This window comes from Macrosteles quadrilineatus, unplaced genomic scaffold (genome assembly GCF_028750875.1).
Source record: "Macrosteles quadrilineatus isolate MER2022 unplaced genomic scaffold, UCM_ALF_1.0 Scaffold_10__1_contigs__length_6754688, whole genome shotgun sequence".
NCBI lineage: Eukaryota > Metazoa > Arthropoda > Insecta > Hemiptera > Cicadellidae > Macrosteles > Macrosteles quadrilineatus.
Window position 1 is genome coordinate 3,401,741 of NW_026542603.1, and position 58,008 is coordinate 3,459,748.

The 58,008-nt window shown below is 34.1% G+C and overlaps 3 protein-coding genes across 4 annotated transcripts; 2 read left to right on the top strand and 1 right to left on the bottom strand.

Annotated features, from left to right (window-relative positions):
* The first annotated feature begins 12,729 nt into the window (after window positions 1-12,729).
* On the top strand, window positions 12,730-24,628 carry LOC129004630 (retinol dehydrogenase 14-like). 2 transcript variants are annotated; one of them, XM_054433176.1, is made up of 7 exons: window positions 12,730-12,793; window positions 18,294-18,411; window positions 20,054-20,161; window positions 20,568-20,741; window positions 22,456-22,666; window positions 23,035-23,236; window positions 24,238-24,628. In XM_054433176.1, exons 2-7 carry the CDS (start codon window positions 18,315-18,317, stop codon window positions 24,418-24,420), a joined length of 975 nt encoding a protein of 324 aa, XP_054289151.1. In that variant the 5' UTR covers window positions 12,730-12,793; window positions 18,294-18,314; the 3' UTR covers window positions 24,421-24,628. The 2 variants fall into 2 exon arrangements, with proteins under 2 accessions (XP_054289151.1, XP_054289152.1); XM_054433177.1 differs by lacking the exon at window positions 12,730-12,793 and adding an exon at window positions 12,914-12,938.
* A 343-nt stretch (window positions 24,629-24,971) lies between these two features.
* LOC129004631 (spermatogenesis-associated protein 17-like) lies at window positions 24,972-34,015 on the top strand. Its single transcript, XM_054433178.1, has 7 exons — window positions 24,972-25,109; window positions 27,039-27,210; window positions 28,278-28,445; window positions 29,657-29,799; window positions 31,734-31,851; window positions 32,367-32,515; window positions 33,819-34,015. Exons 1-7 carry the CDS (start codon window positions 25,042-25,044, stop codon window positions 33,922-33,924), a joined length of 924 nt encoding a protein of 307 aa, XP_054289153.1. The 5' UTR covers window positions 24,972-25,041; the 3' UTR covers window positions 33,925-34,015.
* A 121-nt stretch (window positions 34,016-34,136) lies between these two features.
* Window positions 34,137-49,035, bottom strand: LOC129004625 (DNA polymerase eta-like). Its single transcript, XM_054433172.1, has 9 exons — window positions 49,007-49,035; window positions 47,329-47,479; window positions 46,363-46,497; window positions 44,572-44,771; window positions 42,913-43,082; window positions 41,237-41,460; window positions 40,608-40,797; window positions 37,919-38,091; window positions 34,137-36,618 (listed from the first exon to the last, which is right to left on the bottom strand). Exons 2-9 carry the CDS (start codon window positions 47,454-47,456, stop codon window positions 35,529-35,531), a joined length of 2,310 nt encoding a protein of 769 aa, XP_054289147.1. The 5' UTR covers window positions 47,457-47,479; window positions 49,007-49,035; the 3' UTR covers window positions 34,137-35,528.
* Window positions 49,036-58,008: the final 8,973 nt, after the last annotated feature.

The window sequence follows — 58,008 nt, forward strand, 5'->3', positions numbered from 1 at the left end:
CTCGTTCCATACGATGAAACTAACCGAAACATTTACGATTCTAAGCAGTGTACAGACAAAACTCTAATTTTAGCGAATTTCCCATATAGGGACTAAGCAAAAATTCACCCTAGGTCTCATGGTAAGACACATGTAACATGGTAAGACTAGACCCGGAACCGATTTACGTTATCGTTTTGAGGATAACTAGAGCAAAAATGATCCGATTTTGATGACATTTTGGCACAAACGTGTAAACCTACGTTTATTCGAACGAGTTTGCTAACCAGTTTTATGGGGCGAAAATTGATTTTTCCTATTTTTGACCCCAAAACACAATTTTTTTTTAATTTCTCTCCAAACCATATTGTAGTGCTGAAAAAATAAATAATTTTGTACTCGTATATTGAAGAGTTGTTGTATGCCCAACGGTTTGGAGATAATTTTAAAAATTGTAAATTTGGCATTCCCATGTTATTCTTATGGAGGATAAATAAACTGTTGTAGTTTGGTTGTTTATGGACATATTTTAATCAAATTTGGCAATTTTGTTTATTTCATACTAAGCTATCAACATAGTTATCAACATTTCAATAAAAATCACACCTCATATCTTGCCCATAGCAGCAAACCTAAGTACTCACTAAAATTAATGGTATTTAGAAATTGAAAATAAATCTGACAATTTTGTGGGAATATTTTAGTAAAAATCGAACGAACCGGGTAAATGGAAATTCGCTTAGACTGCAGGCTTGCTGCGGCGGGGGTATTATTTACATAGATTTTTTGTTCTTGTGTCACTGAATTGTATTCACAGCATTTGTCAGCAACATCAATTTATGTGTTTTCAAAATATACTGAACTAATAAGTAAACAATTGAAACATAATTCAAAGATTTGAATATAGTCGAGTAAATCCGTAAGACAACCCTAAAAAAAATTGCTTTAAATTGTTTAATTGGTTATTTTGACTAAGAATTGTGTGGTTTTACTAGGGAAACGGTATAAAGAAATCGGAGTCTCGGAAGTCCAAAATTAAAGATGGCGTACACGATTTTGGCAAATACTTGTATACTATTCATTCAAAAATTTGTTTTTTATTTATGAGTATTTTTGCTTGAAACAATCATTGTTGGGGAGAGTGTATCTAATTCATTTGTTGTGTGTCTTTATATTTATGTTTTTAGAAGATAGTTACGTTTCTAAATTTCAAATATTGTCAAACATCTAGAGTTGTTTACGATCGCATAAACCACTCATTCGTTCTGCTAGGGCAAGTCGGCTTCTTAACAAAGCAGTTGAGACCGTCCTTCTGCGTAAAGAACTAATACAGTCACATAAACTACCTTTCTATTTGTCTTTAGAATTGCTATCTAGGACCGTGGGTTAAGGGTGGTCTGTGGTCAATATGATTAGTAGGGTCTAGCCTAGAGATTGTCGTGTTCGGCCGAGTAACATTGCTTTCTTTCAGCTTCTTAATATTCTTAAATTCACATTTAGTTTACAACCAAATCAGTTTCGATATAGACATTCATTTATTGTAGTTTCACTATACAGTCCACTGATACAATTTGTTCATATTTACATCAATAAAATTATAGTTCAGTTAAAAGTGTTAGTTTTTATTATTTCCAAAATATTAGCGCATCACGTGTGCCGCAGCAATTATTAATAGGTGTGAAAATAAAGAACATAAGCTAAAGCTCAACATACCTATTTTATTTACTTAAATAAATATCACTAGTGGCTTGTAAGGACATAAGTCCCTAAAAAGCTGAATAATTGACAAATTATTTTAATATTTAAACAATCTCATAAATATGTTATCAATGTGTCAGAATAGATATCCCCGTACACCATATCTTTTGTGTAAAAAAACATTTTGGTGTTTTGCCTTTGTTTGCTTTTGTTGATGTTATACGGTGTTGTGAGTCATGAAAATATATTTATTATCAATAAATAATTTGAATCACTCCATAAGTTTAAATCTGATAAAGGCAGCAAACATATAATTCATTCAATTCAATTCATTCATTTATTTAGAAAAAATAAACATTACATATACTTTTTACATTAAATAATCTGAAATCAGGTTCCTGCAAAGCAAAGCTTCAGTGCAGGGACCGAGTCGCAAACATCTTCCTCCATGCCCATAAACCATATACTTAAAATGTTCGTAATGACGAGAAACCTTGCGCAAAACTATCCATTATTTCATAAATTGCCCTTTAAGGTCGTAATTCTTTTCTAAAGGAAACTTTCCATTTACCTAATGTTAAAATACCTCAGCTGTACTTATTTGTTTGTATTACTTTATTCTGTTTTGTTTATTTCAGCCCAACCTAACCAATCAATAATGCTATTAAACTTATGAACTCAAACGGGGCGAAGCCCGTGGGTAACAGCTAGTTACTATAAAGAACATTTAACGTTACATCTCGTTTTCTTGTAACTTTATGGAAATTCTGCTATTTTTCCTGAGTCCTTGGGGTCAAGACCTTTAATTTAAGACCTCTCCCACGTTTCTGCGACTTACCAGACGTTCACAATTTTAGGGTAAAAATTTTGTCTTACAGAATTATACAGGGTGAGTTTTAATTGTCCCCCCCCCCAACTTTTTTCTACATTTTTTCAAATATCAATCCCAGACCACTTCCAAACATTGTTGGGTAGTAAGTACTTCATTTTGACAAGGTGGCCATTTCCGGCCGCCATCTTGGATCCGCCATATTGGATGCAAAATTTTTTTTTCAAATGTAAAGGTGGGGTTGTGACCCATTATTTCGAACTAAATTTTTACCCTGATTACAATGCCGCAAACCGTTTAAAAAAATCTTGATTCATTCTAAAGTTATGAGGGCTTTTTAAAACTTTATTTTTAGCCCATTTTAACATTGTGCATTTACAAACTAAGACCATAATCTCAAAATAGTGCTAGATAAAGATAAGTATACACTACCAGTAATTGTCGACCTATTTTCACTTGGTTATGACTGATGTATTTTTTTCGGCCGCCATCTTGGATCCGCCATTTTGAAATGTGATAAATTATTTTAAATATGAAGGGGGCGTTGTGACCCATCATTTCGAACTAATTTTTTAAGCTGAACTTAATTCCATGATCCGTTTTTCATTTTCATTTTTTGATTTTGAAATATTGACATTTTTAACAAAAAAATTTCAATATTTCATAAATAAAACTTGATAACAAAAAATGGATTGCGGCATTGTCTTCAGCTTAAAAAAGTAGTTCGAAATGATGGGTCACAACACCCCCTTCATATTTAAAATAATTTATCACATTTCAAAATGGCGGATCCAAGATGGCGGCCGAAAAAAATACATCAGTCATAACCAAGTGAAAATAGGTCGACAATTACTGGTAGTGTATACTTATCTTTATCTAGCACTATTTTGAGATTATGGTCTTAGTTTGTAAATGCACAATGTTAAAATGGGCTAAAAATAAAGTTTTAAAAAGCCCTCATAACTTTAGAATGAATCAAGATTTTTTTAAACGGTTTGCGGCATTGTAATCAGGGTAAAAATTTAGTTCGAAATAATGGGTCACAACCCCACCTTTACATTTGAAAAAAAAATTTTGCATCCAATATGGCGGATCCAAGATGGCGGCCGGAAATGGCCACCTTGTCAAAATGAAGTACTTACTACCCAACAATGTTTGGAAGTGGTCTGGGATTGATATTTGAAAAAATTTAGAAAAAAGTTGGGGGGGGGGGACAATTAAAACTCACCCTGTATAAGGATATTTATGACGGCAACCTTATCCTAACCTACATTAATTTTGTATTTAAAATAACGGCCTTATAGTCTAGTCAAGTGGGTTTTAAAAGGGCTTGAAGTGGAAAGTTCATAGGTAATTGTTTTTTAAGGCTTACTTTATATTTTTGGAGGTTCTGAACACGAACCTGAAGTTGTCCAACAAAATGTCTTTCGGCAAATAGAAGAAAATTAAAAAATGTGTAAAAATCTTTAAATAGTCTAAAGAAACTAAATAAATTGTATCACAAATCTGACACATACTTTCTCCCATAAGCTTGTAAACAACCTTTATCATGGGTAAGTGGTGGGATGAGTAACTATAATAATTGTGTAGAAAAAATCCCAAAAGTTGCAATAACTTTTGAACCGTAAGGAAGTTGTATTATTTTGCATTATTAAAAAAAATTAATTGGACCTCTTAGTTTGGAAAAATATCTTTCATTCAAGTTAGGCTAACTTATAAGGCTTCCTAGTACCTTTCAGAGAGGTTACTTCGATGTATTCATTCAGCTTAGTGAAAACATAATAGGTCTATCTCAAAATAGATAAGTATACAAATCAGAACTTGAACTCCCCCTTAGAGAGCCTTTGGATGTTATTAGACTAACGAAAAGGGTCTATGCAGATAACATTATTTCTGGTTTTAAACAGTATACAGTACATTGCCAAATATACTGGCAAATAAGATTATATTTGAATTATATACGCAATCCTCTAAATTATAATATTGCGTACTGGATTAGTGATAAATCACGATCATCAGTATTGAAGTAAACAAAAATCAGCTGTAAAATGGCTGCTAATGTTATTCTTATGGAGAACACATTACTTTAATTTACTTTACTTTTGTGTAGAAACAGTTTGTTGTTTGTTTTTGTTTGCTTTTGATGATGTTATTTTCAATAGATTATTTGAATCACTCCATAAGTAAATCACTCTGCTAAAGGCAGCAAACATATACTTGTTTGTGAATAAATACGGTACTGTCATACTAAGGTAGATTTAGTTTCGTGATTAACTTGCATAAAAACGGATTCCCTGATTTGAATGTTAGACATTGCCTTCGTGAAATATAAAAAGGCAAATAAAGGCAAAGAAGGTGTGTTGAGGTATGCTTAGTTCTTGGCCAAAACAGCTAAATCAAAATAATAGTTTATACTACTTTTGTAAAAGGTTTAACAAAATTAGTGTGAAGTAAAGGTATCCCATTGGCCAAACCTAACCTGATTAACATAAAAAACTACAATAATTAGCCTAGTGTAAGATTATTAGGTGGTATTCCTCGTAAAGGTGCGATTGACTTGACACCACCAAATAAAGTTTGACACCACTGTAGTATATTTAATGATTTTATGTATTCAATATTATATTTGTAAAACAGCGTTTCTTGTAGGAAACCAGATTTGTATAAAATGTTAGTGTGTGTTAGTGTGTGTGTACATCACGCCACGTCTGTGACGTCATATCAGGTGATTTTTAATAAATTCCCATTGGCTGCCGCGACCACCTATACCCGTGCATCTAACCACTACGTCAGTCCGTCCTAGTCCTGCAACCGTACACTTTTATCCCGGTCCGTGCAGCCCGTGGTATTAACTAATTATGTAGTTTTTATTTCTCACTAGTCCCGTCTCCTGTCAAGTTAAGACGTCGTCACACCGGCGACGTCACAACCACCATAAAATAAGTCTAATCATCAGCTGATTCCTAACTCATTTGCGATTGGACTGGTTCCATTACCCAGTTATCGAAACCAATTACGAAAATACTTTTCATCAGCATTTATGCATATTTTTGGCAGGGGTGCCCACAAGGGGGGGCTGTGACGCAGACTGCGTCATTGAAGTTCTTGGGGGGGGGGGTTCAAAAAACTAAAATGGGGGGCTATAGTTAATTGCAACAGTGTTCAACGTGACGAAAATAAAAAATACATTACGAAGTCGCCAGATAGAAAGTCGATTAATTAATGACAATAGTTATATTATTTCATTCAATTAGTAAATAGTTATTTGTGCAACTAGTGAGAAAAGTGAGCAATTGACTCACTCGAGAGAAATCCTTACTCACGAGCCGTAGGCGAGTGAGGAATGGTTTCTCGAGTGAGGCAATTGTACTTTGAACTCGAGTTGCACATTATACTTTTCCTACAGATACCATAAAACAAATAAATTGGTGAAGAAACATAACCTATTTTTACACAGAAGTGAACTTTTAACATAACATTTAATGTGAAGTGACAAATACAACAGTACAACAGCTGACCAGCTGATTTACAGCCAGTGCTGCCAACGTATTTCGCGCGCATACGACGTTGCCTGCATGTTACGCGCTCACTATTCCGTGCCTTCACGTTGCAAATCTGGAGTGAGACAAAGTAATTAGAGTGAGACAATGTTAACATTGTCTCACTGATAAGCGAATTGGCCACTTTGCTTTCTTAAATCAGTGAGAAACATGTACATTGTTAGGTAACTGTAGGAAAAATAGGATTTACTGATAGTTTAGGATTTGTAGGAAGTTATTATTCAAGATTAGTAAGACGTGAGATCTATGAGGGAAGGCACGGAATGGCTCAACTGCTGTGATAGATAAAAGATTGGCACACCCACGTCCAGCTACACCGCGACTTAGCCCAGAACGCTTTGTTGACATAAAGCTAGTTAAAATACAATCAAGTAGCATAGGCTACAATACTTTACACTATTGTTTAGATACAGTACTCGATTACCTGAGTTAATAGGGAGGGGGGTGTGGGTAATGAAAAATACGGTTAATCCAATATAATATAAAAATAGATGACAAACCCATTAAAACGCGGTAAGCAGCCATTAACGTCACGATTTGCATTTTTATAAACGAAATTCAATATTGCACAATGATTATTATTGTAACTTACATTTCAAATCATTTATCTTGGTTCGGTTGTACAAACGGCATCGTTTAAAATTATAGCTAACTCAAACGTTTTCTGTGCTCAAACACAACTAATAACTAGCCAAACACTGCATTGCTATAAATAACGTAAATATTAAAGGAACCTTTAGAAAGTGTTATAAAAGCTACTGCTCATGATAGACAGATAGCCTACCGGTAGGTGCTGTATCACAGCATAGGAGTTGATAGATAAGTAATAAAAAGGTGTAAAATTATATTTAGAGATAATAAAAACACTCTTAAAAAAGAATGTAACGAGAACAATCTTGTTATTCTTTTTCTTTGTTCTTCTGTTCTTTATAAGTTTTTTTCTTCAATTCATACACAAATTCAACAAGTCTCCATATTTAGGCCTACTCATTGCCCAATCACAGCCTAACTAAAGTTACCATGGTTACTAATCACAGTTTACTAAGCATTATATCGTCATCATTCCCCAGCTGTTGTATCTGAAATCTGTTGTAACATAGCGCACAGCAGACAGAAGTGTATAACGGAGCAGACGACTGTTGGCGCAAGCGTTGTTTCCATTTAATTTTCATCGAAGGAGCTGTGATGTTTCCAAAGAAAGGGAGAGGGTTTCGTTATATCAAGAAAAAGACGCTGACAAATCGTTAAGCAGAGGTTACGAACGCTATATAGCTATTCTGGCAATAAAAAATTCCTTAAATTGAGGTGATTTATAATACTCTAATTATATTTATATAGAAAGATAAGTTTTCCAGTCCTGTACAACACTGATTCACGTACGGTCTTTTCCCGGTACCTAATCAAAATTCAAGTACAACTTGATATACACAGAATCTCCGGTTCCCGACCTGGATGATGGCTAGTTATTTATTTTTTTAATTTACAGTTACATAGTACCCGTGATAAATCAAACCCGTTATTTAAACTAAAGCCACACGGTTAATTATCTCACTTGGTTTTGGATTTGCTTACAAACGTGATCGGAAATGGTTACAAACGTGATCGGAAATGGCTAGGGCCTAAACAGTATTATTCGTAAATTCGTAAACAACGTTTATTTTTGTAAACATATCAGTGACAGCTAGAAAAATGAATCGTTATCAAAATAGCTGTTCGTAATTTCATATATGACGTGTTCTCTTAACAGATTATTAATATTTCATAAATGACGTGTGTTAACGTATGTTTACTAACATGGAGAAAAAACCTAGAAAATGACACAAAATTGGGTTTTTAATCGTCCGTTATTTGATTTCCAAAATAGTGAGGCCATGTTTTAATGGCTAAGGATGACACTCCTGTGAATACAATTAAACCATTAGAATCATAATCGGTACTCTAGTTTTCTTTAGAGTAGGCTGCGTAAAACGCATTCTGGGCCGTGACAGACGGACATAAATTGAGATAAGACATGTTTCAACTTCTTCAATGTATAAAACGTAAAAATAAACCAAAACATGTATAATTCTGAGCAATGTATAGACAAAACTATTTATATAGATTAACTACAGGGTGTCCACATTCTGGAAAGTCAGGGATAGTCATGGAAAGTCATGGAAAAAAATTCTGGTCATTGAAAGTCATGGAAATAGGCAAAAAGTCATGGAAAGACATATGGAAATCCCCAATGATGGATGGATTTCAGGGGTCCTTTCAACGATCTAGTCGGCCGTAACCCCGACTATTGTAGCATTTTTCCGAATTTTTCACAAATATAAGACAATTCAATTTATTCAGTTGGTTTAGTTGATGGGTTTTGAGTTTGTATTTTGTTCATTGTTGTACCTGTTGTACGCCATTGTTATCTGTTAATACATATTTCAGTATTTTCTGTCTAGGCAGTATTATTCGTGTGTTTACGGTATATTATAATTTTCGAGTAAAGTTTGTGAGTCATCGAAATCAATGGTTAATGGTCATGGATAGGCCTAGTCATGGAAAGTCAGGGAAATTAATGAAAAAATTTCTGTGGACACCCTGAACTAGGTTTGAATTTTTAATATAAAAAAATGTATAAAACTTATTTTAGTTTTACAAATAGTGCTTGGCGGGGAATAATGTTTCTCATTTGTTGTGTACCTCATTTATTGGGGGGGCTGTTGCTCAATTGGGGGGGGGGGGGGTGCGTCATGAGTCTAGGGGGGATGGGCACCCCTGTTTTTGGTTTGTTTAAAAAACGTAAAGAAACAGAAACTACATCTAGGTTTTACTGTTATATATGGATGCTCCATTTACTACCATACCATACTTGCTAGGCTATATTATTTTAACCTTTTTTGCTTGGAACGTAAAGACAGTACCTGTTTCAAATCTCCTCCAAACAATATTGTTTTCCGCCCATTGGAACTTGTCATAGTACTCACTTAGTTAAGAAATTTATTTCCTGATCAAACCTATTTCATCTTTATTCCCAGGTTATTTTGTAAGAGTAGCCGTTGAGGTTATTTCACTTCATACCAAATATTGATTATATACAATAAATAAAAATTATAGGCCCTATTATATACAATTATATACAAAATTGATATACAATAAATCTCAAAATTTAAAATGTTAGTTAATTTACAAAGAAGGTGTAGAATAAATCTAGAACATGTGTTTTGAAATATAAACAAAGCAGAAGTTTTCCATCTTGAATCGTTAATTATTTAGTCAACGTGGTTATTTCATGTTAAACGTTAAAAATACACAAATTTGAAAAGTTTCACAGTAAAATAATTTACTTCAACATTCTATAACCCTAAAAAGTCTTAATTAATATAGGTACCCTTAACCCTGGTTTTATAGTATACAGTATGTTGCAGAATTGACTAGCAAATGGAGTAATCCAGATGTAATTTTGCATACTGGCTTAAAGATAAATCACGATCAAAAAAGTTTTGGAATTTCACTACCGGTATTTTTCCCGCCGTTACGGGATCGAGACCTTTAATTTGAGCCCTCTCCGGTCGTTCTACAACTTCCCAGTTGCCCACAATTTTGACGCAAAGAATCGGCTTACGTCATTAATATATAGTTGTGTCATAATTTAAAAAATCCGGTACAGCAGTAAAGCAGTATAAAAAAATTCAGGCTAAGAATCATGAAACAGTCTTGTTACCATCCATGGGGCAGGACTAAAATTGAAGTTTAAATTTTGATTTTAAAATAGCCACCTAAGTAATCATTCTCTAATTGTTATGGAATATGCTCAGGTTCATTGTTAATAAGTATGTGCAATATTTAATATAATACTAAAATTTGAAGGCTTTACTTTCAATGTCCTTTATTTTATTGTTATATTTAAAAGTTATTGCTAAAAGTAATATTTGTAATTGTAATTTATAACATTATAGATTCCGTGCTTGCAATACAGGTAGTAATAACGTTTAGTTTTTGAAATCCGAATAGAATTAATAATAAATAAAAAAACAGTATTTTCTACCACTTGTAGCTACGGGCCACCAGTTCTGGTTACGATAGTAATAATTCCCTGTGTTGGGAGGGAAACGCCACCGAGCGTCCTTACTCGATATAATGGGGGCGAAAAGCGACGAATTACCCACCCAGCCGTGGCGCGGGGATTTCTGAAGCGTCCGTCCGGGTGAAACACCATTTTGAGGGTGTCCGCGTCAAACACGTCCGGGCTAAACACGGAGCCCTTGAAAACACTCTTAATCAACAAGCACAGTTAAGGCGTGAGGCTCACAAGTCGAAGATACCGGGTTCAAGACCCGTCCCGGCCAAAAAATTGTATCTTGTTTTTTTTTCAAAATAAGTTTATATGAACTATTTAATCAATTTACTCAACTCATAATTATGCTTTTCATACAAAATCTTTATTATTTTGTGTTTTTTATGTTTATGCCCAATAGGATGGTTGGCCCTTCCGCAAAAATTGGTTGGTTGGCCAACCGTAAGACTGAGTGCCAAAACATACCGTTGGCCAACGATCGACAGAAACGTTGGGCCAACGATTTTTGCTACTTGGGCTAGGCCCGGGACCGATTTACTTTTTCATTTTGATGTCCCCAGAGGCCAAAAACACCGTTCCTTCAAATTTTTATATATGTATATATATATATATATATATATATATATATATATATATACTAGCTGTACCCGCGGGCTTTGCCCCGTTTAACTTCGTAAGTGAGCTCGTTCGCATGGCTCAATCACGTCCTGGTTGAAGTTCGTTCGCTACGCTCACTCACCTTTTGGCTGCAAATTAGCTGTTGTCATAAATGTAAAAGAAATAATAGTGCTGCACCCTGTTGGTAGAATCTAATCCTTGTAACTTAAATGCTAATGAACATAATAGAACAGAACCAACTTGTTTAATTGAAACAGCTGTTAAGATTCATTAATTCCATTTAAATATGAGTGATAGGTTAACATGGGAAACTCCAGAGCCACTGGGGCGGAGCCCAAGAGTCCGATCAGAATAAAAACAGCTTAGTTTTCCTATTTAATGCCTAAAGAATCAGTGTACCAAATTTCAGCCTCCTAGGTAAATGGGAAGTAAGAGAATTAGTGATGAGTGAGTGAGTGAGTCAGTCAGTGAGTCAGTGAGGGCTTTGCCTTTTATATATATAGCTAAATAGATTTATATATATATACACGTCCGTGAACGCGATAACTTGAGTAATTTTTGTACGATTTTGATGAAATTTTGTTTAAAGGTGTAAGGCGGGATGAACTTGAATGAGTTCGCGAACCAGCATGATCGGACCATGGGAACGGGGTTTTACGGGGGCTTTTTTGGGGTAAAAAATGGTTTTTCTAATTTTTGACCCTCAAAACACAAAATTTCCCAATTCCTCTCTAAAACTTTTTAAAGAGCTTAAAAAAACAAATAATTTAGTATATCAAAGTGTTTTTGTACGGTAATTGGTAATAGAGAAAATTAAAAAAATTGTAAATTTAAAATTCCTATGTTATACTTATGGAGAATATTGTAAAATGTTGTAATTTGCTTGTTTATGGATATATTTTTATCTAACTTGGCAAATTTATTTATTTTATACTAAGCTATTAATATTTTACTTAAAAATAGGCCTACACTTTATTATTTTCCTTGTAGCAGCAAACCTAGGTACTCATTAAACGTACTGTTATTTAAATAGATTTAATTGATAATCTATTCAGGCAAATGGAAATTCGCTTAGTCAGCAGGTTTGCTGCGGCGGGGGTATTTCATTATCAGCAAGTTTGGTTAGGTTAGTTATACCATTGACTATGAATCCTTAAGGATTCATACTTAAGGATTCATAGTCAATGGTTATACGCTGAATTTTTATTTCAGGATTAGTGTTGCCTACAGTATTATTTTGAGGCTTTTGATTGGCTGAGGGAACATCATTACCGCGACGATACGGTTAATGCCATCGGCCTCGGTGGTGTAGTGGATAGAGTGCTGGGCTGATGATCCGGAAGACACGGGTTCGAATCCCGCCCGTAGCACTATTTTTTTGTATTGGATTTTTTTCTTTATCAACAAGTTTGGTTGGTTTGGTTAGGTTATGACGGTTTAATTTTATAATTAAAACATTATGAAATTGAATTTGACCCATTTATAGTTTTATTTTATGAACAGATTTTTTTTCAGTTAAACCTTAATTTGATTTTTCATTATAAGCAAGTCTGGTTAGTTTGGTTAGGTTATGATGGTTTAATTTTAGAATAAAAAAATTATAAAATAGGATTTGAGGCATTTATAATTTCATTTTATGAACACAACTATTTTTTCGGTTAGTAAACCTTCATTAGATTTTTTCATTGTCAGCACGTTTGGTTGGTTTGGTTAGGTTATGACGATTTAATTTCACAATTAAAAAATATAAAATTGAATTTGAGGCATTTATAATTTTATTCTATGAACAAAACTAATTTTTCAATTAGTAAACCTTCATTATAGTCAATCAGAAGCCTCTAAATGACACTGTTAATCCTGAGGCAAAATTAATCCTGAAAAACAAATTGTGCATGCGGTAGTGGTGGGTGTTCTGATCCACGATCCTCGGAGTTGCACTGGCTAGTGGCTGCCTAGACGCTTGTTTACTCTTTTGTTCTTCTCTTCCTTCACTTTGGTTTACTCGTTTACTGTTTACTGTACTACTCATTCACTCATTCTACACAACACAAAGTTGTAAGTGGTTTGTTATCTTATCACTTTATCGTTTATTATCACCAATGGTAATGAAGCTTTAAGTCTTAACCTCTAATCTCTTCTCAGCTTAACTTACTACTTAGACGATACAACAAAATTTAACAACACTAATTCTAACAAAATTGTAGGTATATAAGTTATTGTTTAAAATTTTTAAGCTAATTCAGTAACAGTTCTTTTTACCCTTACAGTACAATATTTTGGTTAAAATCTAGAATCTAATCTACCTTAGTAAGTTATAACAGTAACTTAGGATATTCCTTTAATTTCACGCCTTCACCTTTGTGTGTAAATTATTGATAACTGCTCTTCATTGATTTTTATTTTTATCGATCTCTAGCCTACATCAGTTATTCTCGTGGTTATTCTTGATGTATTTGGCAAATTCTATAGTTGTCATATAGGGTTGTTAGGCTAGGCAAATTTTTTACAAATTTCCGTGAAACTTTCTTGCTGCAATTTAACCTAAGTTATATTTTTCACATTTTGGACCTTATTCTAAAAAATTTAAAAACAAACAATTAGTTAACTGAGAACTCACATTTTAGTGGTCGATAATCGACCAACACCAGACCTAGGGTTTTTTGACTCACATTTTAGTGGTCGATAATCGACCAACACCAGACCTAGGGTTTTTTGTTTCTAGCTATTTCATTATTTAATTGTTAAGCTAATATTGATTGTTGCTTCTAGTTAGCTGGAAAGCTTGAGGCAAATTTAGAATTTGAGGTTTTTTTCTTTAGCCCTCGAGCGGGGGCTTGTGGAGTTTTCCTCCGCACTTGTAGTTTTTGTAAAAATAAATAAATATGCATAATGGGTGTCGGCAGTCTTGTCCGGCTCCATACTTTCACACACCTCATCCTGGGAATACCCCTAAGCGATTTCTACCCCCAAATTCCTCCCTATTTGGTTTTCAGTTGCATTTCAGTGACACGGTGTCAGTTTGCTGAGATTTTCTGCACGTGCTTAGCACAGAGTTTATTTCATAGTGCGCTCTTCTGTGTTAGAGGTGACTATTTTAGTTGTGTCTGTAAGTGAAGTATCTATTTGGTGTTTCTGTTTTATATTAGACTGATACCACTATGGATTTATTAGAATAGGCTGAAAAATTATGAGGAGTGCTTGATAGTGTCGAAAGGGAAGAAAGAATAGAAGAAATACAACCAAAACGAGATTTTGATTAGGGCATTACTCATTTTTAGTTGGGACAGAAATCTAGTTTTCAATTTTCATTTTATATATACTTCAACTTATATTACGGTACGTTTCATTTTCAGCGAATTTCCCCTATAGGGAATAGGCTATTACCGTAGTACTCATTGTAAGACCTAGACCCGGGACCGATTTACTTTTTCGTTTTGAGGTCCCTAGAGACCAAAAACACCATCCATTCAAATTCATATATAGGTATACAACCATGTTGAAATTAAAGAAAATAACTACTGTTGATACAGGAAAGAATAATTGTATTTAGACATTTTGCTATGTTCACATCTACCTACAAACTCTATGTAGGCTATTCTATATATTTATATATATATATATAGCCTATTTATATATTTATATATGTGTCCGTTAGCGCGATAACTCGAGCAAAGATCATCCGATTTTGATGAAATTTGGTACAAACGTGTAAACCTACGTTTATTCGAACGAGTTCGCGAACCAGCATAATCGGACTATGGGAACAGAGGTTTATGGGGGGTTTTATGGGGCGAAAATTGGTTTTTCCCATTTTTGACCCTAAAAACTTAAAATTTAGCATTTTCTTTCCAAACCATTTTGTAGAGCTTAAAAAAACAAATAATTTAGTATATTGAAGCGTTATTATGCCCCTAATAATGGTTACAGGAAAAATTAAAAAAAAACTGTAAATTTAATATTCCCATGTTATTCTTATGGAGAATATTGTAAAATGTTGTAATTTGCTTGTTTATGATCATATTTTGATCAAATTTAGAAAATGCATTCATTTCATACTAAACTATTAGGCCTAACATTTTACAAAAAAACACCTTTTTACCCACCTTGTTGCAGCAAACCTAAGTACTTGTTAAACTAATGTTATTTAAATCTATATATATAAAAGGCAAAGCCCCCACTGACTGACTGACTGACTCACTCATCACTAATTCTCCCACTTCCCATTTACCTAGGAGGCTGAAATTTGGTACACTGATTCTTTAGGCATTAAATAGGAAAACTAAGTTGTTTTTATTCTGATCGGACTCTCGGGCTCCGCCCCAGTGGCTCTGGAGTTTCCCATGTTAATATGAGAACTCATATTTTAATGGAATTAATGAATCTTAACAGCTGTTTCAATTAAACAAGTTGGTTCTGTTCTATGATGTGCAATAGCATTAAAGATACGAGGATTACCAACAGGGTGCAGCACTATTTTTTTTTTTTTATTTATGACAACAGCTAATTTGCAACCAAAAGGTTAGTGAGCGTAGCGAACGAACTTCAACCTGGAGGCGAGTTAGCGTAGCGGACGAGCTAATCTCAAGGCAAGTGAGCGCAGCGAACGAGCTCCAACCTAAAGGTGAGTGAGCGTAGCGAACAAACTTTAACCAGGACGTGATTAAGCCATGCGAACGAGCTCACTTATGAAGTAAAACGGGGCAAAGCCCGCGGGTACAGCTAGTAGGGAATAAATGTGATATTTTTAAGGAGACCTTTTAGTGTAAATCCAATCAGGCAAATGGAAATTCGCTTAGTCTGCAGGTTTGCTGCGGCGGGGGTATTGTTAAATGTATAGTATCAATTTTTGAGTAAACATAACCAAACTTCACGATTGATGTTTTATTATTTATTTTTTTATTACACGTACAATTTTTCAAAATGTGTGTTATTTTATTCATACAAAAATGTTAACAAGTTTAAATTGTATTATTTAATTAATAATTATTATCAAACTAGCTGTTACTCACGGGCTTCACCCTGTTTTAATTCATAGGTATTAACAAAGATTACATATGCTACGCAAAATAGATATAGCACCTTACGGCAATTTTGTGCTAAGTCGTTTTTGGATGGGGCCACCTTCACGTAGTCGGGTGGTCCCTCAACAGAGGCGCTGTGTCAAGTCTCGATCTGCATTACCATTCAAGTTCGGGTGAGTTCGGCAATGTTCGCGTGCTCGGGATTAACTTGCCTGTACGCAACGTGCTCGCCAACCCGTCGGTCATCGTATCTCTAGTTTGAAAGCACACAGCTGTCAATGTACCATAACTGTATCTTTCTACAAAAATGGCAGTTATTTACTTCAAAATTAAAGTGACCACGTAACAAAGAGCTAAAGGATACTAAAGGTTTACTGATATAAACATGAATTAATAAAAATCTTCAAAAGTTGCAGTCACAGTGATATGATAACTCATAAGCTTACGATGTTATACTAGTTTCTCTGCATTGAATTTTAACGTACATTTAGAGAACACCTAACAATTTAGAAATTTATAATTCTTACAAGTTTTAATAATTAGTGACTGTTTGTAAGTTCGTCGACTTTTCTCACTTTTCTGCTTTCAAAATTTTTATACACAAAGTTTGCTTCCGGATTTCTAGACTCACGCAATATCTTGCTACTAACTCACGATGAGGAATGTATGGTTAGTCAACAACTACCTAACCATTCACTGGCTACTTGACCTTTTTAAACATAGTTTGTAGGAAGAACATTTATCTACACGATCAGTGTTTTTGTTTTCAAACTACGTATTATCTCATCACATTATTGGTGTTTTGTAAGTGCCGTTTGCAACTGAGCTTTGAAGAAAATGTAGAGCATAAGATATAAAATATAGATTTTAAATTTAGATCGTTGTATATAACAAATCTTTCAACTGACGACTTTATAAAATAAATTTAAGAACACATAGTCTTAACAACAGCAGAACCTTAGTTGTACATAAATTAAAGTGGTTATCTTTACCATGTAAACACGATATTTAGGTTGGAAACTGGAGGTCAGTCACACTCTCGCAATCACACGAAAGTGAACTGACCCGATTGACCCGACATCCCAATTGTGTATGGCCTGTTTTAAACATTATATTAAACAATAGGTCGAATACTTTGTACACTATAAACGTGAATGTAAAGCAGTGTTGGGAAGGCCTTTCCGTTTTTTGATTGCCGTTTGCCATTTATCACATACACTTGTCTTAATACCTGGTATTGGGTTCATGAAAATATCCACATCATAATACGATTGTAATTCACTACACATAATAGGTACTAACACTTCTTCACTCTTGCTAATCCATCTTCTAATAAACCTCGTGTTATTTACATTAAGCAACCACAAAATAAAGGTTAACCATAACAATAAACAACAACAAAAAATACATAAATAACAGCTGGTCATGTCGGCAATGAAGTCTTAGGTTGTGAAGACATTCGCTAGGCTTCGCATGGAAATTGCACAAAAATGGCTTGGCTGCAATATCTATTTTGCGTAGCATATGTAATCTTTGGTATAAAACTATATTGATTGGTAAAGTTTAGCTGAAATAAACAAAACAGAATACAGTAATTCAAACTTAATCACACCTGATTTTAATAAGGTAATGAATTGAAAAAATAACAAACAAATAAATTGTACAGCTGAGGTATAATTACGACCTTAAAGGGCAATTTATGAAATAATGGATAGTTTAGTACAAGGTTTCTCGTCTTGACGAACATTTGAAGTATATGGTTTATAGGGGAGTGACTTGTAGTTTTCTCAAAAGTTCATGGGTACTTTGGGATTCATACAAAAGATAAAAATATTAAGGCATTGCCATCCCTTTTATTGTTTATAATACTTGGTTAAAGGTTTTTACTTTTTATGTTTACATATTAAATAGTGGAGAATTTAAACGTTGTTGAGTGCACAGGTGTGCTACAATTGGGTTTTAATATTTTTGGACCTATCCAAAAGTAAAATAGTTCTCTGTGCTGCATTCTGTGGAAACAGTATGGCACGATTTCAAATTATGACTAATACAGCATGTTGTGATTATTCAAACCTACAAAACATTGTGTTTCGGAGTCCATAGACAACATACATCCGGTTTCGGAGGGGTACATTCATACATACTTCCTCTTTTATAGATATAGATATGTTTTGTTTGCATATATATGTATAATTGCATTAATGTGGAACAAAACTCCGCACACGCCCCATCTTGAAACACCGACAGTGATAGTCAAAGGTGATACCTTTAAATAAGTTACTGTATACTAGAAAATTACTCAAAATATGTTGATTTGAACTCATATTTAGTTGAACAGTTAATGTTACCTATTAATTATGAAATTTGGTTCCTAATTAAGTTATTCGACATTATACAATATGGCGTTATAACAACAAGTAAAATGGGTTAAATTTGTGCTATTTAGTGTTGCAGGATAAAAATCCGCATGCGCCCGCTCCTGTTTTACTGGTGAAGCGCCTGCTCGAGGGTTAACTAATATCCATTTTTTTCAGGTTGATTATTGAAGTTAACCAATGGATTCACAAAAATTTAACAATTTTTTGCATTTTTATTTGTTTGGTCCATATTATGTTTTGGAAGACAACCTTACAGCTAGAAGATGCAATTTCGGTAAGTTTTGTATATTTTCTTCAAAATATCATAGATACTTTTGGCCATATCAAAATATCATAGCCAATTCACCCTAACACTTAAGTTAAGTTAATTACCATTAAACTTTATACTCCTAATTTTATTAAAAATATATATAACTTATAAATAGAAAGTTTTAAAAAGCAATTTGGTATATTCTATATATTCTCTGTTGGAAGCAGGGTTGCCACCTTTGGTTCCCCCGGAGTAACATAGACATAAAGACTGGCATACTGGACCGAAGTCGGGACTGTCCCGACAGAATCGGGACGGGTTGTAAGACCAAAGGATTTTCTAAATTACAAAAAATTTTTATAAGTTAGGCCTACCTAACTTCCTACTTCTACTTAACTATATTATAATGGCACTTGGTTGAGCTAATATTGAGTTAGTTAATCTGAATTTATAAAATATAATTCCGATCCAAACACCATAATGCATAAGTTTTAACTTCTAAGTTAGAAAATCCTAATAACCTAGGCTCTTGTGCTCTGATGTTACATTCTTAACCTCTAACTTATACATTAGCTTGGAAACATGAGTCACATGCGGTTAGTAAGCGTTTTGTTGCTATTTTTTACCTCATTTAAAGTGACCAGACGTCCCGTTTTAATTGTGTGTTAATTGTTTGTGTGTGTTTGTTTGTTTGTTGTTTGTTTTGGTTGTCCCGACAAATCCTCTCGGGACGCTTATTTGTCCCGTTTTATCAACCTTTGGTCCCGGTTGCACTTTTATGTATGGAATATTTCTTAATAATTGCAATCAATTATGTTATTTGACACAAACTTAAAAATTCTTTACTTTTGGAGTTTAAAAATATGAAAGATTGTAATAATTTTGACCAAAGTTTTCTTCATAATTCGCTCGGTATAATACTGGATTGCAGCATGGACTGGATAGCATCGGCATCGACAGCATCCAGTGCCGTAATTTCACCAAATCCTTGAAAATTCTTGACGAAAATTGTCACTGAATAAAATATGATTTCATTGGTGTAAGCTGTTAAACTCGATTTATATAAGTTTTTTCCTACTCCATATTACAAAGTACAATTATAGCAGTTAAGATAGCCAAACCCTTTTACAGGGAAATAAAAAAGACAAAAAAATATTAATAGGCGTGAAGCTTTTTTTTATTGATATAATAGTTTTAATTGCTGAATTCCTGTCATTAAGTCTTATAAAACTCATTGAAGAACTCTTTTCTTCCTTAAAAAAGGCTGCAAAAGGGCTATTTACCACTCACAAATTTAATACCTAGATTGCCTTAAAACTTACTAAAATACATGACATTTACAAATTTTTCCGGACCCCCCTTCTGACATGGGGGGTATTACATACCCCCCAGGCCCCCCGGTTAGTGATGTCCCGTTTTGATAGTCCAGAAATATGGTCACCTTACCCATAGTAGGCTACTTCTCAATTCTTCTAAATCAATGTTATTTTAGTTAGCTGTGATAATTTTTTTCATCATTACCGGTTGGCCAGCACCTTTACTCTTCAGCCGCTTCAAATAAGGTGATACACTATTATAGCCTACTTCTACTTGTAGTCAATTAGGACTCATAGTTGATACTGGTTTTCTTTATTCACTGACATTCTGTACACATTTTTTGTGACAGAACTTGGTAATCATGAAGGCAAGATAGCTGTGATTACTGGAGGACATAGAGGAATTGGAGCTTTTGTCACCAGGGATTTACTTTCCGCTGGGTTTCACGTCATTTTGGGTAATGTACCTTCATCTTTCCACCCTTTAGAAAATTGAATCAACTGCCACACCTGATTTGTACTTAAATGTACTCAAACTGTACTTAAAGAATAAAATTATAGTTTGTATGATGGAACATGTCTCCTGTCTACCTGGCACGGGTCCAGACCCCAGCTAATTAACAAAACTACAAAATATTCACACCATTTTTAGGATGTAAATTCTTTACCTGGGCTATTACATTTTAACACAGGTAGATAGCAATAAAATGCCTTAAATATAAATATAAATCTCTAGTGGAACTGGATGGGTTTTTAAGATTGTAGTTTTATTTTAGATTATCTTACTATTTTATACCAGTAGTAAAATTATACCTTTTGAATTGTCTAACTGGTTTCTGATTAAAAGTGTGATATTTTTCACAGGCTGTAGAAGGACCGAGGATGGAAAGAAGTTTGCAAGTGATATTCGAAATCAAGGAATAACATGTGGAAGAGTCACAGTGAAAAGCCTCGATTTAAAATCACTATCTTCTGTAAGAAGCTTCGCTGAAGAAGTACTCAAGGAAACAACGTCTATAGACCTTCTTATAAACAATGGTACCGTATGATAAGACGTTCAATTATGACTTGTGTGGCTGACGTATTTTTACTTAAAAATTTAGAATGCAAGTTACAGCTTATTGCTTAAATAATCTTGCATTGGGCTTTGAAAGTAAAAACAAATGTATCAGCCAATTTTTTGTCATTTAACACATTTTTCCTATCCCCTCATTGTCATGACTATAGTTTTATTTTGCTTATTATCTCCCACCTTCACATTCTTACATTTTTACACTCACTACACCCGTATTCTCACTAACCTTTGTCGTTTCTTAGTTTTAAGAGTTTTACTATTTACCGCTTTTGACCAACGATTGAATTGTGTTTTGCTAGGAACAGTGTCGTGTGGAATAAAAAGCCGCTACTGGAAATCTCCTTGCCTAATCAGTAACTTGTTGTTGTTTTGGAATTACACACCCACTACAAACCTTATTGTTGTCAGGCCCAAACCATGTACGCTACTGAAATGGTTTGAGTACAAACCATGACAACAAGACCAAAAGTGTCCGCCCACAACCTACACAGCCAAAGTACTACACGTGAAACTGCTCAATCTGTGTTGCCAACAACCAAGCCACATATTTCTTACCAATACCATAATATCTAGTAGGCCTACAGCTTTCTGAGCTTTTTTTGCATTCTTCTCACACTGTTTTGGGACAACTATTTTGTTCATAAATTAATTGTCAATATTGTATTCCAAATAGGGATGGTCAAGTCTCGAAATTTCGGGAAATTTTCGGGAAATTGTCAATCTTGTTACACGAGACGAGATTTCTTTTTGGCCGAGATTTTTATCGAGACGTGAATAAAAAAAAAAATTTAAAAAAAATTAAAAACGCCTGCAGAAAGTCAATGCAATACCCGCAATACAGGAGCGTGTTGTAGTTGCGTTTCCTTTTCGAAGGCGTTCTTATTTAATTAATTCTTTTAATGTAAATATTACTTTAATTATTTTAATAATATTACTTTAATAACATTTGAGAAGTTTTGTTAAGTGTAAGCAGTGTGAGGAATCTTTTATTACTATAAAAAAGTCAAAACAAGTAACTATTTTATAAAAATTAATATTGCTTTTATTTTATGATTTATTTTATTTTAGGTTAAGTTGAACTCTATCCTAACTCATATCACCATGTTTCCTAATCGTAGGCATTTTTAATAAGTTAGGCGTGATTAATAAAAAAATATTATGCTGATGCTATTTAATAAAAGATTGTAAATATTCTTGCCTATTATCATTATTTTTGTATTTAAACAGTCATCTAACAATGTTACAAAATCAGGTAAAAATTTCAAACATGCATTTCCCGTTGTGTATGAGAAGAGAAATCTCGTCTCGATCTCGTCTCGAAATTTTATGAGAAATAAAAAATCTCGTCTCGTCTCGTCTCGAACTAAAAATCCAATCTCGTCCATCCCTAATTCCAAATAATTTAGTTTCTATTTCTATTTAAAGCAATTTACACAAACTACAAAATACACAAACACAAATTTTGCTGCACAATACTCTGTTCTTCCCCGTGTACAATCTGCCTAAGACTCAATAAATTAGTGAAAATAAAACATTTTTGTTCTTTCCTATAAACAATTCTAAGCATTAATCAAGCTGCAGTTATCCACAAATAAAAATATTTAAATTTGAAATTGTGTTTTCAGTAACTGTTAGGCCTATGTATTTTAAAATGTATATTTAATGTGTCAATTCCAGCTGGCATAATCTTGTCGGACTACGAGGAGACTGAGGATGGGTTTGAGGCTCAGTGGCAAGTTAACTACCTGTCTCACTTCCTGCTGTGTCACTTACTGCTGCCAATTCTGCATAACTCCGTCTCCCAGGACTGTATACCTCGGGTGGTTAATGTCTCATCATTGGAACACAAGACGCCCCTAAACATGGATTATGAGGATATAAATAACAAGTAGGTACATTAACTGCGTAGAAAAGGTTTTGGTTATGTTTATGTTTCATAGCCTACAGGTAAAAACATAGTGGAGCAGCGAGGCTAGCGTGTAGGTGAGAGTTTTCCCACCCCCGATGCTGGGGTTATTCACATGCACATAGTAGAGCAACGACGGTGGCGAGTCAGATTTGTGTATTGTAATACATAGACATATAACAAATTAAAAGAAATAATTAATACTGTATCAGAACAAATAAAAAAAATAGGACTGAGAAAATATGGATGAATAACAGAAAACATTGACTTATGTGGTCCAAAAAAGGACACAAAAGAACTTTTAAGAAGTTCTAACAAATTTGTTAATGTTAACTTATGCTTTTTTACAGAGACACCTACAACGGAATGACAGCTTACGGAAGATCTAAGTTGGCCCAGGTCATGTTTACGATCTATCTCAACAGCAAACTTTCATCTATTAAGTCATCCGTGGAAGTTGTAGCTGCTCATCCTGGAATTGTAAACACTGAAATATTTGATGGCTCTGTTTTGAAAACATATTTTCCTTTTGTTACACGATTATTTTTCAAGGTGAGGATAGGTTAAGACCATAAGCTATGTTTGAGTTAGTGTGATTTTACAATTTATTTATTAATCACTAGCAGAGTACCTGTCATTCGTACGGGGTTGGCATATAAGTATAAAATGCTTATTGCAGTTATACTCAAGCTTTGCGTTTTCAATGGGGGAGGACACAGTATGATAAAATTTGCTTCTTTAAATTTACGGTAGGCCTACCCTATAGTATTACACATCTACCATAGCCATAATGCTCTACAACTTCACCTAAACAATAGAGAAAAATAAATTATCAAAAATTCACAAATTATTTGAAATGAAATTAAAAACATAAACATAACTGTAAACCATCCTACTTTGACAGTTCTCATTGTGTATCACAGTTTTTTGTTGCTGCTTAGTTAAAGCTTTTTTTTAATTAGCTGTTTTCATAAATGCAAAAAAATATTGTGCTGCACCCTGTTAGTAAATCGTATAACTTTTTAATGCTTTTACATATCATAGAACCAACTTTTTAGTTAAAACAGCCGACTAAATCCTTTAATTCGCTTTCAACATGAATACTCATAAGGTTAAAATGGGGAACTACAGAGCCACTGGGGCGGAGCCCGAAAGGATTTTTAAGATAAGAATATGCCTATATGTTAATCGGGAATGTGAGCTATCATCATGCCAAATTTCAGCCGAATCCGTCCAGTAGTTAATGCGTGATTGAACTTCAAACAAACAAACACACAAACTTTCACATTTATAATATTAGTAAGAAGTAAGATTAACTGTACAATATGAATCATGTCACAATATGTTATGAATTTTCTTTTTTTACAACAATAAATCATTTAACTATTTTCCTTCTTAATGTAGGCCTATTTATCTTTTTAGATACTGTTATGTTGGTATTGTTATTTTATATTGTACTACAACTATAAAACTGCCAATATTTTTTAATCAATGAGGTTTATTTTCATCGGAAGAAAGGATTACTTTATGATCAGCTGTCTTGTATATTGTAGACTCCTGCACAAGGAGCCAAGCCGATTGTTTACACCAGTTTGTACGGCAGAGGCGGAGAGTACATCGGCAACTGCAGACCACAAACTCCTTCATGTCTTGCAAGAGACGTCACAGAACAATCAAGACTTTTTGAAGAGTCCAAGAAATCTTTAAACATTACGTTGTTTGCAGGCCAATTTTAATTTGGATACAAGTTATTAGGTTTTATATATTAGCAGCCATGTGCCATAGTGTATAAAATAATATTTATTAAGTAATATTTATCAGGTTGTATAAAACAGTGTCATATGGTAAATACAAAAAAAAAATTAAATTAAAGTAATATTTACCAGGTTATAAAACAGTGTCATATTGTTAACACTTTATTTTTAATAAAATTAATTTTTTTAACTTTGTGTCTCATTAAAATCCCCAATTTGAGCACGGGTCTCTTCGTATTAATCAATTTGGTTTAGATAGGTGTAGTGTTCCCTACAGTTGGTGAGATAACAAGAAATTACAAATAGGTCAAACAAATACACTCTTCAAATACTGGGCAGAAATACAAATACACTCTCAAATCAAGTCAAATCAAATCAAATCGTCTTTATTTCATATTGTACATAAATCAGTACATGGAATGGCGTCAAACTCTACACTCTACACAATTTTATTCAAAGGAGACTACAAAAACTGGCCTCTATCTACATTGACTATAACAGCTGTATGTCAGTAAAGACATAAGAAACTAAATGTCAAAAGCTGAACCTATTAGGTTAAGGAAATGTATTCCTCTTGAGTACTTTTAAATATAAATTTTAAAAATGGCATGTATTGAGCACTACATCAAGGATGCAAACAATCTATTTGATGATATTGTTCAACGACACAAGTAAGTGTTGCATTAAGTTTAAGTAATAAGTAGTAAATAAGTAAGAGTTGCAGTGGTATTAACAATTTAAACTAAATAATCGTATCATTTTTATTTAAATTTCCTACTGTATTTACTGACAAGTAGATTGACCAAGTATCTATCTATATATTAATAGGCAAGCATGTTTCTTTAAAACCTTATTTCTCAGCTTGTGTGCATCGCAGAGAAAATCTACGCATACTGTTAGAAAGATATTTGCCTGTAGATGTGCAGAATCCCTTTATAAATTAAAATAGGCTCAATAAGCACAAAAAATGAATTTGAAAGCTTCAAAAAATTAACAAGGGTCTTATGGGTTGCAATGATGGTAACGAAATAACAACAACATAGGTATAAACAGAAAATCCAAACAAATTCCAATCAAATGTTTTATTTACAGCGTGGGGTGAAAATAGAGAATTAGTCTGTACAGTTAGATTTTTTTAGCTTAAGGTGTGGTGGAATATTTTTGAAGATGGGCCTTTTTGGTTGTAGTGCGATCATGTGTTCATACGTGTCAAATTTTAATGTTAAATCAAATCCAACACACTGGTATTTATTCTTGGAATTGGTTTAAAATACACTTACTCTACTTTTATAAAATCACTTGGCCATTAGACAATATTGATACTGTGAAATAGAGACGTGATTCATAATTCCAAATTAAAATGAATAAAGTTGCTGTGATTGGGATCGTTTGGAAATCTCTTAGTCTAACATATAAAAATAGACCCACCTTTTAAGGGTTTCAAGTTGGGGACTAGAATTAAATACTCTTGACATGACGAGATAAGCCTTTATAGACTAACGTTTTGACCCATTTAAATTATAATTAATAGCTAAAATTGTATTGCTAATAGGCCTAATTCACTAATGCAATCAGATAAGTTGGCCAACCGAACAGGATAATGTTATACGATAGGCAAAGGAAGCAAGATTCGAGTTTGGTTTACAAATGCAGTATACCAAGTACTTGATGTTTTCTAATAAATTAAGACAAAATATACTAAATTAATTAACATGCCAGTCTATTTGTATTTATTCAACCTACAAATTTACATGTATGAACACATGTTTACACTCACTACAGCCAAAAAGGTTCATCCTCAAAGATATTCCACCATACCTTAACGGATTCTAGCTAAAAAATTCTTCATTACATATTTTTGGTCGAGTTTTCGACCACTGGATGACCTCTTGTTTACTTTATTGTAAACAGGTATGCGCTATTCAAGAGTACATTTCCTTTATGTCTTCCCTTAACACATTAGTTATTTACCATATTAATGAATTAGTTGTAAGCCTCTGAATTGCCGAATAATATTTGAAAAGGTTTGATACCCGGTCCATAATCCATATAATTGCAAAAACAACTGCACTAGTTTCAGCTCCTATATGGAGCCATCAACCATCACGAAGGTCATCAAATTTTAAACACTTGATAAACATTTAAAAACAACACACACAAATGGATAAATGTACTCAAACTCCACTGAGTTAGCTTTTTATGTTATCAACTGATCAAACAGTAATATTGTATTAACCCATTGGCGCCGACTTACGAGTGACGCTCGTGCCACAGCTACGTGCAGCACCATTAGTTATTTTATTATTATTATAATTTCCCCCCTTTTTGTTTTTTCTTACTTTTATTATGTATGTGAAATTATAATGTGAGAAAATTGCATAATACCACCTATTTTGTTCGCTAAAAATTAAAGTGGTTACAAATTTTGAAATATAATTTAGAAGATAATTTTATTTGAGCCATAAGCCAAGATCAATTTCCGAATAAATTAAGGAAATGCGTAATAATCCTCACATAACTTTTTTTCATTCTTAACTGTGGAAAGACTGTAGAGGTATTTGTAAATTTAATGGGGTTTCCTTATATAAAAACCTCCTTAGGATTGCCCAGGCCAATGTCTTTAAAGACTATCAAGCTGCAAGAACCATCCAGAAGTGTTACCGTGGTTACCTTGTGAGGAAACATCTGAAATATTTACACAGCTGTGCCACAACAATACAGAAGTATTGGCGGGGTCATGTGGATCGGAAGGGTTATGAGCGGCTTTTAAAGGTAATTACTATAAGAAGAACTTTGAGCAAATTTCCCTATTTTTACATTATACTGATGTGGCAAGAATACCAAGTACAGAGTATTTTTAAACTGTGGGTTTAATTTAATGATTGTAGCAAAAATATCCTGTAAAAATTTAAAACTTGACAGCTCAAGTGATTTTTTTTTAATTTAAAGAGGTTGGCAGCTTCTTTTAACATTGCATTTGCCAGTACTCATTAAAACATATTTAACTTTAAAAACTAATAAATGATTCTTTAAAATGTTAGAACAAAACTGAATTTAGTAATCATAGAAAAATACACAAAATGTAAACATTAACATTTCACAGATGATTCAGATAATTGTTTATAAAAGCCAGGTAATGGGAATATATTACACTCATAGACTACAGATCTGTGTGTGGAATGTATCCTATCCAGCAAAGCAAGGGGTGAGCAGGTACAGTATGAAGGTGAACTGTACTGATAAAATGTTTGTGGCAGTGAACAGGATCCGAACCCAGGACATCACTGCCTTGGGCCCGAAGTCTGTGACGCTACCAACTGAGCCACCGACTCACCCTACAACCCCCAAAGACATAACGAAATTAATCGTCCGTTAATAATTTTTTTTAATTTGGTCGCATTTACAATGACTTGATTATGTACGATTATACACGATCGATTAGTACGATTATGACTGTCTAAGTTGTCTATAAATGATCCAACTTTACTACAGTAGTAAAGGTAAAGTTAATCATGGTTTAAAACACTTTTACTACACATAAAAAGGCTGACCAAGAGACTAATCGTAATTAAAACATTCATACATTTATTTCATAGAGTTATGTATTGAATACAGTTAGAACCTGAAATGTATGATGAAATATCCTGTTAGCGTCACTGATAAATACTGAATATTAGACAACTAATAAGACACATTACTTAGCCTGCCATAAAAATTAAAATAAAAATTGTTTCATTCTCACTGAGGAAAGCCCTCAAAAAAGCAGTTTATGAAAACAACTTTTTATAACCTCCCGCTCTACAAAATACTTCTAAAAGTGTTTGTATTCATGTTGGAAGGAATCTGTTCACAAACTGTACTGGGAGCATTATAACAACATGGCAACAAAGATCCAGAAAGTGTGGAGAGGCCATTTTATTAGGACTCGGGTATTCAGCTACAACCAGCTCAAAGACTATATCAAAGGAGCGCTACAAATGAACAAGGAATTTATGGAAAAGGCAAAGGTTAGTTATACAATTATGAGTGTACCATACTACTTAAGTACAAGTGAGACCATACTTTACGAAATCCAAGCCTTGAATCTGTATATCTTGTTCTTCCAACTACACAATAATTAATTTATTTGAGATTTAATACCTTTTTAAAATTAAATTGTTTTAAGGGAAAAACATTATGATAAGAGATTTCTTAATATCAAATTGGAAGCTAAAGTTATTGTGAAGAATTGCGCAAGAGCCGCCCGTAAAAAAAACCTCTTTCCCAAGTATTTAATTTGGAGATACACAATATGCTATTTTAAAATCTTGGGGTCTATAATTGATTATTTCTGATTACTGAAAATTATTCACTAAGCTCTATTTTTGGTTAAATTTTCTTTTCTTTGATTCATTCCCAGTTTTGGAGAGAGGAGGAAATCATATACCTTATATTGAACATTTCCAATCAATTCTGAATCTAACCTAGGATTTTGTGCGAACTGGACTCAAGTTATGTTTGGATTTAGATATACAGGGTGAATCATATAAAGTGTCCAGTATTGATTTCAGACAAATCGTTGGTCCTGCAATAATGAGATAAAAATTTTCCTTCTAAACCAAACCAATCCCAAGTTATAACCAGATCATATTTTGAATGTTTTTTTAGATACAGTTGTTTCAAAAAATGAGGTTCACTAAGTACAAATCTCAAAATTCTCAAGCTTAATACACAAATTTTGGTGCATAGGCCTATAGAATTTGGTTATTATCATTTGTTTCAAATTGGCAGCTTATTTTGCAAAAAAATGTATATAAAATATAAACACAAATAGTTTGCCAAATGTCAAATATTCAGGATTCGGCAAATGCCGCATTATGCAGACCTGCCATTACTCTGACAATATGTTCTCAGTATGGGTTATATACTCTGTATATTATATCTGAGAAGCTGAGTGGATATAGCGCTCGCCTTGTAATCAGAAGGTTGCAGGTTCGATCCTGAGAAAAAGTCAAAATATTTTTAATGGTTCAAAACTGGACCCAGCTGTCCTTGATATTTTGATGGATGATCCTGGTTTAAGAACCAGCTGATCTTAATCAGTAACAAAGCTGTCATCTTATTCATTCATCCTCATCATTCATCATTCATTCACTCGTCCTCATATTAATAGACATAGGCCTACTCTGATGTGTCTTTGTAGTAGAATTCAAATAATGTAATCTAATAATCCATGAAGGAGTATGAGGAGATGACAAAGACGATGATACAAAGAGACATGGACAAGGAATGTCAGGATAAGTTTGACTATCTTAGCCGCAGAGTGCATCATTTGTTGAGAACCTACCAGATAGAGGGTATTTTCAGCATTCACGGAACTAAGTGAGTATCACATAGTTGGGCCCAACTTATGTAACACATTTTCAACATGATAAAATACATATAATTTACTGTAAGATATTTTTTAATGAAAAAAAATACAAAACAAATTCAGAAGGATAGATCAGCTAGCTTACCTGGTAGATAGCGTCCAGATTAGCTTTGGTAACACACACATAACACAATTTTAACACTAAACAGTAAAACTGCACTGTTAGGGACTAAGTTACACCAGAAGGGAGAAGAAAGAAGACTGCTTCTAAAACAAATTCACAGTGGTTTGTTATGTGAATGATAAGATAGGCTAATAATATTGTATTAAATATGTGTCATGTTCACCGTCAAATAAGATCTATGTTATCGGTTTTGATTTTGGTCCTTTTGAAATTTACTTGTCTGGATTCACAACGCTCAACAGTATTTTTCCAAGTCCAACAATCAAGTAACAAAGGGTGTTACATGTTTCTTCAGAATTTCATTCCCCTACTAAGCTATACTTGAACTGATTTATTATACCTCCAGGGATGATAAGACTGTGAATCCCACCAAAGTTCATACAATTCTGATCGTTTACGATTCTGCTGACAGTTATTTTAAATCCATATAAGTTTTCTTCAATGTTTAGTCCATTAAAATAAAAGGGTATGCAATCCACGGCTAATAAATTTGAAATGTTTTTGGTCTATAAGTAATTAATGGTAATTTAACACACTCATCTCACAGGGATGAGTAAAGGTCAATTATTGTCTACACTAAAAATTGTCTGCTTATATTCTGTCAAATTATTTGTAAAATTTTTAAGATCGTTAAATACTTAGTCTGGCCTAAAATAAAACTATAATCAGTATGAACCCACATAGTTTCATCCAAATTATTTTGGTGCACGAGATGTTAGTTGCTGGATTTAATTACAGTTGAATTGTTAATCAAAGTACTGTATAAATAGGTTTTTCCTACAGTCACCCGACAAAGTTGGCTTCCTTGTACTGTTTATAGTACAAAAGGCTGCTAATTGCTGCATATGTATACTTTGTCTTACGGTTTATACTTTGTCGTACGGTTTATACTTTGTCGTACGGTTTATACTTTGTCGTACGGTTTATACTTTGTCGTACAGTTTATACTTTGTCGTACGGTTTATACTTTGTCGTACGGTTTATACTTTGTCGTATGGTTTATACTTTGTCGTACGGTTTATACTTTGGCGCACATCAGGATTCCAACGAAACAACACAAAACAGTGTGGTTCTATTATGCACGTAATCCGTGTACGCTTGGAAATAGGTTGGCAACACTCAAAGATAATAAAACTATGAGTAGCTGATTGAATATTATAACTACGATTTAACCTGTCATTTCGTGTTTATAGTTTATGTTCTCTTTTCGGTATTTCTGAACTTTCTGGACTTTTCTTTTAAACGTTTTTAAAACATTCCTACGATCTTAATAAACAAGAAAATACCTTTAAAGCATTTTTTTAGGCGCGGAAACAACTACAAATTACAAAAATATACGGAACTATATTCTCAAGTCGCGGAGCACATTGCTTGCCGAGGAAAAAATAGCGGAGTGATACGGACCGCGGACTACTTTCTCTAGGGCACCTATTTGTTTTGCCAGCTGAACCTAAAAACGTGTTGTATAGTGTTTGAAAGACTAATTATTTATATGCTTTATAGTGACTGTAGGAAAAACATAATGTGTAACACGAGTGCAAAAGGCCTTTGCTGCACTCGAGATCATTCGTAAGTGCAGTAAACGTTGCTCTCGTGTGCAGCAAAGTGCCACTTTGCTCACTAGTTACACAAATAACTATTTTAGGATTGCTGTTAACAATGTTGATTGTAGAACCCTACTGTATCTTTTGTTTTCTTTTGTTTTGATAGGTTAAATTTGATGGTTGAACGAGTATTTACTACTCCATGGTTTGATTTCAGGGAACTTTCCTACTTAGAGAAAGTATTGACAAATGTAAAATTTGTAGACTTCATGAAAACAAAACGTTTAGAAGCTGAACAAAAAAAGCCTAAAAATCCGGAAGCAACAATTTTTAAGGTAATGTTGTATTTAACTTAAGGGTCGATTGTTTTAAAAACCATAAAGTATATGTTTATGAACTAAACAAAAATGTCTTCTTGGATGTTTAGCCAAGACAATACTCACAAAATTATTTCCTCAAACACAGTAACACACTTCTGCTATATCTCAAAACTAAAAACACACAACTCCTATTCTTAATTTATTTTGATTTTCCAAATTGTTTACGTTTGCATAGAGAAAGCTAATAAAAACATAACAGTAGTTCCTTAATGGACTTAGTTTAATAATGAACTTTGAAAATGTACTTTTTTAATTAATGAAATAATATATCTATATTCCACCGACATAAAAAACCAAACACGTTAGACAAAAATATAAATTAATTATAATGACTTATCAAAACCAATTTATACATGTTTAGTGTTAAATCTCTGATATAAGCTGACATGAGCTTGAGGCCTGTGTGTTGGCTTTTCCTTGATTTTTAGTGTTTCATTCTTAGTAGAGACTAACACTATTGTGTGATACAGGGAAGACTAAGGGAATGTGAGGAGGTTTGGCTACACCGCAATGACCCTGGGAAATACAGCCTGGCCACTGGTGAGTACCGGGACGATGAGAGAGTTCACGAGCAGCGAGAGAAGATCCACAGCAAACTGAGGACAATCCAGGACCACCCGTGAGTACTGCTGTAGAACACTTTCACTAGCAGGAACTGTGCAAGTTCTTGGAGCTTTGGCGAAAATAACTTTAGAAAGTAGATTTTTAAAAATAACTTAACAGCCCTTTATAGTAAGTTTATTTTATACATACAGAAAAAATATACTTTTATTTAATATTGACAAATTTGAATGGGCCATTGAGTATAGATGATTTTTTGAAGTATTAGATGTCAAGTAAAATTTTAAAAACACAAAATTCTTTATTAAGCTAAAAATCTTGAAAACTGAACACAACTATAGGATTACGTCCTCTCCGTAGTTACTGACTTATACATATACCTATCTAGTTGTGCAAAGTTTGAATTTTCTAACCAATTTGGTTAAAAAGATAATAAGACAAAGAGGTGTCCAGACTTTTTAAACGCCCGGTATACGTATATTAACATATTGAAGACTGAGGCTGTAATAAAAATTAATCTAAAGCAAAATCATGGTTGGACATGCTGGATGACACAACAATATATTAGTAAACTATTCTTTCCCTCCTGATGAACATGTTATCTTTTAAATTTATGTTTATCTTACGATACTCTAAAATAAGAGCTTTTTTAGTACACAATTGTAACCAGGCATGAAACACACTTCAGAACAGGTTTAAGATTTGACAACATGATTAGATTAGAAGTCTATTGGCGGACATCAAAGTCAATGTCAATTCTAAGGATCAGTTATACACCCAACATTTTCCTCGTAGTAAATTAATGTGTGATTTGTTTGTGTGTTTATCTAAATATATAAAAGGCAAAGCCCTCACTGACTCATCACTAATTCTCCCACTTCCCATTTACCTAGGAGGCTGAAATTCGGTACACTGATTCTTTGGGCATTAAATAGGAAAACTAAGTAGTTTTTATTCTGATCGGACTCTCGGGCTCCGCCCCAGTGGCTCTGGAGTTTCCCATGTTAACCTTATGATTTTTCACAGCTGTTTCAATTAAACCAGTTGGTTCTGTTCTATGATGTTCAATAGCATTAAAGTTACAAGGATTACCAACAGGGTGCAGCACTATATTTTTTTTAAATTTATGACAACAGCTAATTTGCAACCAAAAGGTGAGTGAGCGTAGCGAACGAACTTCAACCTGAAGGCAAGTGAGCGCAGCGAACGAGCTCCAACCTAAAGGTGAGTGAGCGTAGCGAACGAACTTCAACCAGAACATGATTGAGGCATGCGAATACTACTTATAAAGTTAAACGGGGCAAAGCATGCGGGTACAGCTAGTAATTTATTTACAAGCACAAAATGTAATTATGTTTCAGTATGCAGTTTGGACCAGTCAGACATAAGGATGCAAACATTAAACTGGACAACAAATCTTACCAATGCCCCCCTCTTCATCAGTCTCAAAAAAACTTTAAAGACTAAATACTCTAAAAAATGTAATTAATTTGGAATTAAATACTTTTTTTGTATTTGGAACGTATTAATTGTTGTTTTACTCTTTAACAAAATGAAAATTTTGTTTTTAATATTCTTCTTACGCTTTTATTTTTGCATATTTTAGTCATCGGCAAATCTGTACATGTCCAGACTCTTTGCTACTGTAGGCATGGTTAACAAAACAAATTCTAGTTAGAATGGAATTTATTTATCTTGGACGGTAGCCTACTGTTACATAGCAATCTTAACAATTAAATAGTTTAAAAAAATATACTAACTACTAAACTGCCAACTTACTTTAATATCACAGTATAAAAATAACATATTACAGCTTATAACAAATAAATAACCTACATGCAAAAACAATAACAGTATAAATTATTAGATATTTTTTTTCTTACACAGCAGCCTCATCTTTGGAATCTATTAAAATAAGTACAGTACCTAGGATATATAAAATTAATACATAGAAAACCCATTTATAGATTGAACCAGGAATTAAAATGGCAATAAAGAATATGATTTTTGATTTTGATTTTCTATTTGAGTACTAAACTAATTTTGATTGGTTGCAAAGATGTAGGTACAATTCTTTTAAAGATGTAACAATCAGTTGAGTGTTATCAAAGATATATAACCAGAATTAACAGCCAAAACCTTCTATCTAAAGAAAGCAATAATATAAAGAACACCTATTTAATTTTTTTGCAATATATTAATAATAGTTTTCTTAAGAATTTTTAAGGTTTTGGATTAGGTATGAATACTTAAAATTTCTATAGAATTACAGTAGTACAGTTAGTAGTTTCTCTAAATTGTATCTCTTGTTAGTTTACATAATGCGTTATTTTTAGATTTCTCCACATAAGTATTTTTAATTATTAGTTAATGAGGGGAGAGCCAAGTATGAGCCTAATCGATTAAAATGTTCTCGACTTTTTTCAAGTCTCAAAAAAAAGGTATTAGAGTACCATATCCGTCTATGGACAATGCCAACACTTTTGACTTGTAGTGGAAGTTTAAAAAATATTTGAGTTGGGTCACATAATTTCTGCTGGCATATTGTGTGGATGAGCCCCCACGTGTTATTTCATGCTCTTTACTTATTCAACAGATAGGCTACAATAAATGTTATTTTCAAGGCAAACATACAATTGCAAAGGTATTTGTGAAAACAAGAGGTACAGTGGTCTTAGTGCTATTTAGAATATTTTGAATGCTGAGGTAGCAAAGATTGAAAGATTTAGAAGTTAACATATCCTATAGGCCTACTCGTGTTGGTATTTTCATTTTTCATTTTCACATGATAAAGAAATACATAGCTTGGAACTCGCAAATAAGAATATCCATTGATCAACTAAATTCATCCAAGAAAATCTGCATTATTAAAGATCTTAAACACCTTTTAAGGCTAAAACGATAACAATGATATTCACATTTTGATTTTACGTTTTATACGCACGGTGATTTAAACAAGATTTGTTATACAAAATACTTACTTGAACCCCTCGCACTTTGTAAAAACGCCCAGACTTTTAAAGACAGATTAAAATGTGATTCCACTTGAATTAGAACTAAGAAAATGTAGGTTAGCTTTTAGTAAAAAACGATACAATGGTTCTCAACTTTTTCGGTGCAACTATATCTTTCTTGCTAGGTCTTCCCCGCTTTTTCTTTTCACTAGCCACTACTGGTTTGAGGGTTTTTGTTTCTTTAGAAGCTGTCCTGTTATTCTGAGGCTGTTTGTTCCACTGCTCTTGCAACTCCAAGGCCACATGGTGGTCTAAATGTTCCTGCAGTTCATAGATGGATATTTGTTGTTTGCAGTATGAACATTCCTCACTCGCCGATGTTTGTTGGTCAGCTCGGTCAAACATATCTGGAGAAGTTTGGAACACACTCTCTGACTCAATCAAATCCTCTTCTGACCCATCTGTTTGTTTTTTAACCTGAATTACACACTTGGACGTAGTAGTGGGAACGTTTGGCATTGCACTAGATGGATGAATGTCAACTACAGTTTCTACGATTGTCGGAGCACAGTCGGATTCTGTGGAATAGCGAGAGCAGCTGCTTTTAACATTACATGTTGAAGACGAGGTGTTTTTTATTTCTTTCATTTTGCTGATTTTACGTTGCAAAGGAGATGGGAGGATTCCCATGATGCTGTCGTCTATATTTTCAAGGTCGGGAAATATTTCTGAAGGGCTGATCCAGCTTTCTTCACTTTTTACTGTGGGTTCTTTGACTTGAGATTTGAATGGGTCTTTTTGATTAATGTGCTTGGATTCCACAATAGTTGGAACATGATTAATTATTACCTTCTCCACACTTTTACTAGGGTCATCGATTTTATTGTTTCTATCTTCTGAAACATTTCCTTCTCTAGGACTACATTTTACTATTTTGTTCGGTTGGTTCTTAAAATATCTTTCAAAGAAGGATGTTTTTCCACCCTGTTCATCATCTTTGGTTGTCTCTTTAGTATTTGAATCACATTTACCACTCACATCATCATTTACCAGAGGAGGGTCAGCTTTAGAGGACGTTACTTCTGCATCAATCAATTTACTGGTTGAAGGTTTGACTTTGAAAAAATTATCTATTGACCCAACAGAATTTCCTGAGTAGTCTGTGAATTTTCCAGCAGATAACCCCAAGTACTTCAGGGGAGGATGCCTACAAAGAAATTTGCAAATAATTGATCAGCTATGAAAAGGAAACCAAACAAAGAGACAAACTGGAATTAAATTCATGCATTCCCTCCCCGGAAGTATTAGAAACAAAGGTAGCGTAAATAAATTCAAAAATAAACTTAAGGGGTTTTTAATTGATAGTGAATTTTAGATTAGTTTAGATAATTTTGTACACTGTAGCAAAAAAACTGTATGACTAAGTAGGGAAGTAGGTTAAATTATGTGAAGTAGTTTTAGGTTGATGACACATTCATGTACACTTGTTTTGTATGTATTGAATAAAGATTTATTGATTGATTGATTGATAATATATCCATGACTGAGCACCATGCCTTAGGAATACTAAAAACCTGCCAAAATCATTTAGATTAAAAAAAAAATCTGTAACTTTGTTTCTGATAAAAGATACTTTCTTGCAAGGCATATTTCATGAATTTTATGGAAATATTTGTAACAAATAATGATTAAAATGAACTTTCTGAACTAGCTAAGCTAAGACTATCTGGACAAGAGGAGATAGTATATGAAGGACGGAGCCAATTCACATTATGCTCATCTGATTAAATGTTTGTACGGTAGATATTTGATGATTTGAAATTGGAGAGTCAAGCAAATAAATTTGGAATATCATAAGGTTTGACTTATTGGAAGAAAAATAAATCATTCAAATGACAAAGAGTGCATTTTTTACTATGTAAGATCCCTTTTGTAATTGGGTACGATGCCTAGGTCAAGCAAATGCAACTTTAATGTTGTGTTTGAGGGATAAATTTGAAATTTCACATTTGACAAATGAGGAGCGTTGGACCGAACAATTGTCAAGGAACAAGATAGTCTTATGATTTTGTGTCTTCCATATCCTTGATTTTATGATTCAATCAACTTATTGAACAAATCAGTTGTCATTATTTTACCGATAATTTAGATAAAATGTTTGAATGCCTACTAAACACCTGGCTTTGCAGCTTTTCCAATAAGCAAACACTGCTAACCAGACGATTCAATTACACTAACTAAACACCAAAGCTACTGTGCCTAACAGGATGTATAGTTTCCTGGACAACTGTATACAGTTCTGACGACGAAACTTTGAATTACTACGAGTTCCATATCAGCCTGCACTCTACTTGGAATTGAAATATTAAGTATCAAAATGCATGGTAATACTCAGAAATATCAAGAGTTTCTCGAAGACTAGGCTTTTATTTTGAATGATCAAATGTTGGAAATACCAAGACTGTACTTGTATAAATGCTTCAACTAACAATTAAATTTTAACTCACCAAGCATCAGAAGTAGGGTTGGCACAGTTGTGTTTGCTGAGAACCCTGAAGGCACAGCCAGCAATCCTCTCACTTTCATAACCAGGGAACGCAACTGAGCGAGACATTGCCACATCTCTGCCGTCAACCTCTTGGCTGAAGTGAATAGTCAACAGTTGAGCTTTTCGCTTGTTCTGACAACAAATATGTTTTCAAAGTCATTTTTTCCAAATCAACAATGATAGTTAGGAATAATTTACTGAAGGAGAAATGAGATTTTATACACTTATAACAATTAAATTTGTGTGTCTATAGTGCACTAAACATGATTATACAGTAGACTCTTTTTTATTACGAGACCCTGTACAAGAACTAAGCAGCTGAGCAGATACATTACTGAGTAAAATCTCTCCTTTTTTTAATGACATATCTATATATTAATAAGCACGCAGCTCGTGTACATCGCAGGGAAAATCTACGCATATTGTTAGAAAGATATTTTCCTGTAGATGTGCAGAATCCCTTTATTTTTTAACCCTCCGAGTGTTATTTGTCGCTGCAGCGACACATAACACACTTTGTGTTTTGTTTAGTGTCGCTACAGCGACACACAAACACTATTTACGGCAAAGGTTCTATGACTGACTGAATCGGATTGAACTGGATCGAGTTAGGTATCGTTCTTTTCGTTAGATTCTAAGCTTTCTCCAGAGGTCTGTCTCAGCGCTGTATGTTCTCCGAGCCGATCGTAATTGTAGCAGACAGCTGACGTGCGTATTTGTAAACAGCTTGGTTATAACCTCGCACCGATGACTGATGTGTTTTATTACGTTTATCATTGTTTTAGTGTTAAAAATCAAAAGTAGTGATATACGTGGTGCATTATAAGAAGATTTAAGTGATTTTGAAGGGCTGGTTGATGATCCTGAAGAAGTAGGTAGTGATATTGATGTAAATTATCAGCCAGATTCCTAGCTATGGTTAGGCTATGCATTCTTAGCTAAACGCTATGTACTGAAATCTGTTTTTTGCCCATAACTTATTTATTTGCAAATCTACTTCCTTACATTATTATATATTTGTAATCCTCATAAAATTTAGAACAAAGTGGCTATTTTCAAATATTTATAAGCCTATAATTTATACAATTTCATTGAGCGTGAACTTATTTTTTTTTTTGAAAATTTTCCAAAATATTTTTTTTTACCTAAAAATTTTTTTTAACAAATGTTCCTTATGTTTTATATATAATATTGAAGCCCATGATTTTTCAAACAAAATGGTATATAGAACAGTATAATTAACATTGTTTTTAAGCTTCTCAGATCCGTTTTAATAAATCCTTGCAAATGAGCTAAAAATAGGCAGACATTAAGGCCAAAACAAGGGACACTTGGAGGGTTAACAGAAGAAATACATTTTAACCTTAAAATAAATTCTAATGACAATAAATCGGTAAAATTGCTAGGAATCCATATTGATCAGAAGCAGAATTGGAGTGAGCATACAATATTTTTATGTAGTAAATTGGCTAGAACTGTATTTTTGTTAAAAAAATTAAAGGATAATGCAAGTGAACAAAATATTCTAAATTGTTATTATGCATTTTTTCATTCTCACCTACAATATGGTGTTCTCTGATGGGATAACTTTGTAGGAGCCAAAACCGTTTTCAAATGGCAAAGGAAAGAAGTTAGGTGCATTAGAGGAACAAAGCCCAGGGACGATTGCAAAGCAGATTTTAAGGCCTTAAATATCCTAACCCTTCCAACTTTATACATTTTAAATTGCTTATTATACGTAAAAGAGAATATAGAGCAAGATAGTATCCGATCTGACATACATGCACATACACAAGAAATAGCCATCATCTCAACTTACCACTTACAAGACTTACACTTTCACACAATAGCTACAAATATCATAGTATACAATTTTTTAATAAATGGCCCCCTTCCGCAATAACAATTCCTATAAAAAAAATTCAAAACAATCCTTGATTCATGGTTAAAATTAAAATATTTTTTTATCTTACTCTGTAGATAAGTTCTTGTCCTTGGAAGGTTTTAGATACAAGTTTTTAAATAATATAAAATCAAGGTTCCTGTTATTTATTCCATTTCCATGTCTATGTTTAATGTTTTAAAGATAAGATGCCATTTGACAATGCCAATTGCTTTTGTAGAGATTTGTTTGATTTGATTTGTAATTTTAACTTTAACTCAACAACATCCATTAGCCTAGACTTTATCTTTATACTTTTTGATTTTACACTGCAGCCTGATGATAGCACAACAATATGCTAAAACCTAGGTCACAGAAAAAAACAACGTTATTTTAATGTGAATAGTTTAGTATGAAGATATTTAAAATGTTATTAGTTCCTCACCTGTCCACAGAGTTCCATTTTCCACATCTCATGATGTCAAAAATATCAAAAGTTACAGCAATTTTTGTGATTTTACCCCAAAATATCACAGTTTCACCCCTTAGATGCTTACTGCTTACCCATTACAAGGGTTGTTGGCAAACTAATGAGAGATAGTATGTGAATTTGCTGATACAGTTTATTAGTAAGTGTATAATCGATGTGATGGCACTATATAGAAAACTGAGAATGACAGGTCTTCAAGGGAAAAAACCTCTTAAACAACTGCCTCTACTAAATGCAAAAAAATTGTAATTTGACTCTTGGTTTATTTTTGTTTACCATGTGTATGTCCTCATCAAGCCGCTCTGCCACCTCTGTGGCCAGCTCTGACAGCCAATGAGTAACGTTGGTTTTGGTACGCAAGGACGTGACTCCCGGGAACTTCTTACAACATCCAATACTCTTGGACACCAGCCGAGGCGTCACAGGGTCCAAGTCTATCCCACGGGCAATGTTGTACAGCCAAGTCCTGGGAAGAAATTGTATCAAACATCAGCTTATTAAATGTGAATAAGTGTTGATCTACTTAATAAATACAACAAAAATAAAATTATTAATGTGAAACGAGATAGTTTTGTTGAAATACTGATACAACTTTTTGGAATTTTAAGCGTCAGAATTGAGGAATGAAGGAGTTAAAAACTAGAAACATTTGTGGTTAAGTTATAGAGGCAAAGAGCAATTAATGGAATAAATTAAAATTTGAGTGAATAGCCCAGGATGGTGAGAAATAGTACTGCACTAAGAAAAGTCATGACACATTTTACACCAAAATAATCACATTATGCTAGATGTTAATGTTACACACTTCAACTATACAGTTCATTAGTCATGAGAATGAATGTAAAAACAACCAATTAAAAAAAGGATTTATCATATTTTAATTTTACAAGTTTAAACTCACTTACCCAGTTTTGTCGTCGTACTTTGCTTGCAGCTGTTTCTCAGTGAAGTTAGCCAGTTCGGACATTAGCGTGATACCTAGCCTCTCCACAACATCGTCCCCCAACTTGCCGCCGAGGTTGCGAACCTTCTTCAGAGGCAAGCTGCTGTACAGTTCTCTCACACTGGCAGGTGGCAGCACTGTCTGTCTGTTGGGTTTGTGCATTCCAGCCACCAGTTTGGCCAAGATCTATACCAAAAGATTACACTAGAATTACATGTGTATTCACTCATAACCTACCTAACTATAACTTGTATAACTTGACCTATCCTACCTGTCAAGGAGTATTTGAAACATTCTGAAGAATGATTTCAAGCGTAATGAGTCAACAGAGGTTGGAAGGAATGAGATCCGATTTATTCTGTTTCTGACTTACTAGCTGATTAACCAAATCAAATTACGGATTAGAAAAAACAGAGAGCTACGAGCGTTATACCAAGACACTGATATAATAGCTTTGATAAAGGCAAAAAGATTAGGTTGGCTAGGTCATGTATTGCGAAGGGAAGAAGGAACAAGACTGAAGGAAGTATGTTCTGCTGTACCAACTGGAAAGCGTCCACTGGGTAGACCAAAAATGAGATGGTATGACCAAGTTAAGAGAGATGTGAGTCAGTGTGGAGGGACAGTGGAGATGGCAGCGGACAGAGAAGCGTGGAAGAGGCTGATCTACGAGGCGAAGAATCGACTGCGATTTGTAGCACCCCAGCAGTAAGTAAGTAAGTAAGCTGATTAACCAACGATAAAGTCAACCAATCAAACTCCATGAATAGGCGAGTCTACATCATCCAAACATTTATTGCCACACTATTCAGACACGACCATACCCACATTTATCTCAAAATTACATTTGGCAAAACACTATCCCAGCCAAAGAAGAGAGGGTTTTCTTTATAATACTATGCTTTATGTTACACAAATCTCTGTTGGATAAGCAATAACTAATGAGTAAAAATAAACTAATTCACTTTGCTCGTAAATAACAAAGTTTTAAAATTTTTAAGTAAACTTAACCAATGTTATTGTAATAATTGTCACATACACATGGCTTGTTTGTATCAAGCCACTTCTTAAATCTCAGGGAAAATTTTGATTTTGTCCGGATAAACTAAAAGCCAGTAATAATTATGTAAATGAAATATATAGCAGTCCCACAAACTCAGGGCGATGTGTTTGAAAAGTGAGGAGTTATTGGAGAAAAGGGTCAACAATTAAAACTAAGAGAAAAAGTTGTAATTTTCTGTTTTTCATGCATATTAACTACATTTTTATAAAACCAATAACAATGTTTAATTTTGGAAATAAAGATAATTATTCACAAAATTTACGTTTATTATTCTGATGTTGTAGTTATTAGGTATGACTCTTATGACTCCGTCCTAGTGTCAATGTCTGCAAGCGGCACTAGGTTTAGACTGTTTAGAGGTTCGGATGTCAAAGGCAATGTATAACTTTCAAAGCTACTGAGTTCTATAGTCCACTGTCTTCGGGTTGTAAATAAACGTTAATAATGACATAGGGTTTTGTTAACCTTACATTTTTCATAGGTTCGCCAACAAAATCCTGCTTTGTTATTGGATTCTGATTTTGTGACATTGCTTGCATGGTTGCAAATAACTTATAAAAATTATTCTTGATTACCTTGTTATGTGCAATGCCAGCAGAACAGCGGAAACCTGTCCGATCATAGACAGCAGCTCTCATTTCCTCCACGAGGGCTGTTGCAGTAGCTAACTTGTGCAGCAGAGGGTCAGAGAGGCTGCAACCGTAAACCTCACCAAGCCAGGTGTCAACCCCGACACTGCGTGCTCCTGAAATATCAAATACAATACACTCAGACAGCAAAATACATGTAGCTCGCATACATTCACTGTATTGTCAGTGGCAACGTGTTTATCAATCGGCTATTCAACATCTGTACAAATATGATTGCTCTTGGACTTCTTTCTGATTGGACAAGGGTTTGGTCTCAAGGTGTCTTAATAAGAATGGATTACTGAATTATTTTATTTTATACTACTGTAGTTTATAAAAACTTACCAAACATCGTGTGGTAGTTTGGACAAGAGGCTGGACCCAATAATAGAATGAGGAGTCTCTTACAGCAGTAATTTTGTTGTTTGAAATGAGGCAAGTAGTGTTAGAAATGTTAGTCTTTATATTGGGAGGGTTTTCATTCTCAACCCACAAAATATTTTAAGACAAAAATTGGTTTTACATAGTCAAATAGCCTAATGATTAAACTGCTCAGTAGATTAAAACAAGTTTTGTTGTGAAAACAGCATTTTCAAAGCTTGCAACTAGTCAAAAACACAATTAAAACAAACACAACACGGACATAAAAACTGTACGAATATACAAACATTATGGCCCCTTTTATGCACGACGTTTTTCGTCAGGCAGAATCCATTGGGCATTCCATCTGGGTAGGGCGGAGGACTTACGCTCCACCGAGTTTCGGCGTTCTGTCGGAGCGTTTTTTACATAGGATCAAATGGAACCCTTTTATGACACGGCATTTTCCGTTGGGCGGAATGCAGCGCTGCCAACCTACCCTGTGCTCTGTCATACACAGTATCAAAATCGCCTAACCATTTTAAACAGTAGATCATTGTAATGGACCGAGGATACAGCTAAAGAAGTGATATGCCTAATTGCAAAAAAAACTTACATGGTGAGTATAATTAAGTTTAAATTTTTGTTTAAATCCTCGGAATAAAACAATCATTTCACAGCACACTGTATAAGTTTGCAAAAGCTCCAACCAGTCTACGACTTTGATTCACCGGGTGTGTACAGCCCACCTCCTTCCACGTTGTCTAATTTTCTTCACAGAAATAGTTCACACCCAAAAAAAAAGGATCTTTCTTGCCTTTTGTGACTGATGATGGCCAAATGAACAAAGTTGGCAGCACTGGCACCCCCCACCGCCGACCTTATAAAAAACCAGCAGATTCCGCTAGGCGGAAAAACTGCATAAAATGTGCCTAGATTCCGGCCGACCGAAAACGTGCATAAAAGAGGCCTAAGATAGTGTTATCATAATCCTGAATTAGTCCGGTGCGGCGCAGGGGTTGGTATCAGTCAAAAAATATTTTACAACAAAATTAAGAACCTAAAAAAAGTATTAGAACAGGCCCTAACCACCAAACAAATTCTGTAGGCCTAGTACCAAAAAAATGCTGGATTGTCATAAAATAAAATTCAACCCTTACATAAAATGAAATCATAATCTAGGAATGGGGAGAGGCAACGGCAATGGGTTTAATTAGGTTCATTACTTTTTCATTTGAACAATACCTTCGTCATTGCTGCTGTCTGGTGAGTAGCCGACAACAAATGTGTTCTCCAGCTGAGCTGATGTCACCTTGGTGTGTTTAGCCAGACGTTGCGCCACCACCTCCGTCAGGTCGATGTACGCCTCGTCCACGCTGGCTCGCTGCACCACCTCGCTGAACTCACAGATCACCTTGATCACTTCACGTCCTGCATCTCGATACCTTAGTCATAAATAAACCAAATGATCACAATACAATATAGCTTACCTACTCAACTAACTATAACCAACTATAGCTATTATAACCACTTTGAACTGTAAAACTGCCATTGCCAATCTAAAATAGAAGGAAGTAGACACTAATAAACAGCTTATGTACAACTTGAAATGGCTGAAAGTAGTAAACACATACCGGTAGTTATCCTAAAAACTGTTAAATACAGTAACTGTACAATCATTACCAGGCGAAACACATCCATTTACGTAGATGTATCTGATGTATGTAGTTACTGCCAATGGTGTAGTCGCACTATTGTCGCAAAAAAATAGGGTCTGACTTTGGGGAGGTACGAATGAGGCATTAGTTCAAAATTCCTCCGTGAACAGCGCTGTAGTAGAGAGCACTTTGGCAATGAAGGTTTACTAATCGCAAAAATAGTTCTGTTCATAAAATAAAATTATAAATGCCTCAAATTCAATTTTATAATTTTTTTATTATAAAATTAAACCATCATAACCTAACCGAACTAACCAAACTTGCTGATAATGAAATATAACAAAAGTTTATTAATATAAAAATAATTCTGTTTATTAAATAAAACTAGAAATTGCTCAATTAAAATGTTATAATGACTTAATATTAAAACTAAACTGTCATAACCGAACCAAACCAACCAAACTTGCTGATAATGAAAAAAATCTTGGACAAAAAGTTAATGCTACCAGCGGGATTCGAACCCGGGACCTTCAGCATATCAGCCCGGCACGCTGACCACTAGACCATCGAGGCCGATGGCCAAAGACCGTATTGTTACGGTAATGGCGTTTCTTCAGCTAATAAGAAGTCCACAGCTGTCATCGTAGGCTCTTCTATACCTCCCCTGAGTAAATACCAAAAAAATACGGGTCACTTACTCATATAATAGGTTCTTTAGAAAAAGCAGAGTGGGAAAGCCGTTCCTACCTCACTAAACTACTAGTTACTACAGGACAGATGCGTTCACTCAAGTGGCCAGAACACACTGTTATTAAAATCATTAAAAATTCTCAGTCTTTCTAGGTTTTTCTATAAAAGTTTTCTTTTCAAGCGTAAAATAATTTTGATGTCTTGTTTGTATATTGTCTATTATATATATATATATATATATATATATATATATTTTTACCATGTACAATATTTTATATTCCTCAAAATGTAGGTACAGCAAGTATTGCATAAGCAACATCTAAACTTTAAGCAACTTTGAAATTGTTTACATTCATTTTAAAAGACTTTACTCGACTTCTGTCTGCTCTCTGTACTCTCCCTCCAGTAATGGAAAACATTGTTATCTCAATACTTGGCCAAAAAATCAATGTTTGACGAAAACCTTGATGTAACAAAAACATCGGCACTTTGAAGTATCCAAAATACACGTTTGATTTCATCATAATGGAACCTTATAGTGAGCACTAAAATGTTCTTTTTTTTCAAAGTTTTAAGTGCAATTAAGTAGCCTAATTTGTTAACAAAAAAACCTAACCTCTTAGAGAGAATAGAACCGTCAATGGTCCCTGCAATTATATTTCTATAACTTAATAAACAAATCACTTACTTGGTCAGATCAGCCTTGCCACGCACTGCTGGTACGCTCACTAGTTGTATCTCTGGACAATGTTTTTTGGCTTCGTCTCCCCGCATATGCCTTGTGACACCCATGTCTCTTGCTTCGTAGTTCACAGCAATAATCCTATACAGATTTGCATTATATCAATGACTAAATAAACTAGGCATAATCAAAACTGAAACTAAAGGTTGTTAAAGAAAGTTTAATTTTTTGTTTGGGTAGTGTACTTAGATTAAAGTGGCTCAAAAATACTTAAGTCGAAGCTTTTTAAAACTAACTGTCCATAATTAGATTGGTGATAAAGATTATCACAAAATAGGGCAATGAACTCTTACATTAAGTACAATTTGAAATAAAAATCGCTAATTGTTGCTTAATGCAAATTTTTAAACAGCAATCATCAGGATATAGTTTATGACTGGGACGGTGGCATCGTCTTTTAATCCAGCTACTAGGAGGTCACGAATTGTGGATATTTATAGGCATGCACTGTGGATGTGATACTCCCTTGTGTGGATTATTGTCCGCACTAGTGAGTACAACGACTCCCAGCAGTACTATTCTACTTAGACCAATCTGTTAATACCAAGGCAAACATGTGGTTCAGTGGTTCGGATTCCACTATAAACTGTAGATTCTTTAGTTGCCATTAGCTGTAGGCCTAATGGCTATTAATTAACAGGTGTGCCTAAGGAATATGTCGGCCTTAGTCACTAAAAAGTAAAAAGACTACAAGATCGCGTCACTCATCTCCATTCATACTTGGCTTAAAATACCTACTTTGTATGGTTTTTTTTAAGTAGGTATAAAACTGATAGCCTAGGCTTAGTCAAATAAAAGAGGACATTTGCTTTTGATCATAAAAACACAACTAAGTAGTTTATTAGGCTCAAAAATATTAAATTATGAAATAATCCATAAAACTTAGCTTATTTGTAAAATAAGCCTACTTACCCACCACCCTTCCACTGGTTATATTGAACCACAGCCATTGGCTTCCCTTTCAGTGATGGATTCAGCCTAGTTTCTACTTGACAATAGAAACAGTCCATGTCGACTAGAGCAACAACCCTGTCATTCATGTTTTAAGTACTTCAGTCTGCTTCTGTGTAAAACAAAATGCAAAAGAATATGAAATAATTTGTTAGTTATACTATTTATTATCAAAAACACTACAAGTGTAGGCTATCTTCAAAGGGCTAGCCTATATATAAAATACCTTATAGCCTACGGCAGCTATTTTAACTCACAAAAACACTGGAAATGAAAACAAACAACAAGCCAGGGGTTGAGATGAGTAACTTAAGTTACCATCGATAAAAAAAACTAGAAAATACAAATAAATAACTTACTTTAAGTGGTCCAACTACATTATAGTCCTAGTTCAATAGTGTTCAGGCAAGTGGGATACAATTACTATTTACTTATCGTTCCAAACAGTTTGTCAGAGTTTATGAGAGTATAAACTTTGGTAGTCTACATTAAAATACTGCTAGATTAACGGTTAGGCCTATGTTCTTTCAAGAAATTGAAGCCTAAGTAGTATCGTTGAGCTGCACTTCTATTTATTTATTTATTTATTCTTATTTATACTTCTGTAGGCCTATCAATTATTTTTTCATTCGATATATCAAGTTTGGTTGCAAAACCTAACAAAACTGAATGAAATAATCAATATATCAAATAATTAATTTATAAATCAACATTTTTCATTCGAATGAGTGTAGGACAGATACTAAAGTGCAGCCAAATGATTTTTCGCCACACTATGATGTTTTTAGCAGTTTTACATATACGTTAATTGGTGGCTGAAAGTTATGTTTTGCTGGCCATGCCATCTGTCATCGTCATTTGGGGATCGAGCAAGTTTTTACATCCCTAGGGCCACAAAATCAGCTGTCCCCTTACTTTCTTAAAACATGAATGCATATTAAATACACAATCAGTATCCGTAGCATTGCAATAGAATTTTTTTATTGTCACCATTGCCTAAGTTAGCAACTAGCCTATTTATTATTATTATTGCTGATTCTTCAAATTATTTCTTCACCTTAACCTTTAAGTTGTAAGTTAGTTGTGTTGACTATCAGTGTGCATTATTATTGTGGCGAATAGGGCCTAGTGGTAATAAAATAGGGCATAAAATAGTGTGGTGAAAAATAGCGTTCCCACCACGGACCCAAACTAACCAAACCAACCAAACTTGCTGATGGTGAAAAAATCGCATGAAGGTTTACTAATCAATCGATAGTTTCAATCGATATTAGCATAGCCCAGTTAAGAAACTGTACCCTGGTTTTGCAGCTCTCGATCGTTTTAAGTTCTCGACTTCGTCTCAAACTAAAAAACTATCTCGAGTCGACAAAACCTGATTCACGGCCCTAGGTACGAAATATACTATTGTAGGCTTATTGACTATGACTAGTTTGAATAAAGAATTCCAATATAAAAAGTAGGGTTAGGTTATGAATTGATTTGACGTCTAGAATAGACCTATAGGCCCTAATTGTAAGATTATTTGCTGTTTTTTTATTAAACTTACTCAGTAGACTAGCACAGTAAACAATTAAATTAAAAATTTCTGAATAGCGTAATAATGTAAAATGAAAATAAATAATTTTCCTGGACTAACCTCTTTGTATTAGGTGGATTAGGTTTAACGTTTAGTTAGGCCCAGCCCAGGCTATGTATGTAATGTTATTTGTTATTTTTTTTATTGCTATGTAAACAAATCCACAACTAAGTTAATCTTACATTTTCTAGTTCTACTCAAAAGGTCGCTGATTATGTTACTTTTTGTTGCTTGTTCCCAACAATTCAAAGTTTTGTAAATTAAAACACTAAAATCAAAATCTCTTTTTTTTCTTTTTTTTAAGCTTAAAACAATCACTTTTATAATTCACTCTTCATCTGTACCCTGCCTGGGCCTGACCCTTCGTCTTTCTTCAACAGTGGTCGATCTCATGTGTGAACTGAACTGTCACTGTCACTCAACTCACTGTCCACTTCCTTCCACTGTCCAGTCTCCACATACATGAACCACGGCCGTGCATCAACACTACGGTTGTCAACAGTGTCAACCACTGAGCTGTGGTTAGAAATAGAATTTATTTATCTCAATGCTGTCGCTGTCAACTGTCACTTACTACACTATAGAATAATATTAATATTATACTAATATAATTTTTAAACACTACTAAGTTCCTCGCCCTCCTCACCTCAAATTTGGAGGGAGCTCCAAACAAAATAAAACCGACAAAACCCGGGTCTGACTTAGGGGAGGTACGATTGAGGCATTAGTTCAAAATTCCTCCGTGAACAGCACTTTAGTAGAGAGCACTTTGGCAATGAAGGCTTAAGTTACTAATCGCAAAAAAATAATGCCTCAAATTAAATTTTATTATTTTTTAATTATAAAATTAAACTATAATAACCTAACCGAACTAACCAAACTTGCTGATAATGAAATAATATAACAAAAGTTTAGTAATAGAAAAAATAATTCTGTTTATTAAATAAAACTAGAAATTGCTCAATTAAAATTTTAAAATGACTTAATAAATAAAATTAAACCGTCATAACCGAACCAAACCAACCAAACTTCCTGATAATGAAAAACTCTGGACAAAGAGTTAATGCAACTCGCGGGATTCGAACCCGGGACCTTCAGCATATCAGCCCGGCACGCTAACCACTAGACCACCGAGGCCGATGGATTCAGGTCGTATTGTTACAGTAATGGCGCAGGACTACTAACATACAAGGGCTGGCCCACTCCTTTGAAGTGAACGCGTGCCGCTTGATGCTGCCCCCCCTCGCCCCGCGCACCCCACCTTCCACCGCTGTGACGTAGCAGCGGTAGCTGCCGCCAGACACTGCCATTGCAACACGTGCTTTTACGCCTGCAGTTGTCTTGTATTTATAACGTGTGTACATAGAAATAGTATATTGTTTAGTTATGATATTATTTTAAACGTAATAGTACTTTCATATAATGTAGTTTTAGTGAGTGTTTTACACCATGGTGGGCTGCAGTGTCGCAATTTGTAGGAACCACTCTAAAAGAACAAAAGATGTAGTATATCACGTTTTTCCAAAAAATCAAAGTTTGAGAGATGTGTGGGTTCAGAAGTGTAAAAGAGGTGATGTTTTCGATCCCAAACATGGAAGAGTGTGCAGTGAACATTTTTTGGAAAGTGACTATCTAGACGATTTAAAAAACCGACTTCTCGGATTACCACAAAGGAAAATACTAAAAGAAGGTGCTGTCCCATCGGCTAATTTAGAATTTAAAAAGGTAGGTGATTGTTTAAATGAAAGAAACATAAGGCAAGTAAAAAGAGGAATTAGACAATCTGCTCTTGAAAGGTTGAAATCTCTTAGCCCCCAAAAAAGTAGCCCGCGTAAAACAATCGGTACACCAATTACTAGCCCAAACAAAAGTCCTGTCAAACAAACAACTGATATTCCTAACTTAATTGGATCAAGCCCTGCTATAAGTCCAAAATTAATTGAATCAAGCCCTCATCTTGCACTTCAATTAAAATTTAGCCCAAACAAATCAGAATCCACACACTCAAACTTAACATGTGGCCCAAGTCCAAAAAAACGAAAATTACAAGAACTAAACTGTGATAATTGTTGCGATTCAAATGCGAATGAGGAAAATTCTAAACGTTCTGAATGTTTGAGTTGTATTGAGAAATCTAAACAATTAGAGACATTGAATTCGCAAGTAAATAAATTAAAACAACAACTAAAGAAAACTCAATGTAGCCTAAAAATCAAAAGTAACCGGCTAAATAGGTTTCTTAGGAACAAAGCTAAAAAAGTTGCCAATGTGAAAAATAAAAAGAAACATAAACATTTAGATGGAGAAATTAGAACTTTTTACGAAAATTGCCAAAGAATATTTACCAAAAACCAAATCAAAGCCATTATCAAAAACAAAAGAGGGAAAAAAGGAGTGAAAGGAATTAAGTGGAATTCCGAAAACATTTCACGAGCAATTATTCTTAGATCCATTAACCAAAAATGTTATAATTTCCTTAGAGAAAAATATGGTTTGCCCTTGCCGTCAGAATCGACCCTACAAAGGTGGTGCTCCAAATTCCAGTGCAATCCTGGGGTTCAATACAATGTGTTGAAAATTATGTCTAATAACGCAAAAAATCTGAGTGACTTAGAAAGAAAAACTGTTTTAAGTTTTGATGAAATGTCCGTTGATAGCAGGATATCCTATCATGCTGGATTAGATCAGGCATTAGGCCCATTTTCCAAAGTCCAAGTTGTTATGGCTAGAGGTCTGGCGTCACCTTGGAAGCAACCCATCTATTTTGATTTCGATAAAACAATGAACAGGGATATATTGAGTAATATCATAGTAGAACTTGAGAATTGTGGATTGAAAGTTGTAGCCGTTGTTTCCGACTTAGGTGGCTGCAACACACTTTGGAAAGGTTTTTCAGTCTGTGTCGGTAAAAACTATTTTATCAATCCCTTTGACAGCTCTCGAAAAGTGTACGTATTTGCAGACATGCCACACTACATTAAGTTGCTTAGGAATCACTTTTTGGACGAGGGCTTAAGATTGGAAAATGGAACTATTCTCAATTCTGATCTATTATTAGATATCCTCAGCAAAGATAATGGTGAAATTAAGCTTTGTCATAAGCTTAAACCAGAATTCCTAACACTGAAAGGAAACGCAAGACAAAAAGTAGGTCCTGCGAAAGCGATTTTTTCTCATACTGTCGCAAAAGCCATTTTCGTATTAACAGAAAATAAAATAGCATCCGATTTCTTTGATTTGATTGACAGTTTTTTTGATATAATGAATAGCAAGCGGCCTTTTTCGAATATCAGATTTATAAATTCAGCTTTTGGAATAACTGAAGACATTTTGACACAACAAAAAGAAGTCCTTCTCAAAGTTAAACACGAGATTGAAAACATGAGGGTAGTGGGAAAGAAAAACATCCTTCCTTTCCAGAAAGGAATAATCATTTCCATTTCCTCGTTAATAGATTTATATGAGGATCAAAAACCTGAAGGGATGAGATATGTAATGACCTGCAGACTAACACAGGACGTTTTGGAAAGTTTTTTCGGACAACTAAGAGGAGTTGGTCGATTTAATGATCACCCTACCCCAACTGAGGTTATATACCGTTTCAGAAGATTGCTGTTGTCTAACAAGCTGCCAAAACCGTCTCCCAAATCAAACATCATCAACAATGAAGACGAAAACGAAAAATGTACACAATTGACAACATCGTATTTAACAGCTGAGCTGCTAGATAGTGTGTTCAAACAAAATGCATCGGACACCAAAACTTGTGAGGGAACTGTCCCAATTAACGTGCCTCTTGAGCTAGGCGTAAACGAATCGGATTCAGAGTATGACAATGAAGACGATGAATTACGAAAGACAATTGAGGGAAAAGGTTGGGCTGAAGAAGAGTCCATCGATTACATTGCCGGGTTTATTGCGTTTAAAGTTAAGGACATTGACCCGAGCCTGGGAAGTATCCCGAAAAATCACGACGGAGAAAAAAAAAGAAACACTCCAACAGGTAAGGTGATTGAAAATATAATTTTGATTTTTTTTATAATTGCGTTTTTTTGTTTTTAATGAAATGATTCGTTTTCGCTAGACTACTGTGAAATGTTCTGTTTTCGTTACATGTTTATGACCTGTGAAAATTAATCATTACATTGTTTACTACGGCAAAAGAATGTTTACTATGCATAGGTAATGGTTACTACATTTTTTTATTTTGCTGACGTAAACAAACAAATATGTGTTATTGTTTTGTCAACTATTTTAATTTTCAACTACCAAAGCTGTACAAGCAAATTTAATACTAACTTTAAATTGAAACTATAGGCCTAGGCCTAACCTGAAAAATGCTATGAGTTTTTTTTTCTAGAAAATACTTAGTCTCTGAAGTGTAGCGAAAAGTAACGTTCAAAACACAAGAAAGTGAGAGTTGGTCTCGAACATTTAAAGTGCTCGATAGATCTCGCACTTCAAAATGGTCTCAAATATGTAATGACACACTTTATACTCTTGTTATGAAATATACTTGTTCATGGTGATTTTTTATCCTCAAATTATAACTTTTAAAAATGTTGTGATAACGTACCTGAGATCTTGGAATCAAGAAGTATATAATTAATAAATCTGAGCCTTTTCAATGATTGAAACTTGTTAATACTGTATACTCGTTAAAAAAAGGTTTTATAACACACAACACAAAAAAATGTTATTAAAAAATATATTATAAACTATTTTTTAGGAGATACAGTACCCATCGACCAACAGCAACAATGCCCAATAAGTGCTACTGCCGTCGGAGAACACACATCTACTAATAGTTGGATATCAACAATATCGTATGGAGGTAAGATGAACTATAGGTAGCCGAAAATATATAGCCTAATAACCTCTCCCATTACAGCCCGTTGTAGTAGCTTTCGTGTACGATCACAAAGTAAAGATTAAAAGAGGAAGTGTTTTATATATTTACAAATGAGCTGATTAATATCCAAGCCAATTAATTCCTTTCTACATATCATCTCATCACCTTTGACAAGAAAAGTTGACTTTTTATTGAGTTGTAAATCTATTGTACAACGTTCAATTAACCTAACGTTCCTGGTGTTTAATGTTGTATTTAATTAAAAACGTCTAATTGTTTGTTACGTTTTTAGGATTGACTGAGCCCTCAGTTTCATGGAAACAGTACATACGATGTTTTGAAGCAGAGTTTACAAAACTTCACAGGGATTCACTGGATAAAGATAAAGAAGTTATCCAGCGATTTTTCAATCACCTGAAGGACAAATTTCCTAATGTGTGCCGAGAAGCTCTAAGATTGTACGCTAGACTGCGAACCTTTATCAGAATTAGACACCTAAACAGAAAACAGCAAATTTATGACAACAGGAAAAACCAGAAGAAAAATGAAAAGTGGAAAAAATCCTGTAAACAATAGGTCTAAGTAAAAACGTGTATAATTAAATGTTATTTGTGATTTGTGTGAACTGTATGTGTGTTTTATAGTGTTTTATTTACTCATTTCATAAAAAGAAACAGAGGTGAGTGTGGCATAGAATTTGAATCACTTTAAGTTAAGCTAATCAGATTATTTAGTTTAGGCTACAAATCCATAGTTATTGCATTTTATTTACACATCACAATTTACTGTTAAAATGTTAGGGCAGATCAATTTACTAATTGTTTCTTAGTTAACTATCTAATAACAATTCCACTAGTTCTATGAATATCACCTATTTGACAGTATTGCCATTGTATTATTAAAAAATTATTATATCCTCGTATATAATCATCGTATATAACAGGTAGCTGTTAACAAATACTTTATAAAAACTGATATAGTCATAAATTTGGATTATTAGAACAAAATTCACGACAGAGCAAGTGCAAACACAGTTATGAGATACACTGTTGTACGGGACAGCTACCGCCGCTACGTCACACCCGCCGCGAGGGGAGGGGGGCTGGCATCACTTTGCGAGCGCTAGTGGGTTAGCCCTTGTATGTTAGTAGTCCTGGTAATGGCGTTCCCTCAGCTAATGAAGCCCACAGCTGTCATCGTAGCCTCTTCTATCTATACCTCCCCTGAGTAAATACCACAAAACCCAACCAAATTTTTAATTCCTTCTTTGACGTTGATTTCCTCTTTATGACCAGTTTCACTTTAGAGACTATGCAACCTTAGAGTTAGTTTGCTATTTGACATTGATTATACCTCTCCCAAGTGAGATGTATGGTGTATTGAATACGTGCAATATCTTGATGTATGAAAAGATATGAAACTCTTTCTTACTCATGGTAAGACCTGGGGCCCATTTCATAATAAAGTACAAACTAATATTATTAGTAAATCAGCTGATCGTCCAATGCAAATCTAATGGAAATTACAAGTTACAAGTTGTAACTTGTAGTTTATTATGAAATGGGCCCCTGGACCTGGGACCGATTTTTTTGTTTTGAGGTCCCCAGAGGCAAAAAACTAAAATATATATATATATATAATATATGTATATGTGTCCGTTAGCGCGAGAACTCGAACAAAAATGATCCGATTTTGATAACATTTTGTATAAACATGTAAACCTACATTTTATTGAGTTAGCAAACCAGCATGATCGGACTATGGGAACGTTGGTTGGGGGGGGGGGGGGGGGGGGGTTATGTGGCAAAGATAGGTTTTTCCCAGGACTACTAACATACAAGGGCTAACCCACTAGCGCTCGCAAAGTGATGCCAGCCCCCCTCCCCTCGCGGCGGGTGTGACGTAGCGGCGGTAGCTGTCCCGTACAACAGTGTATCTCATAACTGTGTTTGCACTTGCTCTGTCGTGAATTTTGTTCTAATAATCCAAATTTATGACTATATCAGTTTTTATAAAGTATTTGTTAACAGCTACCTGTTATATACGATGATTATATACGAGGATATAATAATTTTTTAATAATACAATGGCAATACTGTCAAATAGGTGATATTCATAGAACTAGTGGAATTGTTATTAGATAGTTAACTAAGAAACAATTAGTAAATTGATCTGCCCTAACATTTTAACAGTAAATTGTGATGTGTAAATAAAATGCAATAACTATGGATTTGTAGCCTAAACTAAATAATCTGATTAGCTTAACTTAAAGTGATTCAAATTCTATGCCACACTCACCTCTGTTTCTTTTTATGAAATGAGTAAATAAAACACTATAAAACACACATACAGTTCACACAAATCACAAATAACATTTAATTATACACGTTTTTACTTAGACCTATTGTTTACAGGATTTTTTCCACTTTTCATTTTTCTTCTGGTTTTTCCTGTTGTCATAAATTTGCTGTTTTCTGTTTAGGTGTCTAATTCTGATAAAGGTTCGCAGTCTAGCGTACAATCTTAGAGCTTCTCGGCACACATTAGGAAATTTGTCCTTCAGGTGATTGAAAAATCGCTGGATAACTTCTTTATCTTTATCCAGTGAATCCCTGTGAAGTTTTGTAAACTCTGCTTCAAAACATCGTATGTACTGTTTCCATGAAACTGAGGGCTCAGTCAATCCTAAAAACGTAACAAACAATTAGACGTTTTTAATTAAATACAACATTAAACACCAGGAACGTTAGGTTAATTGAACGTTGTACAATAGATTTACAACTCAATAAAAAGTCAACTTTTCTTGTCAAAGGTGATGAGATGATATGTAGAAAGGAATTAATTGGCTTGGATATTAATCAGCTCATTTGTAAATATATAAAACACTTCCTCTTTTAATCTTTACTTTGTGATCGTACACGAAAGCTACTACAACGGGCTGTAATGGGAGAGGTTATTAGGCTATATATTTTCGGCTACCTATAGTTCATCTTACCTCCATACGATATTGTTGATATCCAACTATTAGTAGATGTGTGTTCTCCGACGGCAGTAGCACTTATTGGGCATTGTTGCTGTTGGTCGATGGGTACTGTATCTCCTAAAAAATAGTTTATAATATATTTTTTAATAACATTTTTTTGTGTTGTGTGTTATAAAACCTTTTTTTAACGAGTATACAGTATTAACAAGTTTCAATCATTGAAAAGGCTCAGATTTATTAATTATATACTTCTTGATTCCAAGATCTCAGGTACGTTATCACAACATTTTTAAAAGTTATAATTTGAGGATAAAAAATCACCATGAACAAGTATATTTCATAACAAGAGTATAAAGTGTGTCATTACATATTTGAGACCATTTTGAAGTGCGAGATCTATCGAGCACTTTAAATGTTCGAGAACATGTATAGACCAACTCTCACTTTCTTGTGTTTTGAACGTTACTTTTCGCTACACTTCAGAGACTAAGTATTTTCTAGAAAAAAAAACTCATAGCATTTTTCAGGTTAGGCCTAGGCCTATAGTTTCAATTTAAAGTTAGTATTAAATTTGCTTGTACAGCTTTGGTAGTTGAAAATTAAAATAGTTGACAAAACAATAACACATATTTGTTTGTTTACGTCAGCAAAATAAAAAAAATGTAGTAACCATTACCTATGCATAGTAAACATTCTTTTGCCGTAGTAAACAATGTAATGATTAATTTTCACAGGTCATAAACATGTAACGAAAACAGAACATTTCACAGTAGTCTAGCGAAAACGAATCATTTCATTAAAAACAAAAAAACGCAATTATAAAAAAAATCAAAATTATATTTTCAATCACCTTACCTGTTGGAGTGTTTCTTTTTTTTTCTCCGTCGTGATTTTTCGGGATACTTCCCAGGCTCGGGTCAATGTCCTTAACTTTAAACGCAATAAACCCGGCAATGTAATCGATGGACTCTTCTTCAGCCCAACCTTTTCCCTCAATTGTCTTTCGTAATTCATCGTCTTCATTGTCATACTCTGAATCCGATTCGTTTACGCCTAGCTCAAGAGGCACGTTAATTGGGACAGTTCCCTCACAAGTTTTGGTGTCCGATGCATTTTGTTTGAACACACTATCTAGCAGCTCAGCTGTTAAATACGATGTTGTCAATTGTGTACATTTTTCGTTTTCGTCTTCATTGTTGATGATGTTTGATTTGGGAGACGGTTTTG

Coding starts and splice junctions, on each gene's coding strand:
- LOC129004631 (XM_054433178.1), top strand. CDS start 25,042: ATGGCATGTATTGAGCACTACATCAAGGATGCAAACAATCTATTTGAT. Junction 28,446..29,656: donor AATTTATGGAAAAGGCAAAG/GTTAGTTATACA, acceptor TAATCCATGAAG/GAGTATGAGGAGATGACAAA. Junction 31,852..32,366: donor CGGAAGCAACAATTTTTAAG/GTAATGTTGTAT, acceptor TGTGTGATACAG/GGAAGACTAAGGGAATGTGA.
- LOC129004625 (XM_054433172.1), bottom strand. CDS start 47,456: ATGAATGACAGGGTTGTTGCTCTAGTCGACATGGACTGTTTCTATTGT. Junction 38,092..40,607: donor TTGATGAGGACATACACATG/GTAAACAAAAAT, acceptor ATTTGTTGTCAG/AACAAGCGAAAAGCTCAACT. Junction 36,619..37,918: donor AACCCTACTTCTGATGCTTG/GTGAGTTAAAAT, acceptor ATTTCTTTGTAG/GCATCCTCCCCTGAAGTACT.
- LOC129004630 (XM_054433176.1), top strand. CDS start 18,315: ATGGATTCACAAAAATTTAACAATTTTTTGCATTTTTATTTGTTTGGT. Junction 20,162..20,567: donor TGGGTTTCACGTCATTTTGG/GTAATGTACCTT, acceptor TATTTTTCACAG/GCTGTAGAAGGACCGAGGAT. Junction 22,667..23,034: donor TATGAGGATATAAATAACAA/GTAGGTACATTA, acceptor GCTTTTTTACAG/AGACACCTACAACGGAATGA.